This window comes from Gopherus flavomarginatus, chromosome 12 (assembly GCF_025201925.1).
Source record: "Gopherus flavomarginatus isolate rGopFla2 chromosome 12, rGopFla2.mat.asm, whole genome shotgun sequence".
NCBI lineage: Eukaryota > Metazoa > Chordata > Testudines > Testudinidae > Gopherus > Gopherus flavomarginatus.
Window position 1 is genome coordinate 14,854,355 of NC_066628.1, and position 71,937 is coordinate 14,926,291.

At 48.3% G+C, this 71,937-nt stretch overlaps 1 protein-coding gene and 3 pseudogenes across 1 annotated transcript; 3 read left to right on the plus strand and 1 right to left on the minus strand.

Moving 5' to 3' along the window:
* The first annotated feature begins 3,832 nt into the window (after positions 1-3,832).
* On the plus strand, positions 3,833-4,813 carry LOC127032816 (olfactory receptor 6N1-like). The gene has a single exon (XM_050920430.1). The coding sequence runs from the start codon at positions 3,833-3,835 to the stop codon at positions 4,811-4,813; it is 981 nt and encodes a 326-aa protein (XP_050776387.1).
* A 4,047-nt stretch (positions 4,814-8,860) lies between these two features.
* LOC127032822 (olfactory receptor 6N1-like) lies at positions 8,861-9,831 on the plus strand (annotated as a pseudogene).
* Positions 9,832-23,073: 13,242 nt separating this feature from the next.
* LOC127032817 (olfactory receptor 6N1-like) lies at positions 23,074-24,052 on the plus strand (annotated as a pseudogene).
* An 18,978-nt stretch (positions 24,053-43,030) lies between these two features.
* Positions 43,031-44,871, minus strand: LOC127032850 (olfactory receptor 287-like; annotated as a pseudogene).
* Positions 44,872-71,937: the final 27,066 nt, after the last annotated feature.

Below are 71,937 nucleotides of genomic sequence, written 5' to 3' on the forward strand. Positions count from 1 at the left end.
CACCTACAACCCAAGGAAAGCCGCTGACTCCCTATTCTCTCACCTCACCAATCTCCAGTAACCCACCTCGGCCCAGTGATCAGTCAGCTGGGCGATGCTTCAAGTGTAATGAACTGGGACATATAAAGGCCAACTGCCCCAAGAACCCCAACTGAGTGCAGTTCATTATATCTCCATCACTCCAAAGATCCCCAGGCCTAGATGCCTCTCAAATACCCTCAGAGCTAAAGGAAATTTTGAGAGTGGGCGGAAAGAAGGTTATCGCGTGGAGAGACACGGGGGCACAAGTATCAGCTATCCACCAATCCTTGGTGGACCCCAAATTCATCAACCCAAAGGCCCAAGTGACAATTTACCCCTTCATGTCACAAACTGTAGGCTTGCCTACAGCTGAACTGCCTGTCCAGTACAAAGGCTGGTCAGGAATGTGAACTTCTGCAGTCTGCGACAATTATCCCATCCCCATGCTACGGGGGGAAGACTTGTCCAACCAGGTAAAGTGGGCCAAGAGGGTGGGAATGGTTACACGCAGCCAAGCTAGGCAAGCTTCCAGACCCATTCCTTTTCCTGAGCCATCCACAGGGGCCCTGTCTGTGTTAGCAGAGACCCAGACAGAGGTAGTGGACCTGGATTCCCTGCCAACGACTGCAACAGCCACAGTACCACCAGTCCCAGTCCCTGACCTGGAAACGCAACCAGCACCAGAACCATTGCCAGCACTAGCAAATGCATCTTCAACCCCAACACCAGAGAGTGCCAATGAGCCTGAACTGGCAGAAGCAGCAGACAACCATATCCAAGAGGCTCAACCGAAGCCTGAAATACCACCTGGGGCACCAGCGGGGAACGGTTCACCAGCCACGAAAACAACCTCATCACCTACATCGCTTCCCGAAGGACCAAGCCCAAGTCCACAGTCTAAGGAAGAACTGGTGTCTCCAGCCTCCAGGAAACAGTTCCAGACTGAGCAGGAAGCAGATGACAGCCTTCAGAAAGCTTGGGCGGTGGCATGGAGCACCCCACCACCTCTCAGCTCTTCTAACCGATCCTGGTTTGTTATAAAACAAGGGCTTTTATAAAAGGAGACTCTTTCTGGTGGACACCGGGAAGACTGGCATCCACAAAAACAGTTGGTGGTACCAAATAAGTACCAGAGGAAGCTCTTAAGCTTAGCCCATGATCATACCAGTGGCAATGCTGGGGTGAGCAGAACCAAAGACAGGTTGGGGAAGTCCTTCCACTGGGAGGGGATAGGCAAGGATGTTGCCAAATATGTCTGGTCTTGTGAGGTATGCCAAAGAGTGGGAAAGCCCCAAGACCAGGTCAAGGCCCCTCTCCAGCCACTCCCCATAATTGAGGTCTCATTTCAGCGAGTAGCTGTGGATATTCTGGGCCCTTTCCCAAAAAAGACGCCCAGAGGAAAGCAGTACATACTGACTTTCGCGGACTTTGCTACCCGATGGCCGGAAGCAGTAGCTCTAGGCAACACCAGGGCTAAAACTGTGTGCCAGGCCCTAACAGACATTTTTTCCAGGGTAGGTTGGCCCTCCGACATCCTTACAGATTCAGGGACAAATTTCCTGGCCGGGACCATGAAAGAACTGTGGGAGACTCATGGGATGAATCACTCAGTTGCCACCCCGTACCACCATCAAACCAATGGCCTGGTGGAAAGGTTTAATGAAACTTTGGGGGCCATGATACTTAAATTCGTGAATGAACACTCCAATGACTGGTACTTAGTGTTGCAGCAGTTGCTCTTTGCCTACAGGGCTGTACCACATCCCAGTTTAGGGTTCTCACCGTTTGAGCTTGTGTGTCGCCACAAGGTTAAAGGGCCATTACAGTTGGTAAAGCAGCAATGGGAGGGGTTTACACTCTCTCCAGGAACTAACATTCTGGACTTTGTAAGCAACCTACATAACACCCTCTGACACTCTTTAGCCCTCACTAAAGAAAACCTAAAGGATGCTCAAAAAGATCAAAAAGCCTGGTATGATAGACATACCAGAGAGGGTTCCTTCAAGGCAGGAGACCAGGTTATGGTCTTAAAGGTGCAACAGGCCCATAAGATGGAAGCATCATGGGAAGGGCCATTCACAGTCCAAGAATGCCTGGGAGCTGTTAACTACCTCATAGCATTTCCCAATTCCTCCCTAAAGCCCAAAGTGTACCACGTTAATTCTCTCAAGCCCTTTTATTCTATAGACTTACAGGTTTGCCAATTTACAGCCCAGGGAGGAGATAATGCTGAGTGACCTGACGGTGTCTACGGTGAAGGGAAAAGTGACGGTGGCGTGGAAGAGGTGAACCTCTCCGCAACCCGGGAACGTCTGCAGCGGCAACAGATCAAGGAGTTGATGCACTCTCCTGTGAAAGTTTCCCAGAATCAACTGGTTAAAAATTGTCCTTACAATGTGAAGAATCTTGTAGTTTTACATAGTTAGTAGTATATGTAAGGGTGCATGTGTTTATTGATCTGTTTATTCTAGAGTTCTAGGGAGAAATCACTGCCAGTGTGGTTCCACACTGTCAGCGATTTGGGCGGCGTATCATAAACAGATAAGTAAGAGTTAATAGAACAGAAGTATTTCATATCTCTTTTGCCTGTAAAGGGTTAACAAAATCAGTGAGCCTGGCTGTCACCTGACCAGAGGACCAAGCAGGGGACAGGATACTTTCAAATCTTGAGGGAGGGAAGTTTTGTGTGTGCTGTTAGTTTTTGGTGGTTGTTCTCTCTGGGTTCTGAGAGTGACCAGACGTGCAACCAGGTTTCTCTCCAATCTCTCTGATACAGTCTCTTATATGTCCAGAATAGTAAGTATTAGGTAGATAAAGCGAGTTAGGCTTATGTTTGTTTTCTTTATTTGCAAATGTGTATTTGGCTGGAAGGAGTTCAAATTTGTATTTTGCTGAAAGATTTTACTTTGTACTTGTATACTTAGGCTGGGAGGGTATTCCCAGTGTCTATAGCTGAAAGACCCTGTAACATATCCCATCTTAAATTTACAAAGATAATTTTTACTGTTTTTATTTCTTTAATTAAAAGCTTATCTTCTTTAAGAACCTGATTGTTTTTTTATTCTGGTGAGACCCCAGGGGACTGGGTCTGGATCCACCAGGGAATTGGTGGGGAGAAAGGAGGGAATGGGGAGAGAAAGATGAATTTTCTCTCTGTGTTAGGATCACTTTCTTTCTCAGGGAGAGTCTGGGAGGGGGAGAGAGAAGGAGGGGGGAAGGTGAATTTTCCTCTCTGTTTTAAGATTCAAGGAGTTTGAATCACAGTGATCTTCCAGGGTAACCCAGGGAGGGGAAGTCTGGGAGAGGCAACGGTGAGGGAAAGGGTTTATTTTCCTTGTGTTAAGATCCAGAGGATCTGGGTCTTGGGGGTCCCCTGGCAAGGTTTTGAGAGGACCTGAGTGTACCAGGCACTGGAATTCCTGGTTGGTGGCAGCGCTACAAGTACTAAGCTGGTAATTGAGCTTAGAGGAATTCATACTGGTACTCCATCTTTTGGACGCTAAGGTTCAGAGTGGGGAATTATACCATGACAATCAGTATTGGATACCATTGAAACAGGTTATAATAGTAATCATTGGTATCCACGTAAAACACCCTTTTCCCCATCACAGCAATGTTCAGTCCTCAGACTGAGACTCCTGGCACTTTGCTCTGAAATCTACATTTAGTCTTAAAATTTCAGCCTGTACCGAGGACAGAGAGGGAGTTATTGAATATTTATGGAATTGATTCATGAGACTTAACTAACTTTTAACTCTATGTTCTTCCAATTCAATTGCACAGATTGATTTATTGTTCCTGGACTCACACCATGGCAGACAGAGACTGGGGAAACCAAACGGCCATCAAAGAATTCATCATCCTGGGATTTGGGGATCTCCCTGACCTGCAAATTCTTCTCTTCCTGATGTTCCAAGTGATCTACATGGCAACCGTGGCCGGGAACACCCTCATCGTGGTGCTCATTGTGGCTAACCAGCGTCTTCACACCCCCATGTACTTCTTCCTGGGCAACTTGTCCTGCTTGGAGACCTGCTACACCTCAACCATCCTGCCCAGGTTGCTGGCCAGTCTCCTGACTGGGGACAAAACTATCTCAGTCAGTGGCTGCATCACACAACTGTATTTCTGTAGTTCTCTGGTATGTACAGAATGCTATCTCCTAGCAGCAATGTCTTATGATCGGTATTTAGCGATATGTAAACCCCTGCACTATTCAACTCTTATGAATAGCAGATTTAGCCTCCAGTTGGCTGCTGGGTCATGGTTAAATGGTTTTTTGGCTGTAATTATCTTAGTTTCATTCCTATCACAGTTATTATTCTGTGGCCCAAATGAAATTGACCATTTCTATTGTGATCCCATCCCACTGAGGGAACTTTCCTGCAGTGACACCCACCTGGTCATATTGATGAATTTCATACTAGCCTATGTATTCACCCTGCCTCCATTCCTACTAACCCTGACATCCTACATGTGCATCATCTCCACCATCCTGAGAATCCCTTCCACCACTGGGAGACAAAAGGCCTTTTCCACCTGCTCCTCTCACCTCATTGTGGTGACAATTTTCTATGGATCCATAGTGATTGTGTACCTGCTACTGAAACATGATACACTGAGAGACCTGAACAAAGTGCTCTCTCTTTGCTACACAGTCCTTACTCCGCTGGTAAACCCCCTCATCTACAGCCTGAGAAACAGAGAGGTCAAGGAAGCCTTGTACAAAGCAGTCAGTAAATGTGGCTTTCACCAAAACATACAGATACACCTACATAATAATGTAACTTGAGGTTTTCAAAGCTACCTGGGTGATTTCAGCCATCAGATCCCATTAAAATTAAGTTGAAAACTCCCTTTGAAAATCTCAGCACTCAGTGGAAGGACCAGGGTGTGAGGTGGCCATAAGCAGGTTCCCATAATGGAGTTTTTAACTGGGCACTAAGCAGAGTGGAGACTACATTTTAACAAATTTTTATATCCGTAAAAAAGCCATTTTTGATCAAAATAAATGTTTGGACAATAAAAATACTAACTTCTGGTGCAGCATATGTGGGGACATAAGCCTGCGAAATATGCAGGGACGTAAGCCTGGGAAATATGCTACCTCTGCAATTGTGCTTATTGCCAGCTTAGCCCTCTGTAAATCAACCACCTTCACTGCACTCACAGGCCAGACAGAAATAACCAGGCCCCAGCAGTGATCTCTGAACACTTCACCAGGAACAGCCTCATAGCTCTTATCTGAGCTAAGACCGGCTTGTGACCAGCTCCAGCTAAGGAACTGCTCACTGGGCCCTTAGAGGCGGGGAAGTTGGGCAACCACAGAGAAGTATATGCACATATTAGGTCCACTGGGATTGTCTCCAGACCCAGCTGTGGTTTTGCTAGGCACACATAGAACTGAGGCCACTTTTGTGGTTGGGTCTGTCAAACCATCACTGATGAAGGACTCTGCCTGCAGCTCTTCAGGGCAGCTGCTCCTCTTCTGCCACCAACTGCACAGAGAAGTTCAAAGGGAGGGGACCTGTTACAATCAGTGCCCCCAGACCTCACTGCAACAAACGCATGTCCCGAGAGGGCTAGTTCTCAGGGCACTGTGTCTGGTCAGCCCCAGGTGCCTTACAAAGCTTCTGCCTACCAACAGACAGAGCTCCTGTGATTCCTAACATGGCAGCGCTGGCTCAGTCACAAGGAGCATGTCAGGGCTTGGCCAGAGGTAGGGGACCTGGGCAATGGTGAGAGAACCATAGGGCTCCAACACAATGGAATGGATTTTCCAAGGGACCTAATGGATTTAGGCACCCAAATCACTTTGAAATGGGAGTTGGAGTCTTAACTTCCATAGACGCCTCTGAGAAGTTCAGCCTGAAGAGCAATAGGGATTCTGCCACGGTAGGTTCAATCTATGCATTTCCATTGGAAGCAGACCCCACATCAACACAAATGCACTGAATGGAGGGGAAACCCCTGCTAATACTTTGAAAGCCACTGCTGTTGTATGCGCTCTCGTAGCCACTAATGTTCCACTCATGATGTTGTGTGATTTGGTTCAGGTGGCTATAATTTCGAACAGCACACCCCTAGCAATAGGTAAGGAATAAGGAGAGATGAGATTATGTTGTCTATGGCCACTAGAGGGTAGAGGAATGGTACAGGTGCAGCGGTGCTGCTCAGTGGACAGCAGCCAAAGTGGAAGGGTAAGAAAGGAGATGTTATGTTGCCAAAGACCAACCGAGGGATGTGAAAAGGTAGGTGAAGCTGCATCGTGGTGTATAAATGGTGAGTTAAGAGCACCGAAGAGAAAAGGACCTTGATGTTGTGTAATTAGCTATGGATAGTGGCAGATGTTAAATAGTAAGAAATGGGCTTTTATACTGAATGATGGGCACCAGGTGACATAAGAGCCAAGAATGGGAAAGCAAAAAGAAGAATGCTCTACAGGAGAAAAGAGTAAAAGGCTGTCAGCCTGGGAAATTGACACTAAATGGCAGTAAAGTAGAGGAAGTAGGCGAGGGGTCAGAAATACTGACTCGTGACCAATAGATTGCAGCATCCAATACAATAATGGGAAAGTGGGTGGCAGCAAGCTGTTAGGCTGAGACATAGGCAGCTATTTTCAAAAATGCCCACCAGATGGCAGCATATCTTGACTACTAATAAAGGGCTGGTACAAGTACACAAGAACCTCAAAAGAGTTATGAGCACCTTGGGAATGGAGGTTGTTCCTAGCTCTGAAATGTTTGTAACTGAACAAAACATTATGTTGGTTCTTTCAAAAGTTTTCATCTGAATGTTGACTTAATGCAGCTTTGAAACTTTACTATGCAGAAGAAAAAGGCTGCTTTTAACCATCTTAATTTAAATGAAACAAGCAGAGAAAGTTTCCTTACCTGGTCAGATCTTTTTTTTTTAAATGTTCCCTTTATTTTGTTAGTAGTTTACATTTAACACAGTACTGTACTGTATTGGATTTAATTTTTATTTTTAGTTTTGGTCTTTACTGCTGCTTGATTGCATAGTTCCGGTTCCAAATGAGGTGTGTGGCTGACTGGTCAGTTCGTCAGTCTGATGTTCTAGTGTACATTGCAACAGCCCATCACCTTGGACAGGCATCTTCCAAAAATGTAGGCTGGTGGTTGTTCGTGATCTAAAATATTTTCCACAAAGGATCATAAGACTAAAAAATGATGTACAATGGACTTGTATAATTGCAAGTCACACGGGGTATTGTTAGCGACAAAGCTTTGGAGACACAAAATGAACCGAGTGGGAGAAAGGTTAAAATGGGACCATATTAAAAAGCTTTGAAGACAGAATGCAAATATGAGGGAGCATTTACACTTTGTAAATCAAAGGGGAAGCCCCTTTCCCAAACGAAGATAAAATGCACTGGTTCATCCCTTTAGGTCACTGCAGGTTCTTCACTGAGAAAATCCAGTTCCTGCAGAAAGAGGAAAGACAAGAACCTCTGCTGAGAATTCTGAGTCCTGGCAGCCAAAACTTGAGAAACAAGAGCCCATCACTTTAAGCTCGAATTGTCCTGTGGTTTCAGGTAAGCACTGTCTTCCTGACTGCATTTCCATAGCACTTTGAAAAAGGGGCATGAATCTGCTATGTGAATATTAGAGGGACAAGGTGGGCGAGCTAATACCTTTTATTGGACCAACTCCTGTTGGTGAATGAGAGAAGCTCTCAAGCTACACCGAGCTCTTCTTCAAGTGAATATTAACAGTTTTGGCCTCTCCTTCCCACTGCAGTGCCAGTCAGCATTCATAGCACCTTTTCACAGAGATGGAGCATGAGATCCATGTCTTGTGACAGGTCCTCAGTTGGGGATCTGCCCCACTGACAAAAATGGAGCTGCCTTGATTTGCACCAGCAGAGGATCTGGCTCAGTGTGCCCCAAATGGGGTGGCGAGTGGTAAAAGAGTTTTATTACCCCGGATCACGCATGCCAGATTGTTTCTAGACTCCAAGTTCAGGGACAGCATCTCGCCCCACCCAGTGCCTTTCTTGTTCCTGTATTATCATCCCACAATCATTATGGCATGGGGAGGGTAACTCCCCAGTTAGGGTTGCACATCAACCTGCTTTTATCCCTTCCTAAGAGCCACCGTACAAAGAGCTGGGTTTTTTTAGTGCTACATAGTGTATGTCAGGAAACAGAAAAGGCACTGCCAGTCACATACGATGTCACCATCACCACCACAGGAACTAAGGGAGAATTTACTCCACTTCATAATTTATGGCATAAACTGATCGCTTGTGAGAGGTAGAAAATTGTTCCTTTTCCAACAAGGCACTGAAATGCTGAATATACCAGGACATATTTGTAGAATTAATAGAAATAAATCTAACAGAAGGTCAGTGACTAAGAACTCTAGACCGCATTGAAAAAACTCAGTCCAAGATTTTAGTTGTTTGATTTTGACTCCTAAGACACGACGTGATTCTGATCATTGCCAGAAACGAAATACAGCATTTAAGCATCATTGTTAAGCTCTAAGATGTCATTAGAAGGGATATCATGTAGATAAAGAAATAGTCTGATCCGCTATATCAGTACTCGGCTACCAGAGATATGGGTTATTACAGTAAAGATTGCTCTGATCATGGCACAGGCTGGTCTACATGGATACAAATGTTCGGTTCTCAAATTGAGACTTCTGGCACGTTGCTCTGAACTCTACATTTAGGTTTAAAATTTCAGCCTGTAATCAGGACAGGAAGGGGAGTTTCCAAATAAAGATGGAAATCACAAGACTTGATTAACTTTTAAGTCTATGTTCTTCCAGTTCAATTGCACAGGGTGTTCTATTGTTCCTGAGCTCAAACCATGGCAGACAGAGACTGGGGAAACCAAACGGCCATCACAGAATTCATCATCCTGGGATTCAGGGATCTCCCTGACCTGCAAATTCTTCTCTTCCTGATGTTCCAAGTGATCTACATGGCAACTGTGGCTGGGAACACCCTCATCGTGGTGCTCATTGTGGCTGACCTGCACTTTCACACCCCCATGTACTTCATCCTGGGCAACTTGTCCTGCCTGGAGATGTGCTACACCTCAGCCATCCTGCCCAGGTTGCTGGCGAGTCTCCTGACTGGGGACAGAACTATCTCAGCCAGTGGCTGCATCATACAAATGTATTTCTTTGGTTCTCTGGTATGTACAGAATGCTATCTCCTAGCAGCGATGTCTTATGTTCGGTATTTAGCGATATGTAAACCCCTGCACTTTTCAACTCTTATGAATAACAGATTTTGCCTCCAGTTGGCTGCTGGGTCATGGTTAAATGGTTGTCTGGCTGCTACCATCTTTCTCTTATTCCTATCACAGTTAATATTCTGTGGCCCAAATGAAATTGACCATTTCTACTGTGATTGCATTCCACTGATGGAACTCTCCTGCAGTGACACCGACCTGGTCATATTGCTGGCTTTCATAATAGCCTCCATATTCACCCTGCCTCCATTCCTATTAACCCTGACATCCTACATGTGCATCATCAACACCATCCTGAGAATCCCTTCCACCACCGGGAGACAAAAGGCCTTTTCCACCTGCTCCTCTCACGTGATTGTGGTGACAATTTTCTATGGATCCATAATGATTGTGTACCTGCTACCGAAACATGATACACTGAGAGACCTGAACAAAGTGCTCTCTCTTTTCTACACAGTCCTGACTCCGCTGGTAAACCCCCTCATCTACAGCCTGAGAAACAGAGAGGTCAAGGAAGCCTTGTGCAAAGCATCAGTAAATATTTGGTTTTCATCAAATGTGCAGAGACTCCAAGAGAATAACTTAGCCTGAGGTTTTCAAAGCTGCCCGGGTGATTTAAGCAATCAGCCCCCATTAAAATTAAGTTGAAAACTCCCATTGAAAATCTCAGCACTAATGTGAAAAGGAAAAGGAAAAAGAAAAGGAGATGATCTACATGGAGTTACTGAGAGTGTCTTTATGGTCCCCCACTGTGTCCATGTAACACATCTTCCAGGAAAGGGAGGATGTTGACAGCTCTGTCATTCTCTCATGTTCAGCACTAATACACACAGTGTGATGGTATTTTTCTTCAGGGTGTTGGCTAAGTGTTCACCCTCTGTGAGAAGTGCGTACAGCATCTGAAACTGCACAGAGCTGATGTTGTGTAAGGCCAAAATCCACTAACAATGAAAATAAATCCCTGGGTATACCCCTGTTCATTGTTTCTCTATATAAGATAATAAAGTCTTGTAATCAAATTCAGATACTCTAATACAAACAGAACACAATGGCTGACATCATCATATTTGTTGCTACAGATCGTTTCTTATGCGCCTAAGGATACAATGCAGAATCCAGGCAGAGCTCAGGTCACGGTTGTCCATCTAAGTGGAAAGACCAGGGAGAGAGGTGGCCATAACCATGGTACCATCATGGAATTTTTAACTGGGCCCCAGATGCAATGGAGACCAATTTTTAATATCCATAAAAAAATCATTGATCAAAATAAATGTTTCGACAATAAAAATAGTAACTTCTGGGGCAGCATAGGTGGGGATGTTGCCTAGGAAATCTGCCACCCCTGTAATTGTGCTTCTTGCCATCATAGCCCTCTGCAAACTGTTGTCAGTTCACATGCTTGCCTGCTCTCTCCATATGGTGTTGCAGGCCTGGGCAGACCTCGATAGTACTACCCAGGAAGAAAGACCAGAGGCACGGTTTGGTGACAAAGGCACTCAGCCAGGCTTATTGCCCTCAAGGCAGAGTTCTAGCATCCTGATTCTGTGGTTACAGATACACTAACATGCTAGTGCCCAGTGCCTAGGAGCAGCTCAGTCAGCTGCGGGAATTTCTGCTGTCCCCTGGGCCACACAAAGGGTTAAATTGAGGTACCCCGACATTCATAGACTGAGACAAACAACTTACACCCCACCTCACGTGTTTCATGATATCTGCTTGTTACCTCCCCTTCTACCTTGATCCAGGTCTCTCAGGCAAAACATCCCTATTCATCCCTATTCATCCCTTCTGTCAAACCCTCTTATCTGGTGTTAGGTCAGGATGTGCCTGAGCTAATCTCCTGGAGTGTGTTCACACACCTACCCAGTGTCTGTTGCTTCTTGGGAGTACATGTGTGTTAGCAACACTAGTAATACCTTTGCCTAGGTCATATATTGGACAGTGAACTTGTAAGCATCTGCTGTAATACATGGCCTGACTTTGGTTCACGGTGTGGCCGGACTTTGCTGACTATGGTTCAGGCCTCACATCTTACACCAGGCCCAGTGCCCCAAGCTCTCTCTCTCACCTACGCAAACCAGGCACTTCCATTGCACTCACAAAGGCCAGATGCAATCCGCTAGGCCCAGCAGTGACCCGTGCACACGTGACTAGGAACAGCTTCATAGCTCTTATCTTGGCTAGGACCGGCTGTGACCAGCTCCAGCAAAGCAATAGCTCCAGGCTCACTGGACCCTTGTGTTGCAGGCATAGACGCTGCGCGAGGCAAGCAACAGTGGTTCGTGCCCGGAGTGCTTAGCGCCAATAAACACACCAGGGTGGAGAAGCAAAACACAAGTTTATTTGAGCTCAAAGCAGTGCTGGGAGACTTGGCACGCCTCAGATCCAGCACATCTAATACAAGCAGTTTACCTTTTTATACTTTACTTTTAGCTAAGCCCATCCCTTCTTTTCTCCCTCCCCCTTTTCCCCCTCGTAGCAGTTACATCAAGCAGTTACACTAAACAGTTAATTAAAACTGGAGACTACAAGTCTATCTTGTTAGGTCCACTCCTTTGAATTACGACCTTGTCCTTTCTTCTTTGTGAGCCGTTATCTCCTCTCCCTCGGCCAAAAGTATGCAGGCCTCATTAGTTCTGCCTTATACTGGTTTGAGCTGTATGGCAACTGATAACAGATGTTGCACCTGGCCTTTTCTATTTATTGGCCTGTTAGGTCAATTAGAGTTTAAACATGGAGGGACTTTTTGCTCATCTGAGGCCTAAACAGGGAGATTCCATCTCCTTATTGCCTTTTACCTTTTAAAGTTACTTAGGGTTATGCTTTGTGACACCAACACTTGGAGGTGGGGAGGTTGGGCAAACAAAGAGGTAGACTCACAAGCCAGGGGCACAGGGACTGCCCAGACCCAAGGATAGGTTAAGGGAGGTTAGGTCCATCAATGGGTATTAGCCAGGATGGGCAGGGATAGTGTCCCTAGCCTATGGCACTGGCCACTGTTGGAAGAGAGGATACTGGGCTAGATGGACCGTTGATCTGACCCAGAACGGTTGTTCTTTTGACCCAGCTGAGGGTTTTGCCAGGGTAACTGAGGCTGTTCCTTGGGTCAGGTCTGTCAAACAGTCATCAGAATATGGATATAAAAAAACTGGTTAAAATTTTGTCTCCACTCTCCCTGATACCCAGTTAAAAACTCCATGACATAACCATGGATATAGCCACCTCCATTCCTGGTCCTTCCACTTAAACCGACAAGACTGACCCAGTGGACACCAGCCAAAGCTGAAGGTCAAGAAAGGAGACAATATGTTGCCAAATGAACAACACAGAGGGAAGTGGAATGCGACATGAAGCTGTATAACGGTGTATAAGTGTTGAGCAGAGAACATTGAAGAGAAGAGGACCTCTGTGCTGCGTAATGAACTGCGGCTAGTAGCAGATGTTATGGCGTGAGTCATGGGCAATTATACTAAATAATGGCTACCAGGTGACATGAGACTCAAGAACGGGTAAGAGTCAGCTATAGCAAGAAGAATCCACTGAGGAAAGGAGAGCAACAGGCTGTCATTCTGGGAAACCTACACTAGATGGCAGCAGAGTAGAGGATATGGGGGTGAGGTGTCAGAAATACTGACAAGTAATCAAGATTTCAGTAGGCAATACAATAATGGGAAAGTTATACTATTACATGGCCACTAGGTGGAAGCATGTTGTAAGCGTGGAATATGGGCAGCTACTTTCAAAAGTGCCCATTAGATGGCAGCATCTCTTGAATACTAATAAAGGGGCAGTGCAAGTACACTATAACTGGCCGTCACCTTGGACAGATATCTCCCAAAAATGTAAGCTGGTGTTTGTCCATGTGTAGCAGGGTGACCACCCACTCCAGCCTGAAAGGGGTTGGAAGAGCCCAGCAAAGGGCTGGGCCTGGGCAAGGTAAAAAGCTGGCTGATTGGGGGAAGTGGCTGCAGCTGGTGCCACGCCCCAAACTGAGCAACAGGGCCTTCTAAAAAGTCCAGGGAAGCCAGAAGGGTCAGTCTCCCTCTGCCTGTAGAGGGAGATGGGCCTGGCTGCAAGGAGTTAGAGACAGGGTACCTGAGTGGAGCAGGGCTGGGGAACTCCAGCCTGGAAAGCCCCAGGCTGTGACCTAGCACAAAGCCAACAGGTACTGGGTGTTGCAGGGGCAGCACAGGGGTAAACAAAGGCAGCAGGTCCAAACCCAGCCTTGCCAGTGATGAGTAGGCTGATACTACAGTCTGCCCCAGGGCATGGGGAATAGATGATGATTGGCAGTAGCCTGATACTGAGGCAAAGTGAGGATAGTGGGTTGGGGGTTCCCCTGGGAGAGGAAGACCCAGAACTGCGCGGGTACTGCCAGGAGGCAGCATCCCAGTTAAAGGGGCACCAGGCTCCAGGGAGGGACACGGGGACCAGAAGATAGGTGGATCACCGGCCTACAGAGGCTGCTCCTGGCTGAGAAAAGAGATAATTCCCTGAGAGACCAACAAGAGGCTCCGCAGGGGTGAGTCTGCATGTCTACACCATGATCTAAAATACTTTCCTCAAAGGATTATTACACAAAAAATGATGTACAATGGGAGTTGTATAATTGCAAGTCACGCTGGGCATTGTTAGCTACAAAGCTTTGGAGGCACAAAATGAACCAAGTGGGAGAAAGGTTGAAGCGGGACCATATTGAAAAGCATGAAGAAAGAATACAAATATGAGAGAGCATTTACACTGATTAAATCGAAGGAGAAGCCCATTTTCCAAAGGTAGATCACATGCACCAGTTCATCAATGTTCTAAGACAGATTGCAGCAGTTGCTCTTCCATTCAGGTAAATGCAGATGTCTTTGCTGAGCAGATCCAATTTCTACTGAATGATGAAACCCAATTACCTCAGTGGAAGAAACTGATTCCTGGCCACCAAACCCTGAGAAATAAGAGGTCATCACTCAAAACTTGAGCTGTCCTGTGGTTACAGGTGAGCACCCTCTTCCTGATTGCCTTTCTACAACACCTTCCAAACAGGGGCATGAATGTGCTTTATGAATATTGCTAGTAGTGTTGTTGTAACTGTGCTGGTCCCAGGATATTGTTCCCAGGATATTAGAGACACAAGGTGGGTGAGGTGATATCTTTTACTGGACCAGCTTTGGTTGCAGAACAAGGTGAAGCCCTGGAATAGAATAATGGAAATCAAAAATAAGTGAAGCTGATAAAAAGGAACGTTAAAATGGGTTGTTAAATGGGTAAAGTGTAAGAACGAAATTAGGAGGATGAGAGGGAATTTGAAAAATAAATGATTTTTGTTAAAAGTAAATAAACTGTTTCACTGTATCTGGTCAGGCAGGTTGCAAGAGAATCCATGAGTCGGCTGAATGCAGGGAATAAACAAGATATAGACATTGCTTAGGTGCTATGGTTGAGATTTTGAAGCCACCTAGGAATTGGGTGTCCTAATCTCTTATTAGAATTAATGCTGCAATCCTTTAGACATTTTGACAACCTCCTCTCAAATGATTTTTGTATCGATCTTCACCAAAAAGTGTTACGAAGTTATCTGTGCCAGGTCAGCTGTTTTTTTCAGGGAACAGCCTGTCAGGGGTTTCTCTGTGTTGTTCTATGAGAATGTAGTAACATAGGAACTGCCAGATTAGGTCAAACCCAAGGGCCATCCTGGCCTGTATCGCTCTCCGAAGGCAGGCAGTACTAGATGTTTCAGAGGCAAATGTAAGAACACTGCAATAGCAGTTCTGGGATAATCTCCCCTCACATGTGTCATATTGGTCTATAATAGTTTTGGAATGGTTATTAAACCTCATGGTTTGGGATTTAAGCCAATCTCTATTGTTGCCATTATTATGATAGCCATATAAATATCCAGAGTTATCAGGAACGTCCAATCTCTTCTGGAATCTAGTTAAGTCTTTCATATCAGTGACTTCCTGTGGCAGTGAGTGTGATGCTCTCAGTGGGGATGCAAGAGTGTGAGCGCCAAACTCCAGACAGACAGTTACAAACCAGGGCATAAATCCCTCATTGGTTGTCAGGTCTAAACTTAGATTTCACCAACCAACTGCACCGAGTGCAAACTCCTCAGGCACTTTAACAGCCTTGACAGAGTCCCCCCAGAAATTCCCCTTAGCTGCGCTGCTTTGTCCTGCCACACAGGTGAGTGTATCTGTGTTACACAGCCCCTTATAGCAAGGATCACAGCAATATTCAGGTTACTCCTGACATCCTCCAGGTCAATTGCACTTTACGTCTCACACCAAAGAGGACACTTGGAGCCAATCCTATTGTGAACTACTGTAAAGGAAGATTTATTAAATGCGAAAAGGAAATGAGATATTTACAAGGTTAATGCAAGCAAACAGACCCATGAATGAGTCACAGTCTCAAGTTTCCTAAGTTAACACAGGCTTCTCTCAACAGCAAGCTGTATTTGACCGTTAGGACTAACTCAGGCTAAGCAGCTGGGGATCTCTTGCTAATGTCTAGAAACACCCTGCTCCAAGCGTCCAATCCTTATAGAGATCCCTAGTTCCTTTTGCTTGGGGTTTTCATCCCACTCCTGCCATCTGCTCTGAGCTGCAAACTCAATCCACTTCCATGACTCATCTTCATAGGGAGGAGAGCAGAACAATAAGTCTCTAGTCCTTTTATTGATTGTTTCTCAATCCAGTTGTAGGGAGATTACAGCTGCAATATCCACCCATTGCCTACCCGGTATTAGGGTGACCAGATGTCCCATTTTATAGGGACAGTCCCGATATTTGGGGCTTTGTCTTATACAGGTGTCTGTTAACCCCCTGCTCCCCCATCTCCTGTCCTGATTTTCACACTTGCTATCTGGTCACCCTAACTGGTATTGATAGGTTTCCTTTTTCAGGAGAGGCTTAAGTTCTGTGGCAGAGCAGGTCTTCATGCTCATTAATGTCCCTCTCCTGTGTGGTGATTCATACTCACAGAGGCTCACTATAACCGTTCATATATTAAATTACAATATGTAACAGACATTACAGGGATGATTAATGCAAGCACTAACAAATCTGAACATTAAACACTGTTTTATAATTCTAGTACCAATTTTATTAATATTAACTCACAAGTGAGCCATACTGATTTCACCTTTCTATCTGTTAGTGTCCTGCTGAAACAGGGAGGACCTTGGCATGAGCTAAAACTTGATCTGCCAGCATCCATGTGAGTTCCACAGTTTAATTACAATTGGAGTGAACAAGTATTTCACTTTATAGATTTTAAGTTGCCCACTGTGTGTTTGGGGGGCAATGACTCACCAGCACGGCGCCTCCTGCAGGTTGTCTCAGGAATTAGCTCTTCCAGCCCAGAGCGCCCTCTGCAGGCTGGTGTCGCCTGCCGCAAGCCCCCATATTCCTCTTGGACCTCGGTGCCTCTTTATCTGGGGGTACTGCCCCCTGACAATGCCCCCACACTCTGGGTTTCCCCTCCCAAGGGAACCCCCACTCTCTATCCCCACCTTGCCTCAGTGCCTACTGCCAGTCATTGTGTATCCCCCACTCGCTGGGGCAGACTGCATTCTGTAAACCACTCATCATCGGCAAGGGGGTTAGGACCTGCTGCCTTTGCATATCTCTGGGCTGACTCTCTGCAACCCTGGTACCTATTTGGCCCTTTTAGCAAGGCCTGCAGCTTGGGTTTTACCTGTCTGGAGTTCCCCAGTTCCCTCTGCCCTTCCCCAGTCCTGCTCCACCACAGGTGCCTGTCTCTGCTCCCAGGCAGCAAGGTTCTTCTCTCTCAAGAAGCTAGAGAGAGTGGGTGTTTTGCTTCTGGCCCACAGCCCTCTTATAAGGGCCAGCTGGGCCGTGATTGAGCTGGCCACAGCTGTGGTCAGTGACTCACTCAGCTTCCCCAGCTGTTCTTAATCTCTTTTACCCAGGCGCAGCCCTCTCCAGGACTGCTTTTAACCTCTTCAGGGCAGGAATGGGGCAGCCGCCCCACTACACTCACCTTTTAATTTTGTTGTATGTTCCCCTTGTTCTTGGAGTAAGGGGCATGGAAAATAGAAGTTCCTCATTCTACCTTCTCCCAGTTTCCACAGAAAGAGGAGCATCAAGAACCTCAGCTGAGAATCCTGAGTCCTGGCTGCCGAACCCTGAGAAACAAGAGCTCATCACTTCAAGTCTGGGTTGTCTTGTAGTTACAGGTGAGCACTGTCTTCCTGACTGCATTTCTATGCCACCTTCTCTCATAAACAGAGAGTTAAGGGTTAATGTCTCTTATACCTGTAAAGGGTTACAAGCAGGAAACTGGACACCTGACCAGAAGACCAATCAGAATACAAGAGACTTTTAAATTCGGGTGGAGGGAAGTTTGGGTGTGAGTTCTTTGTTCTTCTCTCGGGGGGTTTGAGAGAGACCAGACATTACTACAGGCTCTCTAAGTTTCTTTTCAAATAGAAGGTAAAAACCAGGCGGTTTAGTCTTTTTAATTGTTTTACTCTATTTGCAATTGTGGATCTGGCTGGTTAACTTTTATATGTGTAGTTGCTGGGAATATTTTGATTTGTATTGGTACTGGAGGGAAAGTCTCTTTCTGGTGTCTGTAAGCTATAGGACCCTGTATATTTACATCTTGAAGTTACAGAGATAATTCTTTACTTTTTCTTTCTTTTATTAAAAGATTTCTTTTTAGAGAACCTGATTGATTTTTTTTCTTGTTTCCCTTGTTTTATCCCAGGGGATTTGGATAACTCACCAGGACTGGTGGGGGAGACGGGAGGAGGGAGAGATAGAATCTCTTTCTGTTTTCCTTGAATCTGTTTGCCTCTTTGTGAGAGGGAAGGGAGATTCTTCTCTGTATGGTGATTTAAGAGGTTGGATCAGTATCTCTCAGAATAGCCCAGGGAGGGAAATTCTCAGAGGGGGAAAGGTGGGGGAATGGTTTATTTCTCCTTGTTTTAAGAACCCAAGGGATCTGGGTTCTTGGGGTCCCCAGGGAAGGTTGGGGAGGTCAGAGTGCCCCAAAACACTATATTTTTGGGTGGTGGCAGTACTATCAGATCTAAGCTGGTAATTAAGCTTAGAGGATTCAGGTGCTAGTATCTCATTTTCTGAACTCTAAGGTTCAGATCTGAGAAGGAATGCTATGACACCTTCTGAACAGGGGCATGACTTTGATTTGTGAATATTAGAGGGACAAGGTGGGTGAGATAATATCTTTTATTGGAAAAACTTTTGGTGGTGAACGAGAGATGCTTTTGAGCTACACAGAGCTCTTCTTCAGGTGAATATTAACAGTTTTAGCCTCTCCTTCCCACCGCAGTGCCATCCACATTCATAGCACCATTTCACAGAGATGGAGTGTGAGATCCATGTCTTGTAACAGGTCCTCAGTTGAGGATCTGCTCCACTGACACAAATGAAGCTACCTTGATTTACACCAGCTGAGGATCTGGCTTAGTGTGAGCCCCAATCATAAAATCAGAGAACTGGAAGGGACCTCGAGAGGTCATCTAGTCCAGTCCCCTGCACTCAGGGCAGGACTAAGTATTATCTAGACCAGTGGTTCTTATCCTGGGGTACACGCACCCCTGGGGGTGTGAGTTTCTCTTTCTGGGGATGCCAGATTTTTTTAGAAGGTAAATCATCGAAAACACAAGTTAAGCACAGGCATGTAAGTACAACTACTTTATTTCATCAAACCTATGTATTTATTAACATTATACATTTATTAACGATTACTATAATATACAAACAAAAAATATTTTCAAGTTTTTAAGCTAATTGTAGTAAAATTATTGAGACAATGAAGCTTGAGAATATCTTGTGTGTTCAACTAGCACTATTTCCACAACTGGCAAAGACAGCACTGGAGATCATTGTGCCATTTGAGACTTTCGTCACTATTACATGTCAAAACAAAGGCCAGAAACTGCCTAAATGCAAGTGATAACATGTGTGGCTATTGCAAAAAAAGTTCCTTGTTTCTCACACATCATTGAGCAAAAGCAACAGCAGAAGAGTCACTGAGCTTGTAAACTTAAAAAATGTGTGTAATTTTTCATGTATTCTTAATTTTACTGCAAAATTAAAATAAATATATAATTCTCTTTCATTCTATAGTTATGATACATCTAGATTTAAAGAACTGACCTACTTCAAGTATCAGAGGGTAGCCGTGTTAGTCTGGATCTGTAAAAGCAGAAAAGAATCCTGTGGCACCTTATAGACTAACAGACGTTTTGGAGCATGAGCTTTCGTGGGTGAATACCCACTTCCTCAGATGCATGTAATGGAAATATCCAGGGGCAGGTATATATATGTGTGCTAGCAAGCAAGCTAGAGATAACGAGGTCAGTTCAATCAGGGAGGATGAGGCCCTGTTCTAGCAGTTGAGGTGTGAAAACCAAGAGAGGAGAAACTGGTTCTGTAATTGGCAAGCCATTCACAGTCTTTGTTCAATCCTGAGCTGATGGTGTCAAATTTGCAGATGAAAATCAGTGATTTTTCATACGGGGTGCAAGAATGTATATTGAGAACCAAAGGGGTGCAGGCTGCAGTAAAGGTTTAAGAACCACTAATCCAGACAATCCCTGAGAGGTGTTTGTCCAATCTGCTCTTAAAAATCTCCAGTGGTGGAGATTCCACAACCTCCCTTTGCAATTTATTCTAGTGCTTAACCACTCTGACTGTTAGGAAGTTTTTCCTGATGTCGAACCTTAACCACCATTGCTGAAATTTAAGACCATTGCTCTTTGTCCTATCCTCACAGGTTAAGGAGAACAATTTTTCTCCCTCCTCCTTGTAGCAACCTTTTAAATACTTGAAAACTGTTATGTCCCCTTTCAGTCTTCTCTTCTTCAGACTAAACAAAAACAATTTTTTCAAACTTCCTTCATAGGTCATGTTTTCTAAGCCTTGAATTATTTTTGTTGCTCTTCTCTAAACTTTCTCCAATTTGTGCACATTCTTCCTGAAATGTAGCTCCCAGAACTGAATACAATACTCCAGTTGAGGCCTAATCAGAGCAGAGTAGAGCAGAAGAATTACTTCTCGTGTCTTGCTTACAACACTCTTGCTAATACATCCCAGAATGAGGTTTGCTTTTGTTTTTTTGCAACAGTGTTACACTGACTCATATTTAGCTTGTGATCCGCTATGACCCCCAGATCCCTTTCTGCAGCACTCTTTCCTAGGCAGTCATTTCCCATTTTGTATGTGTGCAACTGATTGTTCCTTCCTAAGTGGAGTACTTTGCATTTGTCCTTATTGAATTTCATCTGATTTACTTTAGATCATTTCTTCAGTTTGTCGAGATCATTCTGAATTTTAGTCCTACCCTGCAAAGCACTTGCAACCTCTCCCAGATTGGAATCATCCTTAAACTTTATAAGAGTACTGTCTGTGCCATTATATAAATAATTGATGAAGATATTGAATAGGACCAGACCCAGAACAGATCCCTGCGGGATCCGACTCGTTATGCCCATCCAGAATGACTGTGAACCACTGATAACTGCCCTCTGGGAAAAGTTTTCCAATCAGTTATGCACCCCACCTTATAGTAGCTCCAGCTAGGTTGTATTTCCCTAGTTTGTTTATGAGAAGGTCATGCGAGACAGTATCAAAAGCCTTACTAAAGTCAAGATATACCACTTTTACCACTTCCCCCTATCAACAAGGCTTGTTACTCTGTCAGAGGAAACTATCAGACTGGTATGACTCAGTTTGTTCTTGACAAATCCATACTGACTGTTACTTATCACCTCGTTATCTTCTAGGTGTTTGCAAATATATTGCTTAATTATTTGCTCCATTATCTGTCTGGGTACAGAAGTTAAGCTGATTTGTCTGTAATTCCTCAGGTTGTCCTTATTTCCCTTTTTATAGATGGGCACTATATTTGCCCTTTTCCAGTCTTCTGGAATGTCTTCCATCTTCCATGACTTTTCAGTGGAGTGGTGATTGGTGATAGAGTCTTACTAGCCTGAATCATACATGCCAGATTGTTTTTAGACTCCGAGTTCAGGGACAGCATCTTCCCCCCACCACCTCAGTGCCTTTCTTGCTCCTCTATTATCATCCCACATTTATTATGGAGTGAGGAGGGTCACTTCCCAGTTAGGGTTGCACATCAGCTTGATTCTGCCTCTTCCTAAGACCCACCCTCCAAACAGCTGTATTTTATTACTGCTACATAGCTAGTGTTGGGAAACAGAAAAGGGATTGTCATTGCCTCACCACATCACCATCACAGGAACTAAGGGAGAATTTACACCGCTTCATATTTTATGGCATAAACTGATCTCTTGTGAGGGGGTGAAAATTGTTCTTTTTCCTACAGTAAATTGAAATGCTGCATATGCCAGGATATATTGTTAGAATTAATGGAAATAAATCTAACAGAAGGTCAATGTCTAAGAACTCTAGACCACATTGAAAAATCTCAATCCAAAATTTTGGTTGTTTGATTTTGACTCCTAAGACATAGCATGATTCTGGTCATTGCCAGAAATGAAATACAGCATTTAAGCATCATTGTTAAGCTCTGTGATGTCACTTTAGGGATATAATGGTGGATAAAGAAATAGTCTGATCCGTTATGTCAGTACTCTGCTACCAGAGATATGGGCTGTTCCAGTAGTGATTGCTCTGATCATGGCAGAGGCTGATCTACATGGATACAAATGTTCTGTTCTCAGATTGAGACTTCTGGCACTTTGCTCTGAACTGTACATTTAGGGTTAAAATTTCAGCCTGCAATCTGGACAGGAAGGGGAGTCTCCGAATACTTATGGAATTAATTGAAACTTTACTAAAATGAAACTTGATTAACTTTTAAGTCTATGTTCTTCCAGTTCAATTGCACAGAGTGTTGTATTGTTCCTGGACTCAAACCATGGTAGATAGAGACTGGGGAAACCAAACGGGCCATCACAGAATTCATCATGTATTTTATTACTGCTACATAACTAATGTCAGGAAACAGAAGACGGGTTGTCATTCCGTCACCACATCACCATCACAGGAACTAAGGGAGAATTTACACAACTTGATAAATTATAACAAACTGATCTTTTGTGAGGGGGTGAAAATTGTTCCTTTTCTACATGTCCTGAAGGCTAAATATACCAGGATATTCAGTCTATAGGGGAAGGGATAGCTCAGTGGTCTGAGCATTGGCTTGCTAAGCCCAGAGTTATGAGCTGCTTGAGTGGGCTATTTCTGGTTCTAGGGCAAAAAAAAAAAGTTAAGGATTGGTTCTGCTTTGAGCAGGCAGTTGGACTAGATAACCTCCTGAGGTCCCTTCCAACCCTCATATTCTATGATGTATTTCCATTAATTCTAACAGAAGATCGGTGCCTACAGACACTAGACCACACTGAAAATCCCAGTCCAAGATTTCAGTTGATGTATTTATTCATTTTGACTTGTAAGACATGGCATGATTCTGAGCATTGTCAGAAGTGAAATACAGCATTTAAGCATCACTGTTACACTCTGATATGTCACCAGATGGGATATGATATGACAGATAAGATCATTTCTCTGTCTATCAGTACTTCACTGCCAGAGAACCGGACTGTTATAGTAATCATTGGTATCCACATACACACCCTCTTCCCCATCAGAGCAGTGTTTTGTCCTCAAACTGAGACTCCTGGCACTTTTCTCTGAAATCTACATTTAGTTTTAAAATTTCATCCCATAACCAGGAGAGGGAGTGAGTTTCTGAATATTTATGGCATTTTTAAACAAGATTTGATTAACTTTTAACTCTATGTTCTTTCAATTCAATTGCACAAGGTGTTTTATTGTTCCTGGACTCAGACCATGGCAGACAGAGACTGGGGAAACCAAACGGCCATCAAAGAATTCATCATTCTGGGATTCAGGGATCTCCCTGATCTGCAAATTCTTCTCTTCCTGATGTTCCAAGTGATCTACATGGCAACCGTGGCTGGGAACACCCTCATTATCGTGCTCATTGTGGCTGATCAGCACCTTCACACACCCATGTACTTCTTCCTGGGCAACTTGTCCTGCTTGGAGACGTGCTACACCTCAACCATCCTGCCTAGGTTGCTGACCAGTCTCCTGACTGGGGACAAAACCATCTCATTCGATGGCTGTTTCTCACAACTGTATTTCTTCTCTGCTCTAGTAGGTACAGAATGCTATCTCCTAGCAGCGATGTCGTATGATCGGTATTTAGCGATATGTAAAGCCCTGCACTATTCAACTTTTATGAATAGCAGATTTTGCCTCCAATTGGCTGCTAGGTCATGGTTGAATGGGTGTTTGGCTATTACCATCTTTGTCTTATTCCTATCACAGTTAATATTCTGGCCCAAATGAAATTGACCATTTCTATTGTGATGTCATCCCACTGATGGAACTCTCCTGCAGTGACACACACCAGGTCATATTGGTGGATTTCATAATAGCCTGTGTATTCACCCTGCCTCCATTCCTACTAACCCTGACATCCTACATGTGCATCATCTCCACCATCCTGAGAATCTCTTCCACCACTCGGAGACAAAAGGCCTTTTCCACCTGCTCCTCTCACGTGATTGTGGTGACAATTTTCTATGGATCCATAATGACTGTGTATCTGCTACTGAAATATGATACAATGAAAGACCTGAACAAAGTGCTCTCTCTTTGCTACACGGTTCTGACTCCCCTGGTAAACCCCCTCATCTACAGCCTGAGAAACAGAGAGGTCAAGGAAGCCTTGTGCAAAGCAGTCAGTAAATGTGGCTTTCACAACAACGTGCAGGTACACCTACATCATAATGTAACTTAAGGTTTTCAAAGCTACCTGGGTGATTTCAGCAATCAGCGCCCATTAAAATTAAGTTGAAAACTCCCTTTGAAAATCTCAGCACTCAGTGTTGTCCGTCTCAGCAGAAGGATCAGGGTGGGAGATGGCCATAACCATGTTTCCATCATGGAGTTTTTAACTGGGCAGTAGGCAGAGTGGAGACAATTTTAACCATAAAAAAGCCATTTTTGATCAAAATAAATGTTTGGACAATAAAAATAGTAACTCCTGGTGTTGCATATGTGGGGACGTAAGCCTGGGAAATCTGCCACTCCTGGAATTGTGCTTATTACCCGCATAGCCCTCTGCAAACCAACCACCTTCACTGTGCTCACACAGGCTGGACACAAACAACCAGGCCCCAGCAATGACCTCTGGACACTTCACTAGGAACAGCATTATAGCTCTTATCTGTGACCAGCTCTGGCAAAGCAACTGCTCCAGGCTCACTGGGCCCTTAGAGGTGGGAGGTTGGGCAACCACCGAGAAGTAGATGCACATACCAGGTCCCTGGGATTGTCCAGACCAAGCTAGGGGTTTTCCAGGGCACACATAGAACTGAGACCAATTCTGCAGTTGGGTCTGTCAAATGGGTCACTGTTTAGGGACTCTGCCTGCAGCCCTTCAGGGCACCAGCTGCTCTTCTTCCATCAACTGCACAGAGAAGTTCAAAGGGAGGGGACCTGTTACAGTGAGTATCCCCAAAATTCACTGCAACTCACTGCAACAAGAACATGCCCCGAGAGGGCTAGTTCTCAAGTGTCTTGCAAAGCTACCGCTTACCAAAGGGCAGAACTCCTGTGGTGCCTAACACGGCAGTGCTGGCTCAGTCACTGGGAACACGTCAGGGCTTGGCCAGATGTAGGGGACCTGGGCAACGGTGATGACAGTAGAATTCCAACACAATGGAAAGGATTTTCCAAGGGACCTAATGGAGTTAGGCACCAAATCACTTTGAAATGGAAGTTGGACTCTTAACTTCCATTAAAAAAACAGGAGTACTTGTGGAACCTTAGGGTGTGTCTACATTACAGGATTATTCCGATTTTCCAGAAACCTTTTTTAAAAATCAGATTGTATAAAGTCGAGTGCGCACGGCCACACTAAGCACATTAATTCGGGAGTGTGCGTCTGTGTACCGAGGCTAGTGTAAATTTCTGGAATGTTGCACTGTGGGTAGATATCCCATAGCTATCCCATAGTTCCCGCAGTCTTCCTCCCCCATTGGAATTCTGGGTTGAGATCCCAGTGCCTGAGGGGGCAAAAGACATTGTCGCGAGTGGTTCTGGGTACAGCCTCACTTCTCCCTCTGTGCAAGAAGCAGACAACCGTTTTGCATCTTTTTCCCTGGGTGAACTGTGCAGATGCCATAGCACGACAAGCATGGACCCTGCTCAGCTCGAGACAGCAATCATGAACATTGTAAACACCTTGCGCATTCTTGCGCAGTCAGTGCTGAACCAGGATCTGCAAAATCAGTTGAGAAGGAGGTGGCTATGGCAGCGTGGCGATGAGAGTGATGAGGACATGGACACAGAATTCTCTCAAACTACGGGCCCCTGTGCTTTAGAGATCATGCTGGTAATAGCCATTGAACACCGATTTTGGGCCCAGGAAACAAGCACAGACTAGTGGGACCACATAGTGTTGCAGGTGTGGGATGATTAGCACATGCGTAAGGGGACTTTCCTGAAACTTTGTGACTTGCTTTCCCCAGCCCTGAAATGCCAGAATACCAAGATGAGAGCAGCCCTCACAGTGGAGAAGCAAGTGGCAATAGCCCTCTGGAAGCTTGCAACGCCAGACAGCTACCGGCCAGCCGGGAATCAATTTGGAGTGGCCAAATCTACTGTGGGGCCGCTGTGATGCAAGTAGCCAAAGCAATCATTAAGCTGCTGCTACAAAAGGTTGTGACTCTTGGAAATGTGCAGGTCATAGTGGATGGCTTTGCTGCAATGGGATTCCCTAACTGTGGTGGGGCGATAGATGGAACCCAGATCCCTATCTTGGCACCAGAGCACCAGGGTACCCAGTACATAAACCGGAAGGGGTATTTTCAATAGTGCTGCAAGCACTGGTGGATCACAAGGGACGTTTCACCAACATCCACGTGGCATGGCCGGGAAGGGTTCATGACGCTCGCATTTTCAGGAACACTACTCTGTTTAAACGGCTGCAGCAAGGGAATTACTTCCCAGACCAGAAAATAACAGTTGGGGATGTTGAAATGCCTGTAGTTCTTCTTCGAGTGATTGCTCATATCCATTCCAGTTAGGTGTGCGCGCCACACGTGCACGTTCGTCGGAAACTTTTTACCCTAGCAACTCCAGTGGGCCGGCAGGTCGCCCCCTAGAGTGGCGCCGCCATGGCGCTTGATATATACCCCTGCCGGCCCACCCGCTCCTCAGTTCCTTCTTACCGCCATGTCGGTCGTTGGAACTGTGGAGCACAGCTTGGCTGCCTTCCACGTCCCTAGCTCTCCTTCGTTGTACAGTTCATAGTTGTAGTTAGTAGTAAATAGTTGTTAAGTATAGTTAGTTGAGTAGTATTTTGTAAATAGTTGTAAATATTTGTTAGCCGGTTTGGGCCGTAGCCCTTCCCAGCACCCGGCACCGGGCCCATGCCTGGTTTGCCGGGCTTCAAACAATGCACGGCCTGTAAGAAGCCGATGCCGACCAGCGACCCCCATGACGCGTGCCTAAAGTGCCTGGGGGAATCGCACATCTCGGACAAGTGCCGCTTTTGTAAGGCTTTTAAGCCTAGAACAAAAAAGGAAAGAGACCAGAGATTGAGGACTCTCCTTATGGAAGCGGCACTCAACCTGGCAGCTTCACAGACTGTCACCTCTACACTGGCACCGGATCGTGCCGGCACCGGAAAGACTCCCCGGCACCGTCCTTCCCTGGCACTGGGTCCTGAAGCAAGGCCCTCGAAGTCTGCAACTCCATCCAGGCAGACTCGAGTGGAGCGCCCGGCACCTATTTCGGCCGCGGCACCACCAGCAGGGATCCTGTTGACTCCGGGCCCGGAGGGTCCGTCGAGTCCGGTCCCTCCTAGCTCCCCCACAAGATCTGGGGTTGAGCTATTGGTCCCATCGACGCCAGAGACCTTTGCCTTGGCACGGGACCTAATCGCTCTAACAGAGCCAGCTCAGCCTCCATCCCTGGTACCTCCAGTGCGGATTGTGTCCAGAGGCAAGCCGACGATGAGAGCGCCGTCTCGGGACTCACGTTCGATGTCCAGGTCCCGTCACCGTGGACGCTCCCGATCCCTGTGCCGCTCGCAGTCCCGGCACTGCTCCTCTCGGCGGTACCGGTCGCACTCGCAGCACCGGTCACCGTCCAAACAGTCCCGGTCTGGTTCCAGTCACCGATACTGGCACCGGGACTCTAGGAGCCGTTCCCGCCATCGATCAACTCCCCGGTCAACCTCCCGGCACCGAGCTGGTGGCAGGTCCCGGTCCCGGTCGACCTCCCAGCACCGTGTCAGTGGCAGGTCCCGGTCCCGATCCCGGCACCGGGTCGGCGGCACGTACCGGTCCCGCTCCCGGCACCGAGTCCAAGACAGGCCCCGGTCCCGATCCCGGCACCGGTATGACTCCCGGTACCGGTCCCCGGCACCGAGAACATCTTCTGCGTCAGGACGAAGGGAGGGCTACCAGCCGCGTTCGGCTCCTCCATGGCCCTCCAGACAGCCATCTGTTTTGTCACAGGCGGACAGTGTTTATGCACTGGACACAGACAGGCACGCGGCCCTTTTTCAAGACCCTCCTCAACAGGACCAGGGACCGCAGCAGTAGGGATTCTGGACGCCCAGGGCCCCCAGCAGCTTCCTCCTCGGCCTGCGACGACGGAGCACGGGGTGCCGGAGGCATCGCTGTCTCGCCCCCCTCCCTCTCCGGACGCGGAGGACAGGTCCAAACAGCAGGACCCTGAGCTCCCTCCGGAGTCAGAGGCGCAGGCTCAGACAGACCCCCCTATGGACACTCTCTTACCAGGGGTCTCTTCATCGTCTTCTCCTGATGAGGCTGTGGCAGGCACTTCTTCCACCAGCCCTCCCCCACTCGACCTCAGGGCACACCAGGACCTCCTCAGGTGCGTAGCGCAGAACTTAAACCTACAAGCTGAGGAGGTCTCCGAGATTGAAGATCCCGTGGTGAGCATCCTCTCCTCAGATGCTCCCACCAGGGTCGCCCTGCCCTTTATTCGGACTATCCAGGCCAACGCCAATACAATCTGGCAATCGCCGGCCTCCATCCCCCCTGCTGCACGAGGTGTGGAGCGGAAGTACATGGCCCCCTCCAAGGGCTATGAGTACCTCCATGTTCACCCGACACCGTGCTCCCTCGTAGTGCAGTCGGTGAACGAGAGGGAGTGTCATGGACAAGAAGCCCCAGCTCCCAAATCCAAGGAGGCCAGGCGTATGGACCTCCTCGGCCTCAAGGTCTATTCGGCGGGGGCTCTTCAGCTCAGGGTTTCCAACCAGAAAGCCCTCCTTAGCCGCTACGCCTTTAACTCTTGGGTGGCAGCGGATAAATTTAAGGAGCTGTTGCCACAGGAGGCGCGTCAAGAATTTGCGGCAATTCTTGACGAGGGCAAGAAGGTCGCAAGAACCTCGTTGCAGGCCTCCTTGGACGCAGCAGACTCGGCTGCTCGTACCCTCGCCTCAGGGTTTACAATGCTCCGCATCTCCTGGCTTCAGGTTTCTGGCCTTCCACTGGAGCTCCAATATACCATCCAGGACCTCCCGTTCGAAGGCCAGGGCCTGTTCTCGGAGAAGACAGAACCCAGACTAAAAAGTCTAAAGGACAATCGGGTCATCATGCGCTCCCTTGGGATGCATATGCCTGGGACACAACGTAGACCCTTCTGGCCACAGCAACAACAGCAGCGCCGGCCGTTCCCCCAGCTCCGCCAGAGGCAGGACCTCAATGGGCTCCGTGGCAGAAATGGCAGGCGCAGACAGTCGGGGAACCAAGGGGGGCAGAATCAGAGCTCCTCCAAAGCCCCACCTGGACCCAAACCTTCATTTTGAAGGTGCGCCTGAGGGTGCAGTACCAGTTTCCCCCACGGATCCTTCCCCCCTGTTTTCCAAACGCCTTTTGTTTTTCCTCCAGGCGTGGACCCAAATAACATCCGACCGATGGGTCTTACGCGCTGTGCAGACGGGATACCGTCTGCAGTTTACGTCTTTCCCTCCCTCCCGCCCCCCACCCTCATCCCTCTTCAGGGACCCCTCTCATGAGCAAGTCCTCCGCCAGGAGGTGCAGACGCTCCTCGACAAAGGGGCCATAGAGGCGGTTCCAGAGAACGAGAAGGGCAAGGGGTTTTATTCCCGCTACTTCCTCATCCCCAAGGCCAAGGGAGGCCTCAGACGTATCCTCGACCTGCGGGAACTCAACAAACATCTGGTGAAGTTGAAGTTCCGCATGGTTTCCCTGGGGACCATTATCCCATCCCTGCATCCTGGAGACTGGTACGCCCCCCTCGACATGCAGGACGCTTACTTTCATATCACCATATGGCCATATCACAGGCGTTTCCTTCGGTTCGTGGTCGACCGCCATCACTACCAATTCACGGTCCTCCTGTTTGGCCTCTCTACGGCCCCGAGGGTATTCACCAAATGCATGGCTGTTGTCGTCGCATATCTTTAGCGCAGTCGCATTCACTTGTTCCCTTACCTCGATGACTGGCTGATCCGAGGCACATCGGAGCTGCAGGTCCGCAACCACGTCCGCAGGATCAGCAGCCTCTTTACTACCTTGGGCCTCATTATCAACGTGGACAAGTCCACTCTGCTCCCCACGCAGAGGATAGAGTTCATTGGAGCCGTTCTGGACTCTACCTTGGCCAGGGCCCTTCTGCCATTGCCCAGGTTCCAGTCACTGTCGGCCATTATTCAATGCTTGCGGGCGGCCCCCCTGACCTCTATAAGGACATGCCTAACTCTCTTAGGCTACATGGCGGCCTGCACATTCGTGACAGGTTATGCGCGGCTCCGCATGAGGCCCCTTCAATCTTGGCTCATCGCGCAGTACCGGCCGACCAGACATTCGCTGGACACTGTTGTCACCATCCCCCAGGGGGTGTTGGATTCCCTCTGGTGGTGGATAGACCAGTCCGTCGTGTGTGCGGGACTCCCGTTTCATCCGCCCCAACCCTCGGTGTCCCTAACAACAGATACCTCAGATCTCAGCTGGGGGGCCCACCTAGGAGCCCTGAGGACACAGGGCCTGTGGTCCCCGCAGGAGGTGGATTTACACATCAACATGCAGGAGTTGAGAGCGGTCCGCCTTGCTTGTCAAACATTCTCTCATCAGCTCCTAGGTCGTTGTGTCGCGGTGTTCACCGACAACACGACGACCATGTACTATATCAACAAGCAGGGCGGCACCAGATCCTCTCCCCTATGTCACGAGGTGATGCAACTCTGGGACTTTTGTATAGCCCACTCCATTCACCTCACGGCTTCCTTCCTCCCCGGAGTACGGAACATGCTGGCAGACCGCCTGAGCAGATCCTTCCTCACGCACAAGTGGTCCCTTCGCCTGGACGTCGCCCTCTCTCTCTTCCAGAGGTGGGGTTGTCCCCGCGTGGACCTCTTCGCGTCCAGGGGGAACAGGAAATGCCAGGCGTTCTGCTCCTTTCAGGGCCGGGAACCCGGGTCTATAGCGGACGCCTTCCTTATTCCGTGGACGACCCACTTGTTCTACACGTTCCCTCCGTTCCCACTGATCCACAAGGTCCTTCTGAAGGTGCGCAGGGACAGGGCCCGCGTGATTATGGTAGCTCCAGCGTGGCCCAGGCAACATTGGTACCCCATGTTGCTGGACCTGGCCATAGCCAACCCAGTCGCCCTACCCCTTCACTCGGACCTGATCACCCAGGACCACGGTACTCTCTGTCACCCGGACCTCCAGTCGCTGCACCTAGCAGTGTGGCTCCTGCGTGGCTGACCAGATCTGAATTACGCTGTTCTACCCCGGTACGTGAGGTACTCTTGGGCAGCAGGAAACCTTCCACCAGAGCGACGTACTCGGCCAAGTGGAAGCGTTTCTCCTGTTGGTGCACGGAGAGGGGTTTCCTCCCTATGGAATTTTTGGTCGCCAATATTTTGGACTATATTTGGTCCCTCAAGCAACAGGGCCTGGCAATATCGTCCCTTCGGGTTCACCTGGCGGCTATCTCCACCTTTCATCCGGGTAGGGATAGCCGCTCCATTTTCTCTCACTTGACGGTGACTAGATTCCTGAAGGGGCTGGAACGTCTATACCCCAATGACCGACCCTCTGCCCCTACCTGGGATCTCAACCTGGTTCTGACTCGGCTCATGGGGCCCCCCTTTGAGCCATTAACGACTTGCTCCCTGCTCTATCTTTCTTGGAAGACTGCCTTTCTAGTAGCCATTACCTCAGCTAGACGGGTGTCGGAACTCCGGGCTCTCACGGTAGATCCCTCGTATATGGTCTTCCATAAAGATAAGGTGCAGCTGAGACCGCACTCTGCCTTTCTCCCCAAGGTGGTCTCAGCCTTTCACGTCAACCAGGAGATCTTCCTCCCCGTTTTTTCCCCGAAGCCTCATTTCTCACACAGGGAGCAACAACTCCACTCGCTTGATGTCCGTCGGGCTCTCGCGTTTTATGTGGAAAGGACCAAACTGTTCCGCAAATCCCCCCAGCTTTTCGTGGCAGTAGCAGACCGCATTAAGGGGCTTCCCATTTCCTCGCAGAGGTTATCCTCGTGGGTAACATCCTGTATCAGGACTTGCTATGACTTGGCTCACGTTCCTACGGGCCGTGTGACTGCGCACTCTACCAGGGAGCAGGCGTCGTCGCTGGCTTTCCTCGCCCGCGTACCCATCCAGAGATCTGTCGGACAGCGACCTGGTCATCAGTCCACACCTTCGCTTCCCATTACGCCCTGGTCCAGCAGTCCAGAGATGACGCGGCCTTCGGCTCGGCAGTGCTCCGTGCCGCGACTTCTGACTCCGACCCCACCGCCTAGGTAAGGCTTGGGATTCACCTAATGGAATGGATATGAGCAATCACTCGAAGAAGAAAAGATAGTTACTCACCTTTGTAACTGTTGTTCTTCGAGATGTGTTGCTCATATCCATTCCACACCTGCCCTCCTTCCCCACTGTCGGAGTAGCCGGCAAGAAGGAACTGAGGAGCGGGTGGGCCTGCAGGGGTATATATCAAGCGCCATGGCGGCGCCACTCTAGGGGGCGACCTGCCGGCCCACTGGAGTTGCTAGGGTAAAAAGTTTCCGACGAACGTACACGCGCGGCGCACACACCTAACTGGAATGGATATGAGCAACACATCTCAAAGAACAACAGTTACAAAGGTGAGTAGCTGTCTTTTATCCTTGGGAACCCAGCCTACCCCTTGATGCTATGGCTCATGAAGCCATATACAGGCAACCTGGACAATAGTCAAGAGTTCTTCAACTACAGGCTGAGCAAGTGCAGAATGGTGGTAGAAAGTGCATTTGGCCGTTTAAAGGCGCGCTGGCACACATTAGTGACTCACTCAGACCTCAGCCAAACCAATGTCCTCATTGTTATTGCTGCTTGCTGTGTACTCCACAATCTCTGTGAGAGTAAGAGGGAGACCTTCATGGCAGGGTGGGAGGCTGAGGCAAATCACCTGGCTGCTGACTACATGCAGCCAGACACTAGGGAGATTAGAAGATCACACCAGGAAGCGGTGCACATCAGAGAAGCTTTGAAAACCAGTTTCATCATGGGCCAGGGTACGGTGTGACTGTTGTGTTTGTTTCTCCTTGATGAACCCCACCCCCTTGATTAACTCATTCCCTGTAAGCCACCCACCCTCCCCCTTCGATTACCGTTTGCTTCCTAAGGAAATAAAGTCACTCTCATTTAAAAATCATGTATTCTTTATTAATTAATTATAAAAAAAGGGAGAGAACTGACAAGGTAGCCCGGGTGCTGTTTGGGAGGAGGATAGGAGGGAAGGAAAAGGCAACTAAAAAAATTGCAAAATAATGACAGCCATGTGGTTGGGCTGTCCACTATGGTGGAATGGACGGGTGCACGGAGCCTCTCCCCTATGCGTTCTTAGTCGTCTGGTGGGTGAGGAGGCTAAGGAAGATGGTGAGGGGAGAGGGCAGTTATACGGGGGCTGCAGCGGCACTCTGTGATCCTGCTGCTGTTCCTGAAACTCCACCAGACGCTGGAGTATGTCCGTTTGACCATGTAGCAGCCCCAGCATTGCATCATGCCTCCTCTGATCTTCCTGCCGCCACCTCTCATCTCGAGCGTCTCTCCTCTCCTCACATTCACTGACATCTTTCCTGTCCTTTGGTACCACGTCCTTCCACTCATTCAGAAGAGCTCTTTCATTGCGTGTCACTTCCATGATTTCCAAGAACATTTCATCTCGTGTCTTTTTTTTCCGCCGCCTTATCTGAGATAGCCTTCGGGATGGAGGAGGGAGACTTTAACCATTTGCAGCTGCAGGAGGGAGGGAAAAAAAGGGAGAGAAGTATTTAAAAACATACATTTTACAGAACAATGGTTATATCCTTTCACGGTGAACAACACTATTCGCCTTACATAGCACATGTGATCTCACTACAAGGTCGCATTTTGCATCTTAATACTGAGTGCCTGCGGCTTTGGTGTTAGAGATCACAGACGCAGGTCTGGGCATCAGAATTCGGCTTGCATGCGGCCATGGTAAGCCATTGTCTTTTGGCTTCTTCAGTCTTCATATATCCAGTGCCCTCCTTTCCCAAATAGCAAGCAAAGCCCGTTGAGTGCTGCTTCTTTCCTGTTAATGTGCAGCACCAGAACTGCCCCCATCCAATTCTCTGGGATAATTGCTTTACCCATCCCCCCACCACATTGCTGGTATCAAGGAAGATTGCTGCTAGCCACCCTCCCCTGCACCGTGTGGCTGCTAGCAGGGAAGATCCCAGCTAGCCAAACGCAAAAAAGCTCAGCCCAGTCACCGTCCCTCCCCCTGCTTGGCTAAATGCAGGGAAGGATTTCTTTTAAACCACAGGCAAACAGCCCAACCATATCTGTCCCCTTAATTAAATTCCTGAATTTCAACCAGGTTACCATGAATGATATCACTCTCCTGAGGATAACACAGCGAGATAAATAATGGATGTTGCTTGAATGCCAGCAAACACCGGGACCATACGCAGCTAGGCTTTGTCATGCAATGATATCAGATTACTTGCTACATGCATGGCATGGTCCAGTGTCCTACCATGGAGGATGGAATAAAGCTGTGCTGCCCAGAAATCTTCTGCAAAGACTTTTGGAATACCTCCAAGACAGTTTCATGGAGATGTCCGTGGAGGATTTCCGTTCCATCCGCAGACATGTTAACAGACTTTTCCAGTAACTGTTCTGGCCGCGAATGCATCCCAAGTCCTCAGGGCAAAGAAATCATTAAAAACTTGCTTTTAAACCATGTTTTACATTTACAAAGGTACAGTCACCAGTGGTCCCTTCCATGCCTTCATTGTGTGGGATGGTGGCTTGGGAGGGCTGGGAGAGTAATTCCGTCAGGGTGAGAAAAAACTCCTGGCTGTTGGGGAGAACGGAGTGATGTGTGCTCTCTGCAAGTTCGTCCTTCTCTTCCTCCTTCTCATCTTCCCCGTCCGCAGAATCCTCAGGCATGGCTGAGATTACCACCCCTACCTCGGAATTCATGGACGGGGTGGGGTAGTGGTGGCAGACCTCCCTAGAATTGCATGCAGCTCAGCATAGAAGTGGCATGTTTTTGGCCCTGTCCCGGACCGTCCGTTTGCTTCTTTGGTTTTCTGGTAGGCTTGTCTGAGCTCCTTAACTTTCACTCTGCACTGCACTGAGTCCCTGGTGTGGCCTGTCTGCATCATGGTATTGGAAATTTTTTCAAATGTTTTTTCGTTTCATCTTTTGGAACAGAGTTCTGTTAGCACGGAATCCTCTCCCCATACATCGATCAGATCCAGTACCTCCCGTGCAGTCCATGCTGGAGCTCTTTTTCAATTCTCAGGAGACTGCATTGTTACCTGTGCTGATGAGCTCTGCGTGGTCACCTGTGCTGGTGAGCTCTCCAAGCTGGCCAAACAGGAAATGAAATTTAAAAGTTCGCGGGGCTTTTCCTGTCTACCTGGCCAGTGCATCCGAGTTCATATGGCTTTCCAGAGCGGTCACAATTGTGCATTGTGGGATACCACCCGGAGGCCAATACCGTTGAATTGTGGCCACACTAACCCTAATCCTACATGGCAATTCCGATTTCAGCGCTACTCCCCTCGTCGGACAGGATTGCAGAAATCGGTTTTAAGAGCCATTTATATAGATATAAAGGGCTTCGCTGTGTGGACGGGTGCAGAGTTAAATCGGTTTAATGCTGCTAAATTCGGTATAAACGTGTAGTGTAGACCAGGCCTTAAAGACTAACAAATTTATTTGAGCATAAGTTTTCATGGGCTAAAACCCACTTCTTAGATGCAGATACAGACTAACACGGCTGCTACTCTGAAACTTAACTTCCATAGACGCCTCTGAGAATCTCAGCCTGGAGAGCAATGGGGATTCGGTCATGGTAGGGTCAATCTATGCTTTTCCATTGGGAACAGATGAAGGGGATGGATGGGAAACTCCTGCTAATACTTTGAAAGCTGCTGCTGTTGTACGTGCTCTCGTAGCCACTAATGTTGCAATCATGATGTGTGATTTGGTTCCTAGTGGCTATAATTTGGAACAGTGCGCATCCAACAGTAGATAAGAAATGAGACAAGATGAGATTATGCTGTGCAGGGCCACTAGAGGGCAGAGGAATGGGACAGGTGTAGCGGTGCTGCCCAGTGGACAGCAGCCAAAGTGGAAGGGCAAGAAAGGAGATGTTATGTTGCTAAATGACCAACTGAGGGAAGTGAAAAGGCAGGTGAAGCTGTATCATGGTGTATAAGTGGTGAGTAAAGTGCACTGAAGAGAAAAGGACCTCTGTGCTATGTGATGAATGTGGATAGAAGCAGATGTTAAATAGTGAGAAATGGGCTGTTCTACTATATAATGGGCACCAGGTGAAATAAAAGGCAAGAATGGGAAAGCAAAAAGAATGCACTACAGGATAGCAGAGTTACAGGCTGTCATGCTGGGAAATGGACACTAAATGGCATCAGAGTAGAGGAAGTGACGGAGAGGGGAGGTCAGAACTACTGACTAGTGACCAAGAGATTTCAGCGACCAATACAATAATGGGAAAGTGGGGGTACGTCTACACTACGGAAGTATTTCGATTTTACATAAACCGGTTTTGTAAAACAGATTGTATAAAGTCGAGTGCACGAGGCCACACTAAGCACATTTCTTCAATGGTGTGCATCCATGGTCTGAGGCTAGTGTCGATTTCTGCAGCATTGCACTGTGGGTAGCTATTCCGTAGCTATCCCATAGTTCCCGCAGTCTCCTGCGCCCCTTGGAATTCTGGATTGAGATCCCAGTGCCTGATGGGGCAAAAATCATTGTCACGGGTGGTTCTGGGTAAATGTCATCAGTCATTCCTTCCTCCGGGAAAGCAATGGCAGACAATCATTTCGTGCCCTTTTTCCCTAGATTGCCCTGGCAGATACCATAGCATGGCAACCATGGAGCCCGTTCAGCTTTTTTTTACTGTCACCGTATGTGTATTGGATGCCGCTGACAGAGGCGATACTGCAGTGCTACACAGCAGCATTCATTTGCTTTTGCATGATAGCAGAGATGGTTATCAGTCGTTCTGTACCATCTGCTGCCATTGTAAATTAGCAATGAGATGACAGTTATCTGTCGTTCTGTACTGTTTGCTGCTATCATGAGTGCCGCTGGCTCAGGTCGGCCAGTGGTGCAAAGGCAAAAATGGGAATGACTCCCCGAGTCAATCCCTCCTTTATGGTATCTAAAAATAGAGTCAGTCCTGCCTAGAATATGGGGCAACTGTACTAGAGAACCAGGGTATCAGAGAACTCGAGAGCACAGCTGCTCCGTGTCAGATCCTGCAGAAATGATGAGCTGCATGCCATTCACGGGGATTGCCCCTGCAACAACCCCACCCGTTGCTTTTCTCTTCCCCAACCTTCCTGGGCTACTGTGGCAGTGTCCCCCCCATTTATGTCATGAAGTTATAAAGAATGCAGGAATAAGAAACAGTGACTTGTTAGTGAGATAAAATGAGGGGGAGGCAGCTTCCAGCTGCTATGATAGTCCAGGCAGGACATTAAGCAGTGTAGGGGAGAGGAGCTCAGCATCCCGCTGCTATGACAGTCCAGGCAGGACATTAAGCGGTGTGGAGGAGAGGAGCCCAGCAGCCCACTGCTATGATAGTCCAGGCAGTACAGAATCTTTTCTTTACACATGAAAAGGAGGGGGCTGATTGAAGCTCAGCCCCCAGTTGTTATGATGAAGACAGTTACCAGCTGTTCTGTACCATCTACTGGGAATGACCAAGAATCATTCCTATTTTTACCCAGGCACGCCCCCTGGCCACCCTCACCTGAGCACAGCCAGGGGTATTCAGCAGTTATCAAGCATATTGTACCATCTGCCACCAAGGAGAGAAGAGGAGCAGATACTGCTCTTTACTGCCGTAGCATCGCGTCTACCAGCAGCATTCAGTAGACATAGGGTGACATTGAAAAAAGTCAAGAAATGATTTTTTCCCCTTTTCTTTCACGTGTGGAGGGAGGGGGTACTTTGACGAGCATACCCTGAACCACGCCGGACAATGTGTTTGAACCTAAAGGCACTGGGAGCTCAGCCAAGAATGCAAATACTTTTCGGAGACTGCTGTGGACTGTGGGATAGCTGGAGTCCTCAGTCCTTCCTCCCTCCCTCCATGACCGTCCATTTGATTCTTTGGCTTTCCGTTACGCTTGTCACGCAGCACTGTGTAGCCTGGAGATTTTTCCAAACACTTTGGCATTTTGTCTTCTGTAACGGAGCTCTGATAGAACAGATTTCTCTCCTCATACAGCAATCAGATCCAGTATCTCCCGTACGGTCCATGCTGGAGCTCTTTTTGGATTTAGGACTGCATCGCCACCCGTGCTGATCAGAGCTCCATGCTGGCCAAACAGGAAATGCAATTCAAAAGTTTGCAGGGCTTTTCCTGTTTACCAGGCCACTGCATCCAAGTTTAGATTGCTGTCCAGAGCGGTCACAGTGGTACACTGCGGGATACCGCCCGGAGGCCAATACCATCGATTTGCTTCAACAGTAACCCTAATCCGATATGGTAATACCGATTTTAGCGCTACGCGTCTCATTGGGAAGGAGTACAGAAACCAATTTAAAGAGCCCTTTATATCGATATAAAGAGCCTCGTAGTGTGGACGGGTACAGCGTTAAATCGGTTTAACGCTGCTAAAATCGGTTTAAACGCATAGTGTAGACCAGGCCTTAGATTGCTGTATGAGTGTCTGTACAGCATCTGGCACAGTGGAGCCCTGATCTCGTCTAGCACAGTCGGATCTAGTAGTTGCTCCTTTAATACAAGCAATAAATAGTAATAATTCACAGGATGGTGAAATTATGAGTCTGCATTTTCTCAGGGTTCTGGCTGAAAGTGGTTTGGTTGCTGTGATCTAGGACACTGTTTCCTGTTCTTTGATTCCTCCCATGGTCAGGGAAACAGGACTGTGCACATTTTTTGTAAATAAACATGATTGCATCATAGATAGCAGGCTCCAGCATCAATATGTCCTAACTGGAACAAGCTGCAAGACCCTGATTTTTTGGCTAGCTGCTCAGGATAAAAGGGCTAATATTTAGGGCTGTCAATTAATCACTATTAACTCAAGCTATTAACTCAAACAAATTGACTTGATTAAAAAAATTAATCATGATTAATTGCAGTTAAACTGTTAAACAATAATAGAATAGCAATTTAAATGTTTTATAAATGTTTTTGGATGTTTTTCTACATTTTCAAATATATTGAAATAAATTACAACACAGAATACAAAGTCTACAGTGCTCACTTTATATTATTTAAATAGTATTATTATTAAAATTATTAATATTAAATTGCTATTCTATTGTTTAGCACTGCGATTAATTGTGATTTTTTTTAATCTCATGATTAATCGTGATTAATTTTTTTAATAGTTTGACAGCCCTAATAAAAATCCATCCCTTTTCTGAACAGTGAATCCGAGACCCCAGTGTTACACAGCATTGAGTCACCATGCATAGTTTCAAAAAGTATTTGTTTTCCTGAGTTTTAAATTTGTTACCTTGTCAATATCACTGGATGCTCTTTTTATGCCACACCATCTCACCAGGAGGTCCTGTTCAGTTGTTTGTCCATTGAGATCCTGAAACCATTTCCATTATTAGTATGATTTTATTATTTGTATTACCATCGTGTATAGGATCCCTAGTCATGGATCAAGACTCCACTGGGTGAGGTGCTGTACAAACACATGGATACAGATAGACCAGCAGAGGAGTACAAGCAAACAATACTGGTCTGCATAACATGGAGTGGTCTCAACACCCCAGAAGCCTAGTTGTTGTCAAGTTTTTGTACACATCATGACAAAGGAGAGTTTTAAGGTGGACTTTGAAGGATAATGAGTTTGTTTTGCAGGTGTTTATGGGGAACATCTCCCAGAAATAAGGGGGAAAGTTCCCTTCCACATTAGATAGACATCGCCCTTTCCCCCACATCATTCCCTGCTACACAGCCACCTGATTCCGTAAAAATCATCACACTATCCTGCCCTCATCCTTCATCCAATGTTTCCAAAGTATTTAGACACCAGTTCCCACCATGAGTCACCAGCAAAGGCTGAATCTGGAAGCCTCAACACAAGGCACAGCCTTTTACCCCTGAGATAAAGGAGTAGTGCTGTCAGCTGGGTAGCAGTAGCAGGCTATTATCCTCCAGGAAGCCCAGCCACTAGAGGATGACACAGCACACTAGGAGACCATGTGATTCAGTGGATTGATCACTAGGACTGGTCAGAAAACAAGAATTCTATTTTGTGAAAAACGGAGGTTTCAGCATTTGTTTTCAGTCCACACTGGAATGAAAAAGAAGCCTTTCAAAAGAGAGTGAGACACACTCCAGATCAACCAATAGCACAGTGCTTAGGGCACTCACCTGAGGTGTGAGAAGTTAACATCAAGTTCCTGCGCTTCCTGAGTGAGAGGAAGAACGTCAAAGGGGTTTCCCACATCCCAGGTGATAGCTCTAACTACTAGGCTACAGGCTATTCTGGGATAGCTCTGCCTCTTTCTTACCAGAAATTCCACCCTGGCCCTGAAGAACCTTCCCAAACTTCCCAATGAAATTGTCATTGAAACTGATATGCTTCGGGAAAACATTTTGGTTTGGTGAAAAGCCGTTTTTTTAAATGGAAAATGTTTTTTCTTAAACATTTTTCGATCAGCTTGATTGAGAATGGGCCTCAAACACAGGAGACCTAGCTCTGCTCCCAGCTCTATGGAAACTTTTCATTGCCATTGTCAAGGTTTTTTCCCCACTTTGAACTTTAGAGTACAAAAAGTGGGGACCTGCATGCACACTTCTAAGCCTAATTACTAGCTTAGGTCTGGTACACTGCCACCATCCAGAATTTAGTGTCTGGCACACTTTCTGTTCCCCCAAAACCTACCCTGGGGAACACAGATCCAAAACCCCTTGGATCTTAAAACAAGGAGAAATTAACCATCCCTCTCCTTCTCCCCCCAGACTTTCCCCTCCCTGGGTTGCCTTGAGAGGCTTCACACAGATCCAAACTCCTTGGATCTTAAAACAAAGAGGAATTAACCATCCCCCTCCTTTTCCCCCCAGACTTTCCCCTCCCTGGGTTGCCTTGAGAGGCTTCACACAGAGCCAAACTCCTTGGATCGTAAAACAAAGAGGAATTAACCTTTTCCCTCCTTTTCCCTCCACCAATCCCTGGTGAGTTCAGACCCAATCCCTTGGATCTTAAAACAAGGAAAGCTTTTAATTAAAGAAAGAAAAGGTAAAAATTATCTCTGTAAAATCAGGATGGAAAATGCTTTACAGGATACTCAGATTCATATAGACGAGAGGGACCGCCCCCACCCCAGCCTTAGATTCAAAGTTACAGAGGTAAAAACAGAGGTAAAAATCTTTCCAGCAAAAAGAAACCTTTACAAGTTGAGAAAACAAACATAAGACTAATCCGCCTTGCCTGGCTATTACTTACAATTTTGAAACATGAAAGAATGATTCATAAAGATTGGGAGAGAGCCTGGAATGATGTCCCTTCCATCTCAGTCCCGAGAGCAAACAAAGAATAAACAAAAAGCACAAACAAAGACTTCCTTCCACCAAGATTTGAAAGTATCTTGTCCCCCTCTTGGTCCTCTGGTCAGGTGTCAGCCAGGTTTACTGAGCTTCTTAACCCTTTACAGGTAAAAGAGACATTAACCCTTAACCATCTGTTTAGGTCACGCCCCTCAAATCTCAGACAGTGTGGAACCACAATGGCGGTGATTTCGTCCTAGAACATTAGAATAAACAGATTAATAAAACACATGCACCTTTACATATACTACTAATTATGTAAACTACAAGACTTTTCACATTTTAAGCACAATTTTTAATCAGTTGTGTGATGTTATTGATATAAACTGGGACCATATAGAACATGGTTTGCAACCAAGGTCCTGTAGTGGCACCAAATCCTATGTAAAGGAGGTCATATAAGGTGTCTAAGACCAAGTTATGAGTTACTGGTTATGATTATGCTGTCTGTATGTCTGTATCATTTTGTAGTTGATGTTATAAGTATTGGCTGTATACTGTCTATATTTCAAATTTATGCTGTGTTACTGGGAAAGATCCCAGACAAGTGGGTGTTAGCTCTGCTTAGCCTGCTTGATGGCCCATTAAGGACCATCAGCTACACAATTGACCCGTTGAGAGGAGGCAGATACACCTTGTGATTCAGCAGAGTGTGCAGAAACTGGCCCATGTGACTGCAAACTCCATTTTGCTGTAATTTTCCACAGTAAGAACAAAGAAGTGTTCTTACACCTGGAAGTGCCTATATAAGGCTGATGCCTCATCTCCATCTTGTTTTCAATCCTGCTTCTTACCTCTGGAGGGACTTTGCTACAAACAGAAGCTCTGCACAAAGGACTGAATGACCCATCCCAGCTGGGGATGTTCTCCAGAGACATGATTTGAACCTGCAGTTTACTCCATCACTGCTACAAGCCTGAACTGAGAACTTTGCCATTACTGTATGTAATTGATTCCATTTAACCAATTCTAGCTCTCATCTCTATCTTTTTCCCTTTATGAATAAACCTTTAGATTTTAGATTCTAAAGGATTGGCAACAGCGTGATTTGTGGGTAAGATCTGGTGTGTATATTGACCTGGGTCTGTGGCTTGGTCCTTTGGGATCAAGAGAACCTTTTTTCTTTTACTGGGGTGTTGGTTTTCATAATCATTCATCTCCAGGACGGATGGCACTGGTGGTGATACGGGGAGACTGGAGTGTCTAAGGAAATTGTTTGTGTGACTTGTGGTTAGCCAGTGGGGTGAAACCAAAGTCATTTTTCTCTGGCTGGTTTGGTTTGCCTTAGAGGTGGAATAACCCCAGCCTAGGGCTGTAACTGCCCTGTTTGAGCAATTGGTCCTGAATTGGCACTCTCAGTTGGGTCCCACCAGAACCACATCGTCACAGTCCTGCCGACTACGCCACTGTGACGCGGTTCTGATGGGTAATATCACTGTTTACTTTTAAGTATTTTTTTTACTTTAATCCATTTAAATTTTCACAGTTACAGGAAATTATATGGGGTGGGGGTGGGAGGAGAAGTGGCCAGGCAATTATTTACTGGCAATAGACATTCAGATTAAAAAAGTTAAGCTTTATAAACTGTTCTAACACAAATTGTCAATATCACATGTCAAAATACCCACACTTAAACCCATGATTACATTTTATTGTTGTTTGGTTGCAATTGTTAAAGGTGCCTAAGAGTAAGGCCCACAAATCCCATCAAAACTGAATCAGGTTTTGGTGCCTAATTCCTGGAAAGGCCAAGCCTGATTGTAGCACCTAAATACCTTTGGCTTCTAGACCATAGAGCCTTGTCAAAATGTTGTAATAGAGCTAAATATATGTCAAATCATGTGAAAGATAATAAGAAGCTGTGTAATTTGCATCATTGTGTTGACAGATGTGACAAAGTATTATCATAGCTTTCCAGTCACATCCAAGTCTTCTAGAAGTTTTCAGAGAGTCTTATCAACATTTTCTGGATTGTAAGAAAAGTGATGTCAATGCTTGTGGAGCTACATCAAAAGTACTAGAGTGCTAAATGTATCTGGGTAAAATGGAGAAATATATCATATCAGGCTAGTTTATATACACAAACAACGAGGACCTGATCCTCACTGAAAATAAGACCCCCTTTCCATCATTCCAGCAGTGTAAAGGGGCCTTTCAGACCTTGTAAATTACAGTCCCATCCATTTTAAGGCCCATTTACACTGCCAAAAGAATTCAAAGTTGCCTTATTGTAAATGAGACTCAGTCCCGGTAATATAGTTTCCAAATTCTGGGCCAAATTCTGCATTATTATTATTTGATTATATTTAGATACCAGAAATGATTTATTTAATATTCATATGTTTTGATGGTGCACTTGATTTCCCCTCGCTGCCTACCTAAATCAGTGATATCCATGCCATTGGACAATAACGTCATGTCCTATGAATAGTCTTTCTCAACATTTCCTTGACGTCTTTGTTCCTTAGAGTGTAAATGAAAGGGTTAAGCAATGGTGTCACAATAGTAATGAAGACAGAGACATTTTTGTTCATGTCCAGTGAGTTCTGTTTAGAAGTCTTGATGTACAGGAAGATGGAGCAGCCGTACAATATAACCACAATGGTGAGATGGGCAGAGCAAGTGGAAAAGGTCTTTTTCTGGCCTTGGGCAGATGGGATTCTCAGCATGGTGGAGATGATGTAAATGTAGGAGACCAGGGTGACTGCACATGAGCCCAGGATGACAATAAAGCACACAGAAATGTACACCATCTCAAAAAGGTGCTTGTCTGTGCAGGAGAGCTCTATCCAAGAATCTATGTCACAGAAGAAATGGTTGATGACCGTAGGGCCACAGAAGGACAACCTGGTGATCAGAAATGCTGGCACAAAAATAGTCAGAAGCCACCTACCCATGAGGCAATGGCCAGCTGAATGAACAAGGTGCAGTTCATGATGGAGCTATAGCGCACTGGGTGGCATATGGCCAAATAGCAATCATAGGCCATGATAGCCAGGAGTAGAAATTCAGTGCAGCCTAGGGAGAAAACAAAGTACATCTGCAGGAGGCAGCTGAGGAAGGAGATGGTTTTGCTTTGGGACATGAGATTGGTAAAAGACTTAGGGATGGTAGCTGTGGTGTACCAGATCTCCAGGAAGGAGAGATTGCAGAGGAAATAGTACATAGGGGTGCGGAGGCAACAGTGGGTCCCCACTAAGGATATGATGGTGATGTTTCCTGTGAGTGTCAGGAGGTATATGAACAAGAATAGCATGAAGAGTGAGATCTGAAAAGAACGAGAGCCAGGGAACCCAAGCAGAATAAATTCCTTCACAGTGGTTTGATTTCCTTTCACCATTGGGGCCAGGTGGTGTACCTGCCAAAACACATGAAACCATAAAGGGAAGACAAAAAAAATATGCAGGTGATTTTGTTAGATGCAGGTCATTGTTGACAGACAACAAACTGAGAAGTCACGTATAGATCAGGATTCTGAACACAATTTGTCTGGTGTAGTGAACATTTAACTGAGAGCTGGGAACCCTCAGCATGTTTTCGGCTCAGGGCATTAGACAGATATGGGCATCCATTCACCTACCAGAGCTGGAAACAGAACCCGGGCGTCCAAATTTCCAATTCCTTTTTCTGAGCTACTAGAACACACTCCTCACCCTGAGCCTGAAAGAGCACTCAAGAGTCCTGGCCTATATTTTGAAAAGAGACTATTGATTTGGGGATGCCTCTGTTTTTAGATGTCTGCTTCGAGACATTTTAAAGGAAGAGCCTAACTTCTAGTGGGCAACTTGGGCCCCTGACTCTAGCAACAAAAGGACAGTCCACTGTTGTCCCCGTCGATGATGATGGTGATACCCTCGTATTTGACTTATACCTCCTCTGAACCATTGGTAATTGTGATGGTACCACAGACTTCCAAACTCCATTAACCTCTCATTTTGGTCATACTTTATAATAAGTTTCAATTAATAAATAATTGATGCTTTAATAAATGCTTGAGCAATTTGTATTGTTTCCACCTGTCAAAATATGTTGCTTATAACCTGACATAATCATTTGAAAAAACTTTCTATTGATGCACATATAACCGTCTGGAACATATATTGCTCATGTTTCTAACATACTTGTAATATTTAATTGCTTATAAGAAGGCTTAGAAAAATTCATTTTTTTAAATAATTTCAACAGATATCAATGTTTATTTTTAAGCCTTGTTTTTGTATTTTGGCACAGTTGTGCAAAAGTATGGGTTTTAAACATTTTTATTTTATTTTTATCAATTAAATTTCCACAGTGTGGAAAATTATGGCAGGGGCAGACAATGAGGGACTGTCAGGCAATAATTATTCAATGACCATACCTGCTGAGATTCAAACATTTAAAGCTTTATAACTGTTGAAACACAAACTGTCAACATCATGTGTCAAAATACACAAAGTAAATAGCTTTTAATCAAACCCTAATAAGTTCCAAAGCAGCATTTGCCTTACTTTGGCTATCTATCAATTTCAATTATTATCAATGAAAATATTTTTTCATTGGTTTGTGTGTGTATGGTGAAATAGGATTTATTGACATTTCCCGATAAAAATCTAAGCCGTCCAACCCTATTTAGAAAGCATTTATAAATAGTGCCCCAATACAAAGCGTGACCCCATTTTATTCAGTTTAATGGGCTCCTCTGCAAACTGCACTGTCTTTAGCATGTTTTCAAAAGTGTAACTAATGTGAACTTAATAAATATTTATGTTGATGGTACACAAGATGGAATGGACTCTATGTCCTTCTTTCTGAAATGTGCTGACTAGAGAGCTTTTTCATCCTCTCTTTTATTTCTTCTTGTCAAAAACTTATTTTGTCTCTCTCAAAACATCAGATCTGATTTGGACTAAATACAGGGAAGACTGATTTATTTTGGAAAGCGTAGAGTCTGCATTATTTGCAAAACTACAATTATTCTGCAAGACAGCAAGAAGGTGAAACTGACTATAAACACAAGAGAAATTGTCTAACCTGCTTTTATATTGTAATGTGAGCACAATGCAGAAGCACAGGCTGGCATTCTCAAAGAACCCGGAGGGAATTGGGCACCCACATACATTGCATTTCAGTGGGATTTGTTCATCTAACTCCTTTAAAAAAACCTGTCACAAACAATGAAAAGAAAATCAGAATGCAAAATTTGTTCTGCTTAAGGAATCTAAACTAGTATTAATTTGAACTTTAGGAATAAAAATAAGAAGAAAATGGTCTGATTTCAATTAAACATGTGTAAATCCTATGTATTCTGGTAAGATATTCAAAGAATTTTCAAAACATACGCACTGTGTTGGATCTGTGGATGTATCCAGAATTGGAAAAAAAAATGATATCACATCAGATGTAGAAGAAACTGATCTCTGAACATGGAGAGAAAACCAATACAGTTATTATTTTTCTTTTAAAAAAGCAGACAATAATGCTGTTTCTCTAACACACCATCTTTGAAACTTGTCAAAAGGTTCTAGCTCTCAGCCTGCCCTAATGGAGTCAACCATCAACTATCCTTAAGAGATTGTTTGCATATCTCCTTATATACTTATAATTGAATATAAACAATCCGTATCTTGTATGCTACTGTCTTCTTAATTGCTTTGCTCGGGTAAAATAAAGGTGTTTTCCTCAGTGAGGCTTATTTCATCTGTTCAGAGGCAGCCTTGGGACATGATCTTCAGAGAAATCCACAGACTTTCTCAGGAACTTTGAGTGCATTGCTTGTGGGGTCATTAAATAAATAACTCAAGGACCAGTCCTCAAATTCCTACATACCCATGTGGGTTTTGTAAACTCGTACACCTACCGTCATAGAGTTCCTCTGCACTGAATTCTGAACAACTTTCACATGCTTGTGCCTTGTGTCAAATCTCCATCCATTATTCTCGGATCTTGTCCCAAAAAGAGTTGGCTGAACAGAGCACAATGAGACATATTCTTCTGCTAGCCAAAGAATAACAATAATACTTAGCTCTTTTTGTTATAAAATTGGATGGGTGGGGTTCTGTGGCCTGCCTTGTGCAGGAGGTCAGACTAGATGATCAGATTGGTCCCTTCTGACCTATGAGTCTATGAGTCTATGAGACTCTTATGCGGTTCTTTAAGAACATAAGAACGGCCATACTGGGTCAGGCCAAAGGTCCATCCAGCCCAGTATCCTGTCTGCCAACAATGGCCAATGCCAGGTGCCCCAGAGGGAGTGAACTGAACAGATAATGATAAAGTAATCTCTCTCCTGCCATCCATCTCCACCTTCTGACAGACAGAGGCTAGGGCCACCATTCCTTACCCATCCTGGCTAATAGCCATTAATGGACTTAACCTCCATAAATTTATCTAGTTCTCTTTTAAACCCTGTTATAGTCCTAGCCTTCATAACCTCCTCAGGCAAGGAGTTCCACAGGTTGACTGTGCACTTTAAATCAGTAGATCTCAAAGCAGTAGATCTCAAAGGGGGCCAGGATCATTATCCTCCTTTTACAGGTGGGAAACTGAGGCACAGAAAGGGGAAGATTTACACCAGGTGTTTGAGAGGGGACTCAACTCCATTCACTCCAGTGGAGTTACTCCTGGTTTATACTGGGGTGAGTGAGGGGAGAATCAGGCTCACTGACTTCAGTGATTCATAGATTTTAAACCAGAAAGCACCATTATGATCATCTCTTCTGACCTCCTGTATAACCCCATTCAGGGAATTTCACCCAATGATTCCCTCAACAAGCCCATAATTTGTGTCTGAGCTACAGCATCTCTTTTGAAGGAAACATCCAGTCTTTATTTAAAGACTTCATGTGATGGAGAACTCACCACACCCTTGACAAGTAGTTCTAATGGTTAGTTACCCCCATGGTGAAAAAGTTGCTTCTTATTTCCAGGCTGAATTGGATCTCGTTCTGCTTTTATCTGCTAGATTAAGGACACCTCAACTATCAGGAATCTTCTCCTTTTGCAGGTGCTTAGGGCCAGATTGTTAAAGGTATTTAGGCATCTAAAAATGCAGTTAGGCACCTAGTGGGATTCTCAAAAGTGTCTAGACAAATTAGGTGCTTATCTCCCATTGAAGTCAATGGCAGTGAGGTGATTTTTAAAGCTACACTACATGTCTATCTGCATCTTTAGGCACCTAAATCCTTATAAAAATCTGATCTTTATAGGCCATGTTCAAGCCACCTCTTAAGCTCTTTGGTAACTTAATAGATTGAACTTCAAGGAATAACTTTTGTTTTACACTAAGACTGTAACAACATAAGAACAGCCATACTAGGTCAGACCAATGGTCCATCTAGCTCAGTATCCTGTCTTCAGACAGTAGACAATGCAGGATACTTCAGAGGGAATGAACAGAACAGGGAAGTTATCAAATGATCCATTGCCTGCCATCCAGTCCCAGGATCTGGCAGACCAGCAATTTTAATATTATCCCACCTACACTGATGAGCATTCTTTACTGCCTTATGCTTAGGTCTTGGAAAAAGAAGTCATCTCCAGTGAATAAAGGATCCTCTAGCTTCAGATCTTGACTATTTAGGTAAACTAAATAGTTATTGTTATTTTACCAGGTTCTACCATGATAGACTAGAGCCTCAACTGGGGTAAATAGGTGGACAGCCCCATTCACTTCTTGGATTGGTGCCAATTTGTGCCTAAAGAGAAATAGGCCTAGCATTCTCAGTGGTGCTATGATGTATAAACCAGCTGAGGACTCCATATTACATTTTTTAATGAGTATTTTTGACCTTGGATGTACAGTGGACCTAGATTCAACTATGATTTGCACCATTGTCAATACAGAGGACTCCCACTGCTTGCCCAATAAATCAATCTACCCATCTGATTTAGCATTTGGGTGGCTCTTCTAGGAAGCCCATCTAGTTTAGTGATTGCAGTGCTATACAAACTGAAGCTGGGAGTTTCAAAGGGGACTAAGCCAATGGGAACTGGGCACTTATCTCCCTTTGACTCATTTAAAGTCGCAACCTAAAAAAATCAAAATTAAGTTGCATTTGATTTATTAATAGTGAGTTGGGTTCTTCTCTCAAATAGGACCAAATAAGTAAGTAGATTACTCATGATTAGGTTGTGGAAACTCCAGTGGAATTCTTCCAAATTTAAACCAACCTAGCTCCATTCCCTTCAGAAGAGCTACCCCTCATTTACATGGAAAGGAGAATCATGCCTATTGGTTTCAGCAAAGTAGCTTGTGATTTAGGCCAGTGACAATATGATGAGAATGAGACTCAATGTACTAGGGGCTCATGAGAAACGACAGATCAGACAATTGAGGCCTTCCCTGCATCCACCCAAAATGAAGAGCATAGACACTGGCAGAAACTTGACTGGACTTTGGCTCAGTAAGAACTGAGTAAGAATCTCAGGAGTCTGCACTGAAGTCAATGGGCTATCATGGCCCAAGTAACAATATTGCTCCAGAAAACTGGGATTTTTAAAGGGGCCTAAGGGAGTTAGGTGCTCAAGTCCCACTGAAAACCTAACTCCTATAGGCTCCTTTGAATATACTAGCCTAAGTGAGCACTAAGCAAATAATGAATGAGAAGAAAATAAATAACGAATAAGGATTGAGTACACACCAAGTAAACTTTCTCTTTACCTCAAAGTTTCCCCACACTGCATGCTTCTTTTGGCGGCATGTAGAGTACCGGCATGGGCAGCCCTCTAGCATGGGAATAAATCACACTGTAGATGGTGAGGCACAGCTTAATGGAATGAAGACACCCCTGAAGCCTGTTTGTGTGTTCTCAAGTTTGGACCCCACACATCTCTATTCAGCCAAGGAGTGCTGTCTACACTGCTATTTTCAGATGTGTTGTGTCCTGCTGCCTCCCCACCACTGAAGGGTGAGGGGTGGGGAAGGGGCAGAGTAACCATGCAGACTCACCCCTGCAGCACTCCCACTGGTCTCTCAGGGAATTAATTTGATTTCCAGCTCAGAGTACCCTCTGCAGTCCGGTGATGCACCCTACTGTTGGTGTTAGCCCCCGTGTCCCTCCCTGGACCTGGTGCCCCTTTTAGCTGGGGTGCTGCCCCCTGGCAGTAACTCCTTTCTCTCAGGGTCTCCCCCTCCCAGGGTAACCCCCCACCCACTATCCACACCTCGCCTCAGTAACAGGCTACTGGCATTCATCGTCTAGCCCCTGCACCCTGGGGCACACTGCAGTATCAGCCACTCATCACTGGCAAGGTTGGGTTTGGAATTGCTGCCTTGGCCTACCCCGGGCTGCCCTCTGCAACCCACAGTGCCTATTGGCCTTGTGCTAGGTTGCAGCCTGGGCCTTTCCAGGCTGGAGCCTCCCTAGATCCTCTGCCTTTCCCCAGCCCTGCTCCACTCAGGTTCTCTGGCTCCCTGCAGCCAGGTCCTTCTCCCTCTACAAGCGTCCCTGGCCTTTATATACAGGCCAGCTGTGGCCTCATTAGGGCATGGCCTAGCTGCAGCGGCTTCCCAAATCAGTCCAGCTTTTAGAGCTGCAGCTTTCAAGCCCTCCCAGGCAGGAGCAGTGGTCCACCTTGCTACAGGCAGCTATACTGTATAATGGGCACTAGGGGCAGCAGAGGGTGGGGGAGGGGAAGGGGCATCTATACTGTATAATGGGCACTAGGGGGAGCAGTGGAGCTTGTATCCCCAGTGAGCTAATAGTCACTTTATCTAACTGTCCATCCATTCAATTGTCTATCTAACTCTCCATCTGTATATTCATCTGTCCATCCACCTATTTTTTTTCTGTCTATTTGTCCATCAGGATGTTTCATTTTTCCTCCTTCTGCTATTTGTCCATCCAATTATCTATTATTGTCAGATGCTACCAGTGTGGTGCTCTGCTCTGTTCAATGTTGATAACAGTCGGCTGTGTGCGTGTGTTCCCCCTGTGTGCTGCCCCAGCTCTTCAGATAGCTGACACTGCAGACCCCGAGAGAACCCCAATGACCACGCACTCCGATAAGGTATGAAGGCACCCAGCCAGGTTAATGTCAAATGAAGCACAGTAACAGTTCCTCGCAGACTCTACAGAACATACTACGAATATGTGTCCCCTGACAATAGACTGGCTCAGTCAGTGGAGGGACTCTTCACTGCCCCGTAGGCCAGACAAAGATGTCCACTCAGGGATGCATTCTTATACACAGGTACAAACAGGTTAAGCATCACTGAATGCAGTGAGGTACAGCCCTTCTACGCATTAGAGTACTACCTATCTCTTGGTACATGCTGATTCAAACAAACAAGTCTATCCATCATATTGTCTATTCACCATATTGTCCTTTTGACCCCGTCTTTAGGCTGGGTCTGCCTGTTCCTTGTTATCTCTGTGGGATGTGCTCGTACCAGGCTGTTCTGGTGCCGTCCTGGCACACATTCTTTAACAGCCTTCCTCTTGCCAACTTCTGTGAGAAGGGCCTGCCTCTGGCTCACAGCCTAACTTTGCTTTATGTTAGCAAGGTCTTGGCCATTACTTCAGTTCAGGCCTCAGCCTCATACCGGGCCCCTGATACCAAAGGTTTATGTCTCCGGGCCTCATATTAGTACATATATCATTGGTCTGTCTAACTGCCCGCCTCTACATCTGTGAATCTGCCTTGCAAGCCATTCATCTGCCTAATCATCTCTCTGCTTGCCTGGCTAATTTTTTTATTTTTTTACATTTCTATCTATCTATCATCACTAATGGACCCCCTGTGGAAAGTGGACTTCAGTGGGAAGCGGCTGTTGAGTGGGTACATATTACAGTCATAGGCACTAATTTCACTTTAAAGCTATATCATGATTTTTGGAAACTAAGGTATATTCCTTCTCATTCTGTGTGCTGCTAATTTCACAGGCAAAGCAGGTGGGAATTGGAGCTGACAAGAGGCTCACAGTGTGAATGTAACACTCTGGCAAGGGCAGAATTGGCAAGGGGATAGACCTTAACAAGAGCTATCTCAGTCCCTGGTAGTTGATCAGAGAAGTGGCAATGAAAATTCTGCCCATAGGGTATAAGGTGTTTGACCTTAAGGATGCAGCTGTTTCTGTATGTCTGATCACAGAACTGGAGTGATGGTTCCCTAGCCTGAAGGAACCCTGATCAATTTCATTTGCAGCACATTAATTTCACCGATGCTTTGCTTAGGATAAAAATACTAATTCAAAAAACAAAACAAAACAAAAAAACCTGCTTCATTGTGTGCTCATTAAAAAATCCTTGTTAGCAACACAGCAACTAAAACAGTCTCTCCAATTAGCCATGTAGCACCTGTGACTCTGCAGAGATTTAGAGGAGGATGCATGGGTCATTATAACTTCACATGCTTTAATTGGAACTCTGAGAAATATCAGTTTAGACCTGGACACTGTCTGGGGATCTGAGAAATCTCTCAAGGAATCAAGGGCCAGTGGCAGAAGCAAAGTTACTCTCATTTTAATAGGTCCCAATGAGGTCCATTAGAATGGCAATGTTGGGAAATGCAGGTCTCAGTGGCAGTCTCATCAGGGCTGATTAGAAAAGAAAGTCAGAGGCATTGATTGAAGTTAAACAAAGGAAGGGAAGGGTTTGTTCCTATGTCAAATAGACCCCTATGGGTAAAGTGAATGGGGTCAAACTGTTCATTCCCAGCCCCTGTGAAAGGTGATCCCTTCCTTCATCAATTCCATCAGACTCCTAGGTAGTGAGGGAATGTAAGCAGAGGGGGCGGGGGGGCGGGCGAGTTTGCAGTGAAACTGACATGTAAACAAACCTCGGATTCCCACTAGGTTAGCAAAGGCAGCCCAGCCCAGAGGCAGGTAGCAAAAGGTAAATTCCAGGTTTCTAGGCCTCAGTGACAGAGATCAGCCAATGCACCAGGGTTGTGACAGGCATTACTGTGCTGTCTACAACCCCTCAGTTCTGCCGATGCCCTCAGTCCTAACCCACACCTCCCCCTCTACTCCCCACTCCCAATATTCCATCTCTGGGTTCCCCCCCACAAAAAGCTCTGTGTGTGCACACCCATTCTGACCCGCAGTCCCCCTTACTATCCGAGCCCTGAGCTCCCCGCAACACACAACTCTGTTCATGTGTTCAACGCTGATCTGCATTGCCCTGGGCTCCCCCTGTGATGGAATGCTAAACTGCATTGTACTGCTCAGCAGGGACGTTGCCCTGTGTGTGAAAAAACTTGTTTAAGCTGACCTCAGCCATACCTGACAGAGTATTGAAGGAACTTACAGTGAGCACACCTGGTGTGTGCCTTGCTCTGAAGGAAGCTCTGTAGCCAGCTGTACCTATTGGGTTTCTGGGAACTGGGCGGGAGGAAGCCCGCCCATTGGTAACAGACTCCCCCTCCAGCCTAAGGGGAGGATCTACAGGGCCTCAGAACCACACTGATTTCGGGGGAAAAATAATAAAAGAACAGGGGAAGGAGTGCGGTCAGAGGGTCATAAGAAGGGACCCTGATGGGGACACCGAGCAGAGAACCCCAGACAGCTCCCACTGCTCCTCAAAGGCATCAGGGGAGCCAGTGGATGCCGCCCAGAGGAACTCCGCCCGGATACGTGAACGGACCATGGATCGGAAACAAGCCCCACAGTCACAGGAGACTCCATCGGCCAACCTCCTCTCCCTGGTCGTGTAGATGGCCTTTTTAGCCAGGGCGAGAAGGAGGTTGGCCAGGAGGTCCCGGGACTTCGTGGGGCCATGGATAGGGAGTGTGTAGAGAAGGAGGTGAGGGGAAAAGTGCAGCCAGAAGCGCAATAGGAGATTGGTGAGGAGCCAGTATAGGGGCTGCAACCTGGCGCACTCCAAGTAAACGTACTCCAGGGTCTCCCTCATGCCGCAGAAGGGGCAGGTGTCCGGGACAGGAGTAAACCGCGCCAAGTACACGCCTGTGCTCACGGCCCCATGAAGGAGCCGCCAACTAATATCCCCAGTGGGCCTTGGGACCAGGGCAGAGCAGAGGCTGGCCCACCAGGGCTCCTCACCCTCCAGAGGTGGCAGGAGATCCCGCCACTTTGTATTGGGGCGGGACATGAGGATGAGGAAGTGAAGGGTGTGGAGCATGAGCGTGTAGAGTTGTTTCCTTGGTGAGGTCTGAAAATGGATCGGCTGTATATCGCGCAACCGGCTTGCAGAGAAGGGGCAGGGGGGCCGGTCGGGTCTACAGGGCAGAGGCAGGATGAAAAGGTCCGGAGGGCTCGGGTGGCAGGTGGGCGGGGCGTGCCCTCCCTCAGGACCCGGTCGAGGTAGGCCCGCGCAGCGGGCGGCAAAGAGGCCTCCACCTCCTGGAGTACGCGCCGGGGAGTACAAGGTCTGGAGAGCCCCATGCGTTGAGCGAGAGTCAGGGGATCCAGCCAGTCACCCCAGTCGTAGTCCAGGAGGTCTCCGACCCTGGTAGCTTCCGCCAGGACCAACCTCTGGCGCACCGTGAGGGACTCCACCACCTGCACATGGAGCTGGGGATTGTGTAGCAGGGGCTCCGCAAGGAGATCTGCCCCCTCGGTGGCCACCACGGATCTGGTCGCAGAGAACAGCTTCCAGGTCCGGAAGAGGTCCTGGTAGAAGACCGGCAGCCCAGAGAGGTCTCGTGGAAGACCCCTCGGTTCGAGATAAAGGAGCTGCCGGTCGTATCGGAGCCCTCGGAAGCGGAGCAGGAAGGCGTGTGCCAGTGCTCTCCACACTGGACTACCCGCACCATAAAGAAGTCTCTGCAGTGCCTGGAGGCAGAAGACTTGGACCTGAGTGCGCAGGCACTTCAGGCCCTGCCCTCCCTCCTCCAGGGGCAAGTGGAGTACCCCTGCAAGGACCCAGTGCAGTCCTAGCCAAAAGAACTCCAGAACCACCTTCCAGAGTTCGGCCAGGAAGCCTGGGGCAGGGACCAGGGTGTTGAGCCGGTACCAGAGCATGGACAGGACCAGTTGATTGAGCACCAGTGCCCTCCCTCGTAGGGAAAGGCACCGGAGGAGTCCTGTCCATTTCTGGAGCCGCTTTGCGACCCTGCCCTGCAAACCTTGCCAGTTCTCCGGTGGAGACGGATGCATGGCAGAAAGGTAAACGCCGAGATAGAGCAGCAGACCCGCTCCACCGGATGGCCTGAAGTGCGAGGGGGGGAGCTCGCCTGCCACCCGTCCCCGATCACCAGGCCAGAGCTCTTGACCCAGTTGACCCAGGCGGAGGAGGCCGCCGAGTACACTGCCTGGCAGGTCTCCACCCGCGCCAAGTCATCTGGGTCCTGGACCACGAGGAGCACATCGTCGGCGTATGCCGACAGGACCAGCCGCAGCTCCGGATCCCGAAGCACCAACCCCGTCAACTTCCTGCGGAGGAGACAGAGGAAGGGCTCGATGGCCACAGCGTACAGCTGGCTCGAGAGGGGGCACCCCTGCCGCACTCCTCGCCCGAAGCTGAACGGCTCGGTCAGAGTCCAGTTGAGCCTGACCAGACATGCTGCAGAAGCGTACAGCACCTGGAGAAAACCCACAAACTGGAACCCGAAGCCGAACACTCACAGAGTACCCAGGAGATACCCGTGGTCCACCCTGTCGAACGCCTTCTCCTGATCCAGGGACAGGAGGGCGAATGACAGACCATCCCTGCATCCAAGCTCCAAGAGATCCCGCACCAGATAGAGGTTATCAAAGATGTTACGGCCTGGGATGGTGTAGGTTTGGTCTGGGTGGATCACGTCCTCCAGCATGGCCCCCAGCAGCAGCGAGATGGCCTTGGCTACAATTTTGTAGTCCGTGCTGAGGAGCGAGACGGGACGCCAATTCCATAAATCGCGGCAGTCCCCCTTCTTCGGCAATAAGGTGAGCACAGCTCGGCTGCACGAGAGACGGAGGACCCCGCCCTGCAAGGACTCAGCCCAGACGGTGACCAGGTCCGGGCCGAGGATGTCCCAGAACTCGCGGTAGAACTCCACGGTCAGCCCGTCCATGCCCGGAGACTTGTTGGTGGGCATGTGACGGAGGGCATCCAAGAACTCGGGCAGAGAGAGAGGCAGCTCTAGCCAGACCCGGTCGCCCACGCTGAGCATCGGGAGCCATTCCGAAAGCACTCTGCGAGCGGCAGGATTGGTCAGATCCGGGGAGAAAAGGTGCACGTAGAAGGTCCAGGACCTCTCGCACATCTCCGCTGGATCCGTGAGGGGGGTGCCATCCTCTGCCAGAAGGCAGGTGATGTGCTTCTTGGCCCCCCTCCATTTCTCCAGGATGTAGAAGAAGCAGGAGCTGCGATCCATCTCTCGAAGGAGGCGGAGGCGGGAGCGAAGAAAGGCGTACAGAGCCCGATGGTCCTCGAGGACCTGGAGCTCCTCCCGCCTCTTCCGGCACGCCCCGCAAAGGGATGGATCCTCAGGGCTGGCGGCCAGACGCCTCTCCAGCTCTAAGACCTCCCGTTCCAACTGCCCTATCACCACATCCCTCCTCCGGCTGGCACCCCGGGTGTAGTCACTGCAGAAGAGCCGGGTGCGCACCTTCCCCACGTCCCACCACCGCCGCGCCAAGGGAAAGGCGCGCCGCTGCCCTCGCCAGGCCAGCCAGAACTCCCGGAAGGACGCCACGAAGCCCGCATCCTCCAGCAAGCTGTTGTTGAAGTGCCAAGAGGCCGGCCCCGGCCTCTCCGCACTGAGAGGCCGTCATGGTGACGAGGTGGTGATCCGAAAAATGGGCCGGCTGGATGCTGGAGGACTGGGCCCGTGAAAAGTGGAAGCATGACATGTAGATGCGGTCCAACTGGGAGTGGCACGACCGATGGGCTCCCACCCGGACATAGGTGAACATGGAGACATCGTCTGGGTGGTGGTCGCACCAGACGTCCACCAGGGAGTGATGGTTGACAATCTCCCGGAGGACGTCCGCGGCGGCCGGGCTCCACTGGGTCCCCGAGTGGTCCTTCTCCACCAGGATGATGTTGAAGTCCCCGCCCAGGACCAGTCACTCACTAGGATCCAAGGAGCCGAGGAAGGCGGACTCCTGCTGATAGAACTGCAGCCACTCTGGGGCCAATGTCGGGACATAGATGTTCACGAGGATGACCACGAGCCCCTCCATGTGGACCCGGAGGTGCAGCAGGCGGCCCGGCACAGCCTCGGCGACCCCCAGCACCTCTGGCTGTAGGTCGGGGGAGAACAGGGTAGCCACTACAGCCCTAGGGGTTGTGAGATGGCTGAAGTAGACCCCGTCGCCCCACTCCAGCCGCCAGCTGGCTTCGGCGGCCAGATCCGTGTGGGTCTCCTGCAGGAAAACCACAGAGTACCCCCACTCCTGAAGGAAGGAGAGCACATGGCTTCTGCGGAAACCCACCCTACAGCTCTGAGTGTTCAATGTGGCAAAGCTGACGTGTGCCATGAGGAGGGCTGGGTGGGATCTTCGCTGACAGGGACACCCACGGCCCCTGCTGGGCCGCGCAGCAAACCGTGACCCACCCCGACGGTGAGCAAGGCTTCACGGAATTTGCGGACCCAATGGTAAGCCATGGCACCCTGCTTCCTGGTCCTTTGGTCCTCCCCCATGAGGGCCCTTGCGGCCCGAAGTATCTGGTGGAAATCCCCCCATCGCTGGAGATCAAACGCTGCCTTGTTGCGGGAGCCCCTGACATCGTCCAGGAATTCCCGCAGGTCCTCTCACAGCGCATGGGAGGGTGGGGTCGCCGGCCTCCAGTAACCCACTGGTGGGGCCTCTGGCACGGCCCCGTGGCCTACGGAGATGGGAAGGCAAGGGGCGGACCCTCGACATGGTACCCGATGGGCCAGTGCCACATAGTCTGCCCCAGACCCTGGTTCGACGGGGGGCGGCGGAGGGAAGAGTGCAGCCCCTAGGGGGTCGGGACTGTGAAATGTAAAGGCTGCCCCCTGGGGGTTACCCTCTGGGAAAGGGAAGGGGACAGCCCCAGGGGCGGCAATAACATCGTGGGAGGTGGAGGGGACAGGGACGGGGTCAAGAATAAGGGTGGCGCTGGGGTCAGGGATAGGGACAGAGACGGGATCCTGGGCCGCAGGGGCCGGACTTTCAGGAGGTGGCTTCTTGTGGCCAGGCGCAGGGGTCTGAGGGGTAGGGAGAGGGTCCCCAGTGATGCTGGGCTCAGGCTTAAAGGTAGGCGCGCCAGCCACAGCATCAGGAGATGTAACACCTTCGGTGGGGCCCCTGCCCGGGAAGGAATTCGGGTGCCCTGCACCACCGAGGGATACCCAGGTGAGCCCATCTCCCGGCCGCGAGGCACCGGCTGTCGCCTCAATGGGCTCGGCGGCTGTTAGCCTGGTGCCATCCATGGCCAGGCAGGGCAGGGAGTCCAGGGGACCCTCGGAGGCGGGAGCGGACGCAGCAGTCAGGAGGAGGGAACATGGGGAAAGGGGAGCTGGCGTGAGGACGGCTAGGTCGAGGTCCGCTGGCGGAGGGTCTTCCTCCCCCTGGGTAACCGGGGTCAGACCTAGGGCCTCGATCTCCTCAAAGATGGAGGGGGGCTCACCTCCCACCACCCCGAGGTCGTTCCCGCTAGCGCCCGAGGCAACGATCGCCTCGAGTGTTGCAGGGGGCACAGGTGGCAAGGGAGCAGGGGGGACCGCGTCCGAGGCCTCCACAGAAAGGGATTGCGGAGAAAGGATAGTGGTACCCTCTGGTGCCGCCACGGCTTCCCTGACCGGCACTGGTGGACTGACTGACCCCGAGGGCATGGCGGAAGGCTCGGCATCTGCAGCCCCCTTTCTAGTCTTGCAGGGGGCTCCTGCATCAGGTGGTAGGAGCGGAGCTCGAGCATTCCGCTTGCCCCGCCTACCCTGGACTTGGGTCCAGCCCTCCATGGTGTCACTCGCGGGCTTGTTGACAGGGGTCGGGTTGGAGGGCCGGGATGGTGGTTCGTGGACTTGGAGGGGCACTGGTGGGACAGCTGGAGGAAGGGAAGATACCGCCTGGGGAGGGCCCTCTCCCATGCCCGGCGGTACCCCTGCCACACCCTCCTCCACAGGCCCCGCCAGAGTGCAGGCAGCAGAGGCGGGGCTGTCCTGCTCATCTAGACATGCCGAGGGAGGTACCCCTGCAGCCCAAGCGGGAGCAGTGATGGATTGAGGAGGACGAGGGGGGGCCCTGGGCACCGGGTGGCAAGGGGCAATGACGATGATGGGGCCGGCACCCTGCCAGGGCTCGGTGGTCCTGGGAGCTCCTCCGAACCAGGCGAAGGGGCAGTCTCTCCGGACGTGCCGCGTCACCTGGCAGAGGTAGCACCGAGCCTCCCTCGTAGAATACTGCACCCGGTAATGGGCCCCCTGATAGGGGACCAGGAAGGACTCCTTAAGCACTTATCCACCACGCGCCGCCGGAGGCAGTTGAAGCTGCACCTGCCGGCAGAACAAGAGGATGTGACGGAGGGCGGGATCCTTGCAGCCCAAGGGGACAGGGCTCACTATAGAAATGGGCTTCCCCAGGGCAGAGAGGGTGGGCAACAGGGCGGCATTGGAGAGGAAGGCGGGGACGGCACGGACCCCCAGGTCCTCCAGCAGCTCCAGGGGGATGAACACACCCCCCATCCCCAGGCCTTTCTCCACCACCTCCTGGGCGGCGGCCTCCGAGGCAAGGAAAAAGACGACCTTATCATACATTTTGGAGGATGCCGCGATGGCCATGGGCCCCAACGCCCGCACGTAGGTCTCCACATGGGGGGAGGTGGGCACCAAGGGGTAACGGACGCCGTGCTTCCTGGTCAAGGTGGGGAAGGGGCTATCATAACCTAGTCCCAGGTTTGGACCTTAGCGTCCAAAATATGGGGGTTAGCATGAAAACCTCCAAGCTTAGTTACCAGCTTGGACCTGGTAAAGCTGCCACCACCCAAAAAATTAGAGTGTTTTGGGGCACTCTGGTCCCCACAAAAACCTTCCCTGGGGACCTCAAGACCCAAATTCCTTGAGTCTCACAACAAAGGGGAATAAACCATTTCCCTTCCCTTCTCCCTTCCAGGTATTCCTTCCCTGGGTTCCTGGAGAGATAAACAGAAGCAAACTCCGTGAATCTAAACAGAGGGATTCCACCCTCCCCATTTCCAGCCTTGGAAAACAGAAGTACCGAGAGCTAATCTCTCTTCCCCCCTCACCCAGAGGGAATGCAAAGTCAGGCTAGTAAATCTAACACACACAGATTTCCCCCTGATTTCTTCCTCCCAACAATTCCCTGGTGAGCACAGACTCAATTCCCTGGAGTTCCCCACTAAAGAAAAGCTCCAACAGGTCTTAAAAAGAAAGCTTTATGTAAAAAGAAAGAAAAATACATAAAAATGGTCTCTCTGTATTAAGGTGACAAATACAGGGTCAATTGCTTAAAAGGAATATGAATAAACAGCCTTATTCAAAAAGAATACAATTCAAAACACTCCAGCAACTACACACATGTAAATACAAAAAAAAACATATAAATCACTATCTGATCTTTTGTACTTACAACTGGGAAACAGAAGATTAGAAAGGCAGGAAACAGAGATCCTCTCATAGCCGAGAGAGAGATAGGCACAAGACCAAGAACAAAGGACTCACACACAAACTTCCCTCCACCCAGATTTGAAAAAGTCTTGTTTCCTGATTGGTCCTCTGGTCAGGTGTTTCAGGTTACTTCTTTCCAAGTGAAAGAGACGTTAACCCTTAGCTATCTGTTTATGACACGTCCCCCAAATTGCAGACAGTGCGGAAGCTCACTGGCGGCGATTTCCTCCTAGAACTTTAAAATAAACAGATTAATACAACACATGCACCTTTACATATACCACTAAGTATATAACTAACAGACTTCTACATTTTAAGAACACTTTTTAACTACTGGATTCTAGGAAACTCTCATGGGAGAGTGCATCCGCTACTTTGTTAGAAGCTCCTGAGATGTGCTGAATTTCAAAATCAAAATCTTGGAGAGCTAAACTCCAACGAAGAAGTTTCTTGTTGTTCCCCTTGGCAGTATGAAGCCACTTTAGTGCAGCATGGTCAGTTTGTAGCTGGAACCGCCGTCCCCAAACATATGGGCGTAGCTTTTCCAGGGCGTACACAATGGCGTAGCATTCCTTTTCACTGACTGACCAGTGACTTTCCCTCTCAGACAGTTTCTTGCTGAGAAACACGACAGGATGGAAGTTGTGATCCGTTGCTTCCTGCATGAGTACTGCTCCTATACCACGCTCAGATGCATCCGTGGTTACTAGGAATGGCTTGTCAAAGTCCAGGGCCCTGAGCACAGGGTCAGACATGAGCGTCGCCTTAAGCTGGGTAAAGGCCTTTTGACACTTATCAGTCCAGTTAACTGCATTTGGCTGGGTCTTTTTGGTCAGGTCGGTCAGTGGGGCAGCGATTTGGCTGTAGTGTGGTACCAATTGCCTGTAGTATCCGGCCAAGCCTAAGAAGGATTGGACCTGTTTCTTTGACTTTGGGACAGGCCACTTTTGGATAGCATCCACCTTGGCCTGTAGGGGGTTTATGGTTCCTCGACCCACCTGGTGTCCCAGGTAAGTCACTCTGTTTTGGCCTATTTGACACTTTTTGGCCTTAACAGTTAGTCTGGCTTGCCTGATGCGCTCAAAGACCTTTTCCAGGTGTAGTAGGTGTTCAGGCCAGGAGTCCGAAAAAATGGCCACATCATCGAGGTTGGCAACTGCATATTCTCCCAGTCCTGCTAGTAGACCATCTACCAGCCTCTGGAAGGTGGCGGGTGCATTTCGCAGCCCGAAAGGAAGGACATTAAATTCATACACTCCCGAATGGGTGACGAATGCTGACCTCTCCTTGGCAGGCTCATCTAGCGGTACTTGCCAGTACCCCTTGGTTAAGTCTATTGTAGAGATGAACTGGGCACGTCCCAACTTCTCCAATAGCTCATCGGTGCATGGCATTGGATAGTTGTCCGGACGAGTTACCGCATTTAGCTTATGGTAGTCCAAGCAAAAGCGTATTTCCCCATCTGGTTTGGGTACCAGAACCACTGGAGATGCCCATGCACTGGTAGATGAGCGTATTATACCCATCTGTAGCATGTTCTGGATCTCCCGTTCTATAGCTGCTTGGGCATGAGGAGACACCCAGTAGGGTGGGGTTCTGATTGGGTGAGCATTACCTGTGTCAATGGAGTGGTATGCCCGTTCAGTCCGTCCTGGGGTGGCTGAGAACAATGGGGTGAAGCTAGTGCACAGCTCCTTGATTTGTTGCCACTGCAGACGTTCCAGGGTGGTTGAGAGGTTCACCTCTTCCATGCCACCGTCTTTTTTCCCATCGTAGTAGACACCGTCAGGACACTCAGCATCATCTCCCTGGACTGTAAACTGACAAACCTGTAAGTCTCTGGAATAGAAAGGCTTGAGAGAATTAACATGGTAGACTCTGGGCTTTAGTGAGGAATTGGGAAATGCTATGAGGTAGTTCACAGTTCCCAGGCGCTCTTGGACCGTGAATGGCCCTTCCCATGATGCTTCCATCTTATGAGCATGTTGCGCCTTCAAGACCATAACCTGGTCTCCTACCTTGAAGGAACGTTCTCTGGTATGTTTGTCATACCAGGCCTTTTGCTCTTCCTGAGCATCCTTTAGGTTTTCTCTAGCAAGGGCTAAAGAGTGTCGGAGAGTGCTTTGTAGGTTGCTTACAAAGTCCAGAATGTTAGTTCCTGGAGAAGGCGTAAACCCCTCCCATTGCTGCTTCACCAACTGTAATGGCCCCTTAACCTCGTGACCAAACACAAGTTCAAACGGTGAAAACCCTAAACTGGGATGTGGTACAGCCCTGTAGGCAAACAGCAACTGCTGCAACACTAGGTCCCAATTATTGGAGTGTTCGTTGACAAATTTACGTATCATGGTCCCCAAAGTTCCATTAAACCTTTCCACCAGGCCATTGGTTTGATGGTGGTACGGGGTGGCAACCAAGTGGTTCACCCCATGCGTTTCCCACAGTTTTTGCATGGTCCCTGCCAGGAAATTCGATCCTGAATCAGTAAGGATGTCGGAGGGCCAACCTATCCTAGCAAAAATGTCTGTTAGGGCCAGGCACACAGTGTTAGCCCTGGTGTTGCTTAGAGCTACTGCTCCCGGCCATCGGGCAGCAAAGTCCACTAAAGTCAGTACGTACTGCTTTCCTCTGGGTGTCTTTTTTGGGAAAGGACCCAGAATATCCACAGCTAATCACTGAAATGGGACCTCAATTATGGGGAGTGGCTGGAGAGGGACCTTGACCTGGTCTTGAGGCTTTCCCACTCTTTGGCATACCTCACAAGACCGGACATACTTGGCAACGTCCTTGCCCATCCCCTCCCAGTGGAAGGACTTCCCTAACTGGTCCTTGGTTCTGTTCACCCCAGCATGGCCACTGGGATAATCATGGGCTAAGCTTAAGAGCTTCCCCCGGTACTTAGTTGGAACCACCAACTGTTTTTGCGGCTGCCATTCTTCCCGGTGTCCACCAGAAAGAATCTCCTTGTATAAAAGTCCTTGGTCTAAAACAAACCGGGATCGATTAGAAGAGCTGAGAGGCGGTGAGGTGCTCCGTGCCGCTGCCCACGCTTTCTGAAGGCTGTCATCTGCTTCCTGCTCAGTCTGGAACTGTTCCCTTGAGGCTGGGGTCACCAGTTCTTCCTCAGACTGGGGACTTGGGCTTGATCCCTCTGGAAGCGATGTAGGTGATGTGGTTGTTTCCGTTGCTGGTGAACCGCTTTCCGCTGGTGCACCTGAGGATATTTCAGGCTCTGGCTGAGCCTTTTGGGTATGGCTGTCCTGTTGCTTCCGCCAGTTTTGGCTCGCTGGCGCCCTCTGGAATTGAGTTTGAAGATGTGGTTGCAATTGCTGGTGCTGGTTGCTGTTCCAGTTCTGGGCCTGGGACTGGAGGCGCTGTGGTTGTTTCAGTGGTTGGCATGGAATCCAGGTCCACTACCTCTGTCTGGGTTTCTGGTAACACAGACGGGGCGTCTGTGGATAGCTCAGGAACAGGAATGGGTCTGGAAGCTTGCCTACGTGTAACCATTCCCACTCGCTTGGCCTGCTTCCCCTGGTTGGCCATGTCTTTCCCCAGTAGCATGGGGATAGGATAATTGTCATAGACTGCAAAAGTCCACATTCCTGACCAGCCTTTGTACTGGACAGGCAGTTCAGCTGTAGGCAAGTCTACAGCTTGTGACATGAAGGGGTAAATTGTCACTTGGGCCTTTGGGTTGATGAATTTGGGGTCTACGAAGGATTGGTGGATAGCTGACACTTGTGCCCCTGTGTCTCTCCACGCAGTAACCTTCTTTCCACCCACTCTCAAATTTTCCCTTTGCTCCAAGGGTATTTGAGAGGCATCTGGGCCTGGGGATCTTTTGGGTGATGGTGGTGTAATGAACTGCACTCGGATGGCGTTCTTTGGACAGTTGGCCTTGATATGTCCCAGTTCATTACACTTAAAGCATCTTCCATCTGATGGGTCACTGGGTCGAGGTGAGTTACTGGAGACTGGTGAGGTGGAAGAATAGGGCGTCTGTGGCGTTACTTGGGTTGTGTGTGGGGTCTTTGGCTGTCCTCAGTTGTAGGGTTTATGGTCGGTGTGCCCTTTGGGGTATTCGTTCCCCTTGACAGTAGCTTTCTTGCTTTCTGCCACTTCCATCCATCTGGCTCCAATCTCCCCCGCCTCGGTGAGATTTTTGGGTTTTCCATCTTGTATGTACCGTGTTATGTCCTCAGGAACACCATCCAAGAACTGCTCCATTTGTATGAGGAGGTGCAGTTCTTCCAAGGATTTAACATTGTGTCCTGATATCCAGGCCTCATAATTTTTCCCAACGTAGTAGGCGTGTTTGGGAAATGACACATCTGGTTTCCACTTTTGGGTTCTGAAACGCCGACGAGCATGATCCGGGGTTATCACCATTCTGTATCTGGCCTTGGTTTGAAAAATTTATAGTAGTTCATGTTCTCCTTAGCCATTTCAGCTGCCACCTCTGCTAAAGGTCCACTAAGCTGTGGCCTCAATTCTACCATGTACTGGTCTTCAGAGATGCTGTACCCAAGACAGGCTCTTTCAAAATTTTCCAAGAAGGCCTCAGTGTCATCACCTGCCTTGTAGGTGGGAAATTTTCTGTGATGTGGAACCATAATTTGCGAAGGGTTGTTAGGATTGGCTGGAGCCTGTTGCTTAGCCTTTTCTAATTCCAGGGTCTGGCGGTGTGCCTCCCTCTGGAGTTCTATCTGTCTTTTGTGGGCTGCATCTTCTTCTTCTTGTTTCCTTTTGTGTGCCACCTCTTCTTCTTCTTGTTTACGTCGGTGGGCCACCTCTTCTTCTTCTAGTTTTCTTTTGTGGCCTGCCTCTTTGGCTGCTTGTTCTCTTTTGTAGGCTGCCAGTTTGATGCTTTCTTCCTTTTCTTTCAGCTCCACCTCTTTTTGTCTTTTTTCCAGTTGTCGCCTGTGTTCTGCTTCTTTGATTTGTTCTTCTGCCTCCCTTTTTTCCTTGGAAGTCATGGTTCCTGTTTTCTTGTGTTAGGGTGCCCTCTGGTGTTTATTGTCTGAACTGCAGGCTCTGTTGCCTCCTGGCGTCTGCCTAGCAACAGTGCCTTTTTCCCTTTCTTCCTCTAGCTAATCTTTTCAATGTAAAGCAAACCAGAAAAACCACTTTATTTGCATGTGTATGGTGCTGGTAATTGCCCCCTAATGGGAGTGCTATTGTCTGACAAAAGACCCGTAATAGCTCCTTAATGGTTCCTTGCTTAATATGCAAGCCACAACTGCAAGAGAGAGCAGAAAAAAAATCTCTCTGGTTCCTTTTAAAACCAAAGTGTTTCTCTCTGCTTAAAAGCCCCTAGCAGAGAAAAGAAAAATATAATATTCCTACTGGCTTCTGGATTCTATCTTTCCCACAGATGCTGCCACCATGTCATAACCTAGTCCCAGATTTGGACCTTAGCGTCCAAAATATGGGGGTTAGCATGAAAACCTCCAAGCTTAGTTACCAGCTTGGACCTGGTAAAGCTGCCACCACCCAAAAAATTAGAGTGTTTTGGGGCACTCTGGTCCCCACAAAAACCTTCCCTGGGGACCCCAAGACCCAAATTCCTTGAGTCTCACAACAAAGGGGAATAAACCATTTCCCTTCCCTTCTCCCTTCCAGGTATTCCCTCCCTGGGTTCCTGGAGAGATAAACAGAAGCAAACTCCGTGAATCTAAACAGAGGGATTCCACCCTCCCCATTTCCAGCCTTGGGAAACAGAAGTACCGAAAGCTAATCTCTCTTCCCCCCTCACCCAGAGGGAATGCAAAGTCAGGCTAGTAAATCTAACACACACAGATTTCCCCCTGACTTCTTCCTCCCACCAATTCCCTGGTGAGCACAGACTCAATTCCCTGGAGTTCCCCACTAAAGAAAAACTCCAACAGGTCTTAAAAAGAAAGCTTTATGTAAAAAGAAAGAAAAATACATAAAAATGGTCTCTCTGTATTAAGGTGACAAATACAGGGTCAATTGCTTAAAAGGAATATGAATAAACAGCCTTATTCAAAAAGAATACAATTCAAAACACTCCAGCAACTACACACATGTAAATACAAAAAAATATATAAATCACTATCTGATCTTTTGTACTTACAACTGGGAAACAGAAGATTAGAAAGGCAGGAAACAGAGATCCTCTCATAGCCGAGAGAGAGATAGGCACAAGACCAAGAACAAAGGACTCACACACAAACTTCCCTCCACCCAGATTTGAAAAAGTCTTGTTTCCTGATTGGTCCTCTGGTCAGGTGTTTCAGGTTACTTCTTTCCAGGTGAAAGAGACATTAACCCTTAGCTATCTGTTTATGACAGGGGCTCCGGCCGCTATAAATGGTAGTGGAGGCGGCGGCCTGGGGAGATGATGTAGCGGCAGGCGGGGGGGCCGCCGCCACTTAGGCGTATGCCCTGGGGGCCGGGGGAGAGGCACCCGCAGAGCTGGTGGAGGGAACAGTGGGGAGGGGCGCCACGGCCGGTGGTGGGGCCGCGGTAGAGGTGGCAGGCTCCGTCATGGAGGGCTTAGTCTTCCTAGTGGGGCCCTTTCCCTTCTTCTTGCCTTGGCCCTTCCCGCCAGAAGCAGAGGGGGCGAGGGACGTGGCGGCAGCAGAGGACATCCTGTCGCCCGTCGCTGCCGGCGCCTCTGCGATAGCGGTGGCAAGTTGTCTGGCAGCGACGGTAGTGGTGGAGACTAAGGGGAGTCATCGAGGGAGCAGGCGGGGCAGGGGGGACAGGGGTCATCCCAGGGGTCCCACCCGCTGCGTCTCCTGCCATGATGAGTAGGGAGGGAGAGGGAATACTAGAGAAAGGGAGGGGAGGGGAAGCAGGGCAACCACTCCCCCCTGCTAGGCTGTGGGCAGGGGAGGAGGGTGCCGAAATGGGGGAAGGGGCAGATAGGGGGACTATGAAGGACTTGGGGAGGGTCAGTCACCGACACAGGAGTGAAAGCCGGCTCCTCTAGCTGCACGAGGGGAGGGGAGGGATACAATAGCAATTAGAGGATGCAGTGCAAGAGGGGAAACTCAAAAGGGGGGGAAGCACAAGCACACGAAAGGGGTACGGGTGTACGAGGGGAGGGGCTAAACAAGGTGAGGGGTTCGCAGAGGAGGGGAGCAACCAGGCTGGGAGTGGGGCAGAAGGACCAAGGGGCTAGCTTCAGGGCTGGGGCAGGACAAACACAGCTGCAAAGGGAGACGGGTGGGGCAGGCAAACAAACTGAAGCTGGAGGGGGCAGCAAAATGCTACGAGGGGCAATGGGGCAGGCAACAAGGGGAAAAGCTAGGGGGCCTGTTGCAGAGGGGAAGGGGTCATTTTGGGGAAGGGGGGGTGCGTGCACCCACGAGCACTTGTGCACAGTCAGTAGTTGGCTGGCTGCTGCTGGAGGCCCAAACGGTGGCAATAGGGCATGGGAGGCCAGGCGAGCAGCTGAGTCCCAGATGCAGGAACCGAGGTAGATGGTAAGTGGCCTGTGGGGGTGGTGGAGGGGGCAGCGGTGGTGGTGGGGGTTGGGGGAGGACACAGATGGACCGGGGGCAGGCTCCAGGCCACACCCCCTGTGCCCCCACAGACGCAGTCTACACCCCCACCACTAGAGCATAGTTAAAGAGTTACTTAGTCCCTAATGGCCCCCTCCACAGTGGCCTTCAAAGTCCTGTGCGCTCCCCCAGCAGCCGGTGGTTGCCTCACTCATCTTCCTCCTCCAGGCTCCAGCAGCTCCCCAGGATGAACACAGCTCTAGCAGCAGCAGCAGCTCCTCCTCCGGCAATCCTGGTGGCCAGGCAGGAAAGACCCCTCACAGGTGGTAGCAGCAGTGGTGGTGGCGATGGGGGTCCTGGCTTCTCCCTCTGGAGGTGGAGGAGTAGGGGCCGGCCAGCAAGGCCCCCCTACCCCTCAATCAGCAGCAGCAGTCCAGGAGGGGAGCACTCCAGTCAGCAGCAGCCCAGGAAGGGAGAAGGAGCTCCAGCCAGCAGGTCAGCCAGAGAAGGGGGAATGCTCCAGCCAGCAGGGCAGCCCAAGCAGACAGAGCGCTCCTGGTAGCAGGATGCTCACTCTGCTCCTGTCCTGAAGGGCTTGAAACAGCCCTGGGGGAAGGTTGTGGCTGAGAGCTACTAAGCTGGGGTGCTTGGAGAAGTAGCTGCAGCTGGGCCACGTCCCAGTCAGGCCACAGCTGGCCTGTATAAAGAGGCCAGGGGAGCCAGAAGGAAAAGTCTCCCTCTGCCTGTAGAGGGAGATGGGCCTGGCTGAAGGGAGCTAGAGACAAGGTATCTGTATGAAGCAGGGCTGGGGAAAGGTAGAGGAGCTGGGGAGCTCCAGCCTGGAAAGCCCCAGGCTGTGGCCTAGCACTGGGCTAACAGGTACTGGGGATTGCAGAGGGCAGCCCAGGAGTAGGCCAAGGCAGCAGGTCCAAAACCAACCTTGCCAATGATGAGTAGGCTGATACTGCAGTCCGCCCCAGGGTGTGGGGGCTAGATGATGACTAGCAGTAGCCTTATACTGAGGCAAAGTGGGGATAGTGGGTGGGGTTTCCCGGGGAGGAGAGAACCTAAGATTGAAGGGATTACTGCTAGGGAGCAGCACCTCAGGTAAAGGGGCACCAGATCCTGGGAGAGACATGGGGCCAGAGGACAGGTGGATCACCAGCCTGAAGAGGGGGCTCTGGAGCTGTAACCAAGCTAATTCCCAGAAGTCACCAGCGGGAGGCGCCGCAGTGGTGAGTCCACACGTCTACACCAGCCCCTATCTGATACAGGGGCATGACCCATATTTGCCATGCCAGTTTTGTGGCATGCTGTCTTAGCCATCTAATGGCCATATCCATAGTTTGTAATATTCTACATTTCTTACTCTTCTTCAGGGCTACAGACTCTGCCCTAGTCTTACTGATTCCAGGCCACGTTTCACCACTTACTAAATGAGTGGTTGGGGTCACCACTGTTGTTAGTGCTGTAGAGTGTTGTTAAGGCTCCTAAGTTGTTAATGATGCTAGTGTGGTGTTCTTGGAGCTTCAGTGTGAGCTGCATGTGCAAAGAGTGCAGCGTGCTGATTCAACATACCTCCATGTTATTCATAAGAAAGACCGCAGGCTCAGTTCGGTGGTGAAGGCACTTGCCCAGGTGTATGGTCGATGAAGCATGGTACTAATGCCTCATAGGAGCTATAGTTGCACTAACACACGATTCTGGGATTCCGTCTTGGTCACCTCTGCTGATGAGCTCTGCGTGGTCACCTGTGCTGATCAGCTCGCCACACTGGCCATACAGGAAATGAAATTCAAAAGTTCGCAGGACTTGTCCTGTCTACCTGGCCAGTGCATCTGAGTTGAGAGCACTGTCCAGATCGGTCACAATGGTGCACTCTGGGATAGCTCCTGGAGGCCAATACAATTGAATTGTCCACACGACACCAAATTTGACCCGGCAAGGCCGATTTCAGTGCTAATCCCCTCGTCAGGAGTGGAGTAAAGACATCAATTTTAAGAGCTCTTTAAATTGAAAAAAAGGGCTTAGTCGAGTGGATGGGTGCAGGGTTAAATCGAGGTAACACTGCTAAATTTGACCTAAAATCGTAGTGTAGACCAGGCCTAAGTGTCTGTGTGCTAAGCAGACTTGGTTCAGCAACTCTGACTCCAGCAGCCTCCTTGTAACATCACAGCCACACTTTGGTCTCTACCAGCCTTGGTTATTACTAGCCAAGTGACTCCAATTCTCCCTAGTCCCAAATTTCCCCCAGACCATCTGCCCTGAAATGTCCAGCCCTCTCCTGAAACATTTAGAGAAGTAATAATAAGGTCCATTGCTGCCTTAAAGAGACAAAAGTACAGCAAATTGTGGCTTTAGCTATAGTTAACAATCACTCCAATTCAAAGACAGCACTGGGTTGATTTAGATAAAAAAAAAACTTGTTTATTAATGAAAATAGAGGTTCCAGGTGAGTTCAAGCATAAGGGACAACGTCAGAAATGGTTACAAGCAAGCAAATAAAAATGAAAAACACCTTCTAGTGACTCAGACCTAGCAAAACTGCAGTCTTAGTTCAAGGTAAGATTCTTACCACACTTCCTTGCAGCAAGATGGCTGTCCAATCCCTTGGTCAAGATCTCCCGTTAAGTCCGCCAAAAAAATTGAATTTTTAATATCATAAGCCCCCCACCCATGCTTCTAATGGAAGCATAACTCATCATTTCCTTCTTTATAACATTGAGAATAGTTCAGCTGAATGAAGATGGATATTTTTGACTGAAATATCCAGAGATAGGCCCAACCTGAGCCATTCAGGTCAAGAAGGGCTTGTGTTGTGGGGTTCTGACTCTGGTCCATCTCTAGAAACCTTGCCCTTGTCATGTTTGCCTGTGATTTCCCCCTGTCTGCTGGATGGCTCAATTTCCAAAAAAGAGGCCAATGACTTAATGGGAGCTGGGAATTGAGTTCCCTTCTTGTACTGTGAGATAGTCTCTCTGGGTCAGGGCTGGTCCTTGGTCTCTGCTGAGTCTCCTAAAGGAGCCGATTAGCTCAGATGCATTGGGTGGAGGGATCTCTGTTTTTTTGCACACGACCTTGAGAAATGTCGCCCACTCTTTGTACAGGGGTCAGAAAGTGGACAGCTTCTGGGCACTACTCTATTGGACTGATCTGAAGAAGGTCCCTAATGAGGAAGGGACCTACCTTGTTCCCTGTGCCCTGAGCCAGACAATCCCTGTTTACGCTGAGCTGTCTGTGATAGTCACATAAGAATGTGGTGTGAAATGAGACCTCGTTTGCTTCCCAGTGGCCAGTGTGATTTTAAAGTCAAGAACTGTCACACTTTCTCAGGACACTCTGAAGCACCGTCTGCTCACAATCCTTGCCCCCATGTTCAGCTTCTGCACAGTGTACAAGGACCATCCCAACAGCTCAGGAACGCAGGTAGCAATAGCAACTAAAACAAGCAGTCTGTGCGGGTTTCCTGAGAGCCACCTATGGGGAGCACACTGCTCCGGTTATCCCCAGTGGGGCACTGGAGTGGATTCAGGAGGAAATAACTCAACTGAATGGGCTAGACACATCCCTGCTGCGAATAGGATTTCATCTGTAGAGTTACAGCAGGAAAGCATTTGGCCCTCGTGGGCTTAGGGAAGAAAATG

What these genes read in the sequence shown, in the direction of transcription:
- LOC127032816 (XM_050920430.1), top strand. Translation starts at nt 3,833, where the DNA reads ATGGCAGACAGAGACTGGGGAAACCAAACGGCCATCAAAGAATTCATC.